Source organism: Falco punctatus (assembly GCF_963210335.1).
Source record: "Falco punctatus genome assembly, chromosome: Z".
In the NCBI taxonomy this organism is placed as follows: Eukaryota; Metazoa; Chordata; class Aves; order Falconiformes; family Falconidae; genus Falco; species Falco punctatus.
This window is the reverse complement of record NC_137586.1, coordinates 14,779,643-14,839,855: the sequence shown is the minus strand read 5'-3', so window position 1 is coordinate 14,839,855 and position 60,213 is coordinate 14,779,643. Positions and strand designations below refer to the sequence as shown.

The 60,213-nt window shown below is 41.4% G+C and overlaps 1 protein-coding gene across 6 annotated transcripts; it reads left to right on the top strand.

Moving 5' to 3' along the window:
- Nucleotides 1-3,285: 3,285 nt before the first annotated feature.
- Nucleotides 3,286-58,839, top strand: LOC308056543 (leukemia inhibitory factor receptor-like). Of its 6 annotated transcripts, XM_080372114.1 has the most exons (21): nt 3,286-4,876; nt 7,578-7,651; nt 25,726-25,880; nt 26,597-26,717; nt 28,760-28,911; nt 30,643-30,806; nt 31,413-31,587; nt 31,868-32,137; nt 34,201-34,330; nt 36,151-36,314; nt 37,777-37,922; nt 40,400-40,565; nt 40,721-40,791; nt 41,210-41,423; nt 44,322-44,501; nt 46,264-46,365; nt 47,951-48,118; nt 48,764-48,925; nt 49,961-50,054; nt 50,613-50,691; nt 51,367-58,839. In XM_080372114.1, exons 3-21 carry the CDS (start codon nt 25,799-25,801, stop codon nt 52,003-52,005), a joined length of 3,279 nt encoding a protein of 1,092 aa, XP_080228240.1. In that variant the 5' UTR covers nt 3,286-4,876; nt 7,578-7,651; nt 25,726-25,798; the 3' UTR covers nt 52,006-58,839. The 6 variants fall into 6 exon arrangements, with proteins under 6 accessions (XP_080228240.1, XP_080228237.1, XP_080228236.1 ...); XM_080372111.1 differs by lacking the exon at nt 7,578-7,651; XM_080372110.1 differs by lacking the exon at nt 7,578-7,651 and having other exon boundaries at nt 13,348-25,880.
- Nucleotides 58,840-60,213: the final 1,374 nt, after the last annotated feature.

Below are 60,213 nucleotides of genomic sequence, written 5' to 3'. Positions count from 1 at the left end.
ACCCCATGCTACTTATGGAACACAGCAATGGGATGTATGCAACATGATGAATAAGCATGTGCTGAACTTTACACTGCCAGTGTAATTAACTGCAGGATGGCACAAATACTTAGATTGGGAAGCAGGCCTGCAACTGTTAATCAGTTTACAGCATGCAGGTCATTTTAGCAGAGGAACTTCAGCAGCAGGTCCCTTCTCAGGCATTAGTTTACTGTAGCCACTGTAGACATTTGTGACTGAAGTATTAAGACTCATCCGAATGATGTACAAATGGAAATGCCTGTATGTGGAATCCTCAGAAGACACCTGGAACAACGGTGGAAGGAATGGACATGATGGATATGAACAACAGCAGACAAATCAAGGAACAGTGCAGAGTATGTTTACATTCAACACCACAAGACAAGACCAGAAGTTCAGTCCCCTTGCTCTGATAAAGCCATAGCACAGGCAACTCATCACCTCCCAAACCACGATCTGATGACAGGGGCTCAGACAACATCTTCCCAAGAGGAAGGCAGACAGTAGCCATAAGGATGGCAAAATGAGGAAATAAGAAATTTTTCAAAGGTTCCTGGAGGATAAGGCAAGCAAAGGTTTGAGGCAAAATCATTGCATAACAACTGCTTGAGTCAGAAAGATATAAAAGACCTGATCTAAAAAAATTGTTGCTGCCAGTCAAAACAGGCCCAACATACTTGAAGAGGATTCAACAGGTGGTGCCCCTTGTACTCTGTCCTCCACACAAATGACCCTGGTCAGACCACTTGGACATTAGGATCTCGATACTGGCCAGCTCCTGGCAGTGAGATCCACCTGCTAGCATCTCTGGACTGCATGGGAGAAGCCTTACCTTTACTGCTCACCATAAGGGTCTTATTAATGGTAGTGAATCCAGTGTTTCCACACTGTGTATTTTTCAGGCATCTGAGGTAGAATATTTTCTAGTAAATGGAATGCAACTGCCTTCAATTTAATTGGTTTTGGCACGTGGTATTTTTCTTTCCATTTCTTTTAAATTCATGGCACTATCTAAGTTAGTGCAGGTCAGTAGATCAAAGTCCTTCATTGCTTCTCCCTGCAAACAGAAAAACCACAATAGACCATACGGTTTTCCTGCAGACAGGAAAGACCAGGGAATTTTTTGAAGCCCTTTAGCAATATATTGCCAACATGTCACTGGGTTTACAGGCACAGGTCCCTAATGATTAAGAAAATTCTCTATATTTGAAAAATATTAATTACAGAGAGTTTATTTCTCTGGGGTCAGTGTACTCCTTTCCAATAATAGGTCTGTGCCAGCTGACAACACAGGGATGCTTCCACTGAGACCTCATAGGAAAGAGCTGCTGCTTTGCGAGCACACCAAAACACATGTATTATCCACAGTACTTGAGGTTATTCTTGGCACGAACAGAGGCTACTCCTGCTCTTATCACAGCCAGTGTGAGTTTTGCTATTTGCTTTCCTGAATATATTCAGTCAGACTCAAATTTGTTTTGTTGGTTGTATTCTATAACCTTTTTTTTCTTCTTTCCCTTTTTTTTCTTTTTTTTCTCTTTTTTTTTTCTTTGTTTAATAAGAAAACTGAAATAAACAGTCCATAAAAAGAATCAGTGGCAGACCTTTGCTGGCAGTATTATATATTTATAACCTCTGGTGTTTGTAAATGCTGGTAGGAGTACTACCTCTCACACTTCTGGTTAAACTGTATGGTTTGTAAAATGTGCACACAACTTCTCAGCAAAGGAAGTTCTTTAATAGTCTTTATTGGCTGGAGGAAAGTGGGTGCCAAATACAACTGTGAAATGGGAAACAATGCACAAAGGAAAAGTTCCAGAACATCAACACATCCGTTCCTTTTCTCTGCCATAAATAACCAACACACCCTTAAATACAAGACTAAATGGCTCCAGGAAACTCTCATTAATGAAAATGTCCTAGCCGGTCTTCTCACTTTCATTTGGAATTTACATACCCCAAGAAGTTTTTTTTCTGACCTAGACAGCAGATATGTTGTTCTTTAAGTAATGCTAAGTACTGAGATAAACTAAGATAAACTAGAACTAGCCTTCCTCTCTCACGGATGTTGAAATGCATGGCCCTGCTACTGTTAAAATGTATGACAAAATTCTACTCTGAGTGCATACAGACACAGTGTGCATGCACAGCATCTGACTTTCAGCTTTCTGGAAATTTGAGATAACGCAGGAAACAAAACAAAATCTGCATATAGGTACTACATGCAGATAAGTTTCATTATAAAATACAGCAGCTATGGTATTTTACAAGGAAGGTCTCATGATAAGACAGCATGCACAAACAGCCTATTTTCTGTAGATCAGAAGTCGTAGGGTAATTAGACCAGTCATTTGTCTAGGGGACACATATTAAAATTAGAATATTTCACTTTATAAAAATGGGATAACTGACATCAAGCATCTGTAGCTTTATCACGCTGACACTTGTACTATACAGACTTGTCTTAAATAGCATCAGATCTAGAAAGTTTCTTAACTTACAACTGAGTCATTACAAATTGAGTCATTAATACAATATCAAAACCTTAAAATAACTTCGGGAACTACCCCTACCTTTGATTTCTCCTGGCAGCTTCTTCTAATTTCACAACCGCATTTTTTTGCCTAGAAATAAAATAAACCTGCTCACACGTCTTTCCCCAGTTTCTGTATGGAATGTCTGTGAATTACAGGAAAGCTGCCTTTCTAATTAAAAACAGAAAATACTAAAAATTACTATCACTTGATTTCATCATATAGAAAATGAGTCAGATCTTCTTCAATTACTCATGGTACACATGGTACCATGTAAATAATACAGGGCTTCCTGACAAGTGAGATGCTTGTGAGCCTTTACTAGAGGTGAAATAACATAAGCTGCAAAAAAAGAAAAGTGGTGCAATTTCCTTTAACATTTTCAGTGCCTTTGAACGAAAGTTCTTGTGTCACTTTTGTGGATGGAAACCTGCATCTGTGATGCTGTCATCTGTGGCACAGATGCAAACAGCATCCTTCTGAGGCTCGGATGCAGACCCTCTAGGAGGGCACCAGGCTCCCATCACTGGGGTCTGGAAATGGAGAAAGGCAGAGGGAGTCCTCCCTTAGATGGGTCACATACAATGAAACAGCCATCTTCTCTCCCCAAGCCTTCTGGTGCTATGGATAATCCCAGTTTCATTGTGTTTTGCCTGCTTCTGGGCTAGAATGCGAACCGGGAACTAAATGCAAAAACAGTCTTAGTGAAGTTTTTGCCTGAAGAATGCCTGAAGTGAAGTTCAGACTACAGAATTAGCTCTCTAGCAGACCTTCCCAGTAGAGAGAGATCTGGGACTGTGAAGAGCTGACTGATGTATGGGAAAGGTAACTGTTTAAACCTACTAGATAGAAGACCCCCAAGAGAACTCTGTTGAAGTTTGTCCATCCTTGGATTTATGAATGTTTCAATGTGCATCAGGAGAAGACAGCATCTTCTGCTTCGGATTCACAGCCCAGAGTTTCTGTCCAAATGCTGTTTTTTAAAAAACTCTCTTCTTTCCCAAGAACAGTAGGTGTATAAGGAGACTCGGTCCCTCCTCTTGAGGAGGTGACACAGGTCAACAGATAGACCACTATCCCAGGACACAAGACCTGAAGTCAAGCACGCTTTTGAGCTAGAAGAGACCTGAGCTCATGTTCAAATGCATGACCTAAACACAAGGTTCATGCACCTCCTGCTAGCCTACTGAAGCTTCAAATCTCTTTGCCTGAGCAAAAACACTGGAGAGGGGAAGAAACAGTGGGAGATTTCTTCTCTACAAGATAGGCTTTATTCACTCAGCCTGAGCAGGGAATGTGCAGGATGGCAGGAGACTCCGGCTTTGGGGACCTGACATCATCTACTTAGCCAAGATGGGACACAAGTCTGGCCCAAGACCTCCATACAAATATTTGTCATTCTTTATCATCTAGGTTCTGAGAAAAACAATCTGCAGCAACTAGGAAAACCTCTTTAGGCAGAAAAATGCGAGGGAAACCAAGCAGTTACTTTTTCTGCCCGTTCTGCTGTGGTTTACTGGGGAACGAGAGAGGAGCCACAGGCTTGCCAGCTCTTCTGATTTTACGGGTCTCGTGGTATATATTTTTTAATTGCCTGACCCTTGAGACTGTGGGGCTGTGAGGATTTCAAGTCTCATTTAAAAGAGAGGCTGGCATGTAGCTGTTGTGGCTTCAAAGAAATGCTGGAGGTCAAGTCCCAGACCTCAAAAACTAGAGGCAAATACAAAGATAAAATGAATCAAGAATCTCCCCTGGGTTTGGAGGGCCAGGCCCACTGCTTCGAACCCCGGAGGGCTGGCAGTGCTGGAGATATTAAAGATGCTTTTCTAAGAAGGGTATCTGACCGTGCCACGGAGCGGGCCCGGAACGACCAGCCGAGCTGCGCGGCTTCACCCGCCTGGCTGCGGACGGCCCGCCGGGGACGCCGAGGAGCCGCCGGCCGGGGCAGCCCAGCAGCGCAGCCGGCAGCGAGCCACGGGCGGGCGCAGGCCCGAGACGCTCGGTAGCCTCGGGCCCGTTACAACCAGGGCCCCGGCGGCGCGGCCAGCCCGGGCCCTGCCGGCCGGCGGGACGCAGCGGTGCCCCAGGGGCAGGGCCGGGGGTGGCGGCGGCGCCGGGCGGTGCGCGGCGCAGGCTCCTCCCGCAGGCAGCCCGCCAGCCCCTCTCCTCCATCCCTCCCTCCTCCACGGCTCCATCCCTCCTTCCTGTCGGCGCTGCGCACAGCTGCCCGCCGGAGCTGGGCCGCCCGGACCGCGCCGCGGGCAGCCCCGCGCACCCCCCGCGGCATGAGGCTGCCGCCGGGCACGGCGAGGCGGCGGCGGGTGAGTGCCGGGCCCCGGGCAGGGCGGCTTCTCCCGGCGGCGGCCCCGCGGCGGGGCTCCGCTCGCACCTGGGAGGGGGCGGCCCGAGGGGCGCGGCGGTAGATGCCCCCTCCATCCCTGCCTGCGCCCGCCCCGGGGAGGTGCCGGCGAGGAGGGGCGAGCGGGGGGCGGCAGCCCGGCCGGGACCCGGCGGGGCCGCGGGGAGTTTCCGCGCCCCCCGCCCGCCTCCCTGCTCTCCGCTGGCGCGGGCGCTGCGGCTGGGGCTCGGCCGGGGCTGCGGGGCGGGCGGCGGCGGGGCGCGGGGCCGGTGCGGCGCGGACAGCCGCAGCAGCCCCGGGGCTGCGGGGGGAGACCGGCGGCTCCTGTGCAGCCGGCGGCTGGGATAGAAGCTGTGTTTTGTCGACAGCTCGTTCTGCTGGCCGGCAGGTTGGTTGGTGCAAGGACTGAGCAGCGGGTAAATAGTATTTACGCCTCCTGTCGTGCTTCTCATTTTTTTTCTTAAAATGAGTAGCACCTTTTCAGAAAAGGGGAGTTCGGGAGGGGGAACCCGGAGCCCCCTCTGCAGCCGGGGGGCATCCAGACGTGCTGCACGCCTGGGAGCGTGCTGGCTGTACAGGGACACCGGCGCAGTGGCTGCTTGCTGTATCTATTTTGAGTGATTGAATTTCTAATGTGTTTAGAGGTTGTGTTTAAAAAAGATCTCTCTAAGCCTCCGAGGTAGTTCTGGAAGGAGCGTCACTCCCTTGTTGAAATTCAACGTGTGTAAGTGAATCTGAACTGGGCATATTTTGGTGGCGCGCTGCCTGTTGCTTCAGTAGGAATTGGTGATATACGTCGTTTGTTTGGTTTTTAATTGTTATCATTAGTGGATCCTTGGGATTTTTGCTGTAAAAGGGACTAAAGCTCTGGATAGGTACTGTAATCATCTACTGCCGGGGAGAGCTGTGAGCTGTTGAGCAGGAATTGTCTCTGATTCTTTTCCACAGACTTTCACACATAAAACCTCCATTGCAAAAATAAGTCAAATATTCATATTGCATAATCAAGCTGGCCGTGTCCTGTCAAATTCCCTTCGGGGGAGCATGGGCACTGGGTATTTTCCTGCTGTGTTTGAAACCCAGCCTGTTACCTAAGTAAGGCAGTGTGACTTGCCTTTGACATCTCACCTGGAAGTCCGTTCTGCCGTTTTTCCTTACTGGAAAAGAATTCTTTAAGTTCTTCTTAAAGGCTTAGTTCGACTCCACAGCATGAATCCAGACTGTTAATCAGACTTAGCAGGTTTAGTAGCTGTGGGGAAGATTAAAGTCCATGCCATGCCATGGTCCCTCTCAAATCAGCATGTGGCAATGCCAGCAGAGATGGTATGTTTTTTCATGTAGATCCATCAGTGCACATGTGCTTTATATATAAAGCTTTGCACGTCCTGGAAGGAAGACTGCATGAATGCCTTGATCTGCACAAAGTCTGTGCTTGTCCTTAACTTCTCAACCATTGTATGCTGTACGGTTTTGGTGATAAAGATAAGCTTTGATTTCTTTATTTTTTGGTGACAAAGGTAAGCATGCACATAGAAGTCTCCTGGGTTTGGTCCCAATATGAATCAAGATCAAACCAAATATTACGTTTGATGAGGGGAAGGATTAGGATGCAGAAGAGACAGAAGCAAATGCACGAGTGGATCTGTAGTACCGAGCTGTGCCTTATCTGTAGTTGGTTGGTATTGCTTGGTGTGGGTTGCTTGTCATTACCTGCATAGGGGTCTGCAGGTTACTTCTGAGAGGTCTGCTGAGTATACTAAGACAAGACAGTCTAGTGTCAGTAGGTTGCAGGGCTAGGTATCTAAACTAGAAAGTGTTGCAGAAGTCCACAAATGGAAAGCTTAAAAATCACTAACTTGGAGCTGGTTTGGAGTATAGCTTTTAGGCAGCCAATAGATCACCTGATTTTGTTTGATTTTGCTTTCTGTTTACTTAGTCTTTGCATCCTTTCATCTTATCACTGCTTCACCTATTCAGACTTTTATCAGTGTTATTAAGTGATAACAGTTTCCATTGTGCATTCTCCAAACATACTGCTTTAGTAACTTTGAGCCACCAGTGGCAATCACTATCTATGAATTAGATTGTGCAAAATCCCTTTACAGGTGTGCTGAGGAAAGGAAGAGACTTAACCTTTAGGTGAGGGCATTCTCTCAGACTTGCTGAAGGCAAGTCAGAAATATGTGGGAACAGCCATATGCGTGGAGATGCTGTCCAAGAAAGAGAGAAACTTACTTTCACAGGTGGCAAAGCTGCTGCTGCTACTTTAGGAGGGAATTCATGCAACTTTAATTTTCAGGTGCATGGTAGGTTATGAAGTATGGCTATAATGTCACATCTGTTTCAACATCGGTCAGCTCAGGGCTTTAGTGAACATTCCAAAAAAATCTGGATGTATTGATAGGCATAGGTAGTGCTGGAACAGAATCTGTAAATCTATTAGAAACAGCTCTCTTAGGGCATGAATATTAGGTTGTTTAATCCAACTGGCAGCAAGTTACTGGCACCAAGTTTTTTGCCTTGAGATGTGATGTGAGAAGATGTATTTAAAATCAGAATCTTAGGAAGAATTCCACTTGAAAGAGAAAATGGTACCTCACAAAGGAAGTGTCTGGCAGTCTTAAACAATCTGGATGTTTATAAATACTGACTCTATCTTGCAGAGTACGTTGCATCACAAAGCTGTTCCAGATGGATTGTGTTTTTCTGCAGATGACCCAATAGATGATGGGACCAGGTAAATTAAGTTCTTTCCCACTTAACACTGTGTGCCAGAGCTCAGAGGTATGCAGAGGATGCTAAATCCAGCAATTCCTGTTGTGATGGTACGTTTGTTGGATGAAATAAAAAATGATCTGATACAGTTTTAAATAATAGTTTATATTATCTTGTAATGAGCTTATTTGAGCTGTTGAAAGGCAGCTTTTAAATAATGGAAGAGAAAACAAGAAATCGGGAAACTTCTTGGGGTTAGTTTTGTTCCATTTTCAATAGTACATACTGACCTGGGACACAGTTGCAATAGAAACACTGGCATCTTAGGTTCAGACTGATGTTGAAATACAGAGATGATTCAGGTAAGGGGATGTTAATTAGCAGTAGAAGAAAAGGTCTTATAAGGGAGGTTTAAAGATACTCGCATAGGTAAAAGGACTCAAGCAAGATACTGGTGGCTCTTTGAGAGGGGATCCTCTTGCTCTGATTTAGATGTTGATTCTCATGCAGGGAAACATGGACAACAGGCATGTAAGTAGATTTTACTCCTGTTACCATAACTAGCTAGAATTAGTTGAAATAATTCACGTTTTGGTGCAACTTTCCCCCTGATATTTAGTTATGACTCCTTTCTGACAGTTAGGGATAAAAGTTCTGTCTAAAACCAAGAATAATAAGTTACTTCTACATAGTGCTTGAAAGGTGATTGTGCTGTATGCCCCAAAGCTGGTTGATGTATTTCATTCCATGAGCAGTTTAATATAAAAGATATAAATAATCCTTGGGAGCAGGACCTGGAGCCCATGGTCTCTCGCTTCTAGTGAGTGCCCTCTCACAAGGACATGAAGTCCTGCTCCAAGTCAGTGGTTACTTAAGCCGTGGAGAGAAATGCCACCTACAAAAGTCTGGAAAGGTCTCTATCCTGACTCATCTGTTACTTTTGAGTAGTCTCTGGGGTGGCTGGAGGTGTTTCCCATGTCCCAGCAAGTGCTGCGGTGGCAGCGCTGCCTTTGAAAAGGAGCACCACTGCTGCTTTTGTTTTGTGTGTCTAAATAAAAGCAATGGCTTCTGCTTTTTCTGAGGAACCTGATTCTGTGGTTCTGCACACATTTTATCAGCAGACACAGGCAGGGAATAATTGCCTCGTGAATCTTGAGTGTCTAAGCATCAGGCAGGTGTTGTGGCCCTGTCAGAGATGAGACTGTGCGCCTGTGCATGCTGATGCATACAAAATTTATCATCACCTCTCTTTTTCCCTCCCCCGCCCACCCAATACTTAGCTGCAGTTAAATGGGATTTTGGAACATGTTTCTTTTAGTTTTAAGCATCAAAAGTACAGTTTTTATAAGTGCTTAAATGTCTTCAGGGTTCATTTCTCAGAATCTTGTGGATCTCTGGTTCCAGAGTCATTAGCACAGTGGTGGTGGGGGCCATATAAATTCCTGGATGGCCAGAGCTGTTTTCTTACCTGCCTTTGAGGGGTGTAGGGGCAGCTAGGATAGTGATCATGAGCGAACACAGAGGTTCCCGTGTTCTTTGCCTGCCTGCCTTACTGGCTATAAACTAGCAGATGGTAATTTGAATAATGGTATCTGGATGTTCAGATCTGACACTGAGAAGAATATTCAGGGACTGTTTTTCATATGCACCATCAGGTTTTTTGCCGATCATTGCTGTCCTCCCTCCTCAGGAAAATTTGCAATCCCTAAATCTGCAGACTGTGTGAGCCCTCCTGCTGTGCATCTAGATGGTCCTTGTGCTTCCTGCAAGCACCAGAAACTCTCAGCAGGGGCTTTTGCCGCTTTGCTGCTGTCTGCCTTTCCCTGCTGCCGCCTCTTGGAATCACTCCTAGTAGCAGGTTTCACTGCAAGCAGAAAGTGCTTAACCTAAAAATAATTTCTAACCCATTGGTATGACTGTTGGTCAGGGTGTAAGGTTTTGAAGGGCATATGTCTCCCTTCCTTTCACTGCACGCTCTGGAGCGGGCATTGGAGTGAGGTCAAAGACTGTTGCTACAACAGAAGCAGCTTTCCCTTATCCCACAGGCAGAGAACTGCTGAGTTGTCAGCTGTTGAGTCCAAATTATGCCTTTTACTTCAGGGAGCGCAAGTTCTAAAAGCACATGTCATGGAAACAAGGACAGCACTGTAGCAATTCCCTGCTCCTTCTGCCTTGCTTCCTACCCTGCCAAAAACCAGACCCGCAGCACAGCCCACAGCAGAGGATGGGCAGCCTGTGCTGCGTGTTAGGGGAGCACTTGAGAGACAGATGTCTTCCCCCTCTCCTGGGCATACCTGTCAGGGAGCAGGGTCTCCTTTCTCACCTGTAAAACCAGCAATTCAGGGGCAGCTTTCTGCATAACCAAAAAGCCGGCCTCAGTGCCCTGAAATTTCCTCAGGTCTTAAGTAGATAAAGCAGCACTTTCTTGGGGATGCTTTTACGCTGCAGCATTTTCCTTGCCAGCCAAATGGTTTTACCGAGAACAATAACATTGGTTAGAGAATTATTGCGGGTTTTTGATTTGTTTTTGGATGGTGCTGTATTGATGAGCAATATTATACCAGTGTTCTCTGCCTGTATAGCTTACTGCATTTTGATCATCAGTCAAAAACACTGTATTTTGGAATATACGTATATTCCTAAAATAGACATACATATTTGCACTTGCTGTGTACCTATAGCTGCATTGGTAACAGCTTTGTAATATTGACTGAACTCTGATAGCTTTGTATCAAGGTAACCTGGTAGTTTGTAGCACATAATCATGAAATTTAAATAAAGCAAGGTATTTGTATGATTTCTTTAGGTGATAAACACTGTCGGAAAAGTATGCTAGAATGCTTCTTATGCTTGCATAGTTTTTGTCATTATTGCACAAGTTGCTTAAAGGTATAATAAAACATTATTTTTTGTATAATAAAGGTATAATAAAACATAATAAAACAAACTTCTTACAAGTAAGAAGGATGTTTGAAGGTGGTTTACACTGTCGAGCTGGTTCAGAAATGTCCATGTTTTGCTTCTGCGCCTCAGCCATCCATCTAAACTAGTTCTGCTCCCTGAATAAATCAGTTACTTCCCTCCAAGAGGAAGTGCAAGCTTAGTTGAGTAGACAGCATGGTTAAATATTTATTCTGGACCTGTGGATGTAATCTATGGCAAGCTTGGCTAGCATGGTGAGCAGGACAAGCCAGCTCTATCCCAGATGGCTTTGTGCCCTCAAATACCCACCATTTTGTGCCCTTGGGCTTGCCACACATTTCAGCCTAAAGCTTTACAAACTACTTTATTTCATTACTTTGAATGTAGAAGCACAGAAAGAGTTGGTTTGGAGTGAGGTGATGACCTGAACCCCCTGCTGCAAAGTGGTCTGGTCCACGCTGGGACACGTTGGTCCCGAACATTATAAAGGCGAGTCTGTCTGCAGCGTGTAGGCAAAGAGTGAGGATACTTCCACATTGCAGTCCACCACAGTGGTTTGAGCATCTCTGATATTCGTGCTTTCTGTAACTTAATAAGCTGCATTTCAAATTATTAGCAAGTTTGAGAGTTGCAGATCACGTCCCACATGTCTTAGAGAGCCCAGAGAAGAGGGAGATTTGGACAAGTGGTACATGAGGCTTGGCTCATCATGGGGCTGGCCTGGGCACGTAGTTGCCCTTTGGGGCTGTCTGGTGGTACCTGCCGTAGCCTGGCAGCCCTTCTTCTTTCCAAACAGGACTTCACGTGGTCACCCAGAAGTTCTTGCACCAAGACAGCAGTGCTGCACATCATGTGATGTAACCCTGTTTGTATGGCTGACTATGGATTTGCCCTTCTTGAACTGGGTGATCTAATGGCCTCTCTTAACTATAAAATCAGTGAGGACAGAGCTTCAAAATATCTTTCTCAAATAATTGGTCTTAATATTACTGCAGGGCAAAAATGCTGCTTAAATCAAACGAACTTCAGAAGAAAATTATAGTGGTCAGTATTATAGGTGGGGCTTCTGCAGACTCTGAAGCCCAAAGGTGAATGTATGTTATAAGTATTCCGACTACAGCTAATTTTCACAATATTTCATGTTTTGGATCAAGTTCAGCACTTGCGGCAAAAGAGATGTTTGACCTCTGAGGTTTTACAGCTACTCTGGAGCTAAAACCAAGGAGAGAAGCTTTTAATGTTCAATTCTAGGCACAGATAGAGGAGGAGGAGAGAGAAAAAAGAAAACAAAAATGTGATTTATTTATATTGTAGACTTCAGCGTTGTCTTGAGTTATGTCCAGCAAGCACTGGAATACTGTGTGTGAGGTGGACGTGAATGTCAAACTCTTACTTCTGCTAGCATAGAAACCTGCTGGTTCTAAGGATAATAATATCTGTTCCCTAGAGTCTACCTGTTCCTCTTCCTTTTCCCCTCCTTCCCCCTGCTCCACAGTCTTCCAAAGGTCATGGCTATGAGAAGTCTTTAGTGTACATATCTCCAGGCACGTAACTCATAATTCATCTGCTAGAATAGCATTGTCACGATTCCCAATATAGAACAGCCTGCTCCTCCAAATTAAATGTGATCGGCCTGTTTCTTTTTCACAATGCTAGGAAATTTTTGAAAGAAGGTATTTTTGACCAAATGTTGCCTTATGTTTCAAATGACAGGATCAGTCTGGAGGTAAATCCAGCAAGCTGTCGTGTGACCCTTATTATCTTACCTCAAAATCTGTGGCTCGTCCCTTGAACATTGTCTTCTTTCACCATTAAAATGCTTACTAGCATGAAATCTATGCAAGATTTATGCTAATCTAGCCTGACATTGGTGTAGTGTGAACCGAAGACTTTAATATGGGAAGACTTGTATTGAGCCCATATTTAGAATACTTTTAGTTGTGTGTACAATTTTATTTTTTATTTCAATCTGTTCATCCCATCCTTGAAGAGCTTTGCCAGCACTTAATTAGCATTACTTCTCACAATGTGCACTTTTTGGTGGAGGTCTACTCCATGGCATTGACTTTCATATCTCATGTATTGTTGTTTGTGTTTAAATCCTTTCTCTGTGTAGGTAATTGAGAACTGTGATCAAGTAACCTCGTTGAACTAAATAGTTGCATTGTTTTAGGCTTTGCAGCAACAGACAATCTCTCAAACCCAAACTGCTCCAAGTTTGATCCTGTGTACAAATCGACTTTGTACTGGATTAAACCATTTCCGCTGCTAATGAATGGCTTGTTTTTCTCTTGTGCTGTTGGATTGAGTGCTTTTGTAAGGTAGCTTTATCTGTGTTAAGTTGCAAGGATTTTTTTATTTTCAGTGACTTTTATGTATTTATTCGCTTGAGCTGTGACAGCTGATACCTTGAAAATGGAATGTTTTCTGGTTGCTTCCCCATGTTTCAATTAATGAGTGGTGCAGCTGGTGTTAGTATGTGGAGAATTTATCCTGGAAAATGTTAGATTCTTGCCTATTATCCTTTTGCCCTGCTGTATGAGTGCCTGCTAACCAATAGGTAACTCTGGGTTGGAGTTTGGACAGTGATCACTGCAGACAGAAACGGGAGCAAGTGCTCAGCATTGCGACAGCTGCCCATAGAATTAGGTCACTAACAGGTTTTTGGCAAAACTGTTAATTTTCCTCTGTACGCCCTTAAAGACAGAAAGTATGTTTATAATTCCAGATCTTTTCTGAGTGATCCTCTAGCGTAGCATTCTTCACAATGGATTATGTATGAATCTTTTACTTCAGGTACCTGATGTGACTGCCCAGTTCAGCATTCAGCTCTCCTGTATGGAAGACTAAGGACTGAGCCTGTCAAGGCTCCTGCAGCGGCGGTCCTGCCAATGGTGCAAATGTAACTTTATGCGTACCTTTATTCATACGATAAAATTAGTCGTATACCTACACGTTTGCAAATTCAGGAGCAATGTGTGTATGTATGTGGTTACTGAGGCTTATTATCTTACATAAATCAGCAGTTAGTTAGTCATGAGCAGCACTCCATGGCTTTGAAATGCTTTCTCATCAGAGGGTACAGGTGATCTCTTGATAGCATTTAGCTGCTTGTTTCACGGGACTTGAGAATTAAGGTGTATGAGATGCTGCAGTCTAAACCCAGATATTTAACAAACTGATCACTTTTTAAAGAATTTTACAAGTACTGGTAATAATTACCTCCAGCTGATCTCATCTTTTGAAGTAATGTGCATTAATTTTTACATCTTTAATGATAGCAGATTTTTTAAATTATTTTTAATTTTCTTATTTGGAAAAAAACCCCACTTGTCACTTGTATTCCTAATATGTGTATGTACCTCTGATCTTTTTAATCTCTTCTAGTGTAGCTCACAAAGACTTTCTGTATATATTATTCTAAAGTCATATATTTATGTTCCTGAGACATACGCATTGTCATCTAAATATGTTTAGCATTTATGATCTTGTATGGATCCAGTATATAGCTCTTTAATATGGAAAAATGCAGAAATGTGGAAACTGGAGTACTCTCCAGAGATGTTTGAGGTGGTATTACATTTAAATGCTATGTGGCTTCTAATGATTTGCTTTGCAGTGAGATCGGCACAAGTTTTTGTAGAAGAGCATTACACAAAAGGAAGAAAAAGTGAGGCACTGGTGTTTCATACCATGAAATTTACATTAGAGGTTTTTCTGGTCTCTGGATTTAGACAGGTAAGCTTAAAAGAATGATGCTCGGCCTTGTGAGTCATGCACGCAACTGTGTATCTGGGTGGACCTGATTAAATGCATAAAGAACAGAAATTTTCCTAAGGAAGAAAATACTGGAATAGAAGCTAAAAATAAACTGAAGCAGAACGTGTCATTCGTATAACTACAGCAAAATGTTAGTTGTCCAATCAACTCTCTCTTCTCTGCAGTTAGGTTTCCCTTTGCCCCTGTCTTCTCTCCCTGTGCCTGGGCACCTCAATGTGCAGCCACCAGAGAGACCATTGAGAATTGTCGCACGTCTCTTGTTCCCACAGTTGGCCTTGCTCAGCACTTTGGAAACAATGGCTGCTTCATTGCTGATTTGTGAAACAAAAAAGTTAAACATATCAGCAACAATGCATGAAAAATGTGATGAACAACCTTCCAAAGGAATACAGGATTTATTGGTGACAGAAGGTAGTGAGTAAGAAGCCCTTCTTCTTTTGTACATCATCTGCCCGCTCAATACTGAAAGAAGTAAACCATGAGATTTACTAATAATAGCAGGAAGGAAGAGCCCTGTTAAACAGAGATAGCAAAGTTGGAAGGAGTTGTGTGTGTAAAATCCAGCGTTGTTTTTCCCTCTGCGTAGCCCCTTTTTATAGTCATCTTTGAGAAGAGAAAAAAAGAAATCTTTATGAGAAGAATCTGGCTTTTAAGGAAGTATTGAGGGGGAAGAGGCAGATGTAAGTTAGCAATGATGTAGTGATGGTCATGTGAAAATGATGTGAAGATGTGAGATTAAGTTTAGTTGTGGCTTTGAAAATTTCTGCTTTGTATTCTTAACTCTAAGTGTGAATCAGGTCAGGAGAAACTTGTGGAACTGACTCACTCTACGTCCTATTAGTAGAAGTCTCAATTTTCTATGAGCTGCTTTCAGTTTTAAATGAGGTGCGGCATCATTAGCCTTACAGACACTGCTGGCTCAGCACTTAGTGGTGGGTTATTTACAGGGACTCAATTCACTGCTTTTTCCAAGTTCTAAAAGGAATGACAGAAAAGCGTTGCTTTATTTTACAGCAATAAAAATTAATTATACATATGGGTCCTAGCCATCTTGCATATTGTTTAAAAATATTCAGCTTTTCGTTGCTTCGTTCCTTTTGCTGAGCATTATTTTAATGGTGCAGAGTTTGCTTGGGTGTTTGATCCCTCTGAAAAGTACTGTATGCGGAATTTTCCATTCTAAGACCTTCCATGAAATACCTATAGAGGTGCTAGTTTATTTACATCAAGCAAAATCTAGAAACTTTCTAAGATAGAATCAGCCATCAGACAAGATGTAAACTTCTCATTTGGAGTATTCTGAATCTTTTTCAGTATTGTGGGCTGAGAGATTTCAGTCTATTTGAATCGGATTTGAAGTAATTTAGCAGAAATTGGAAACAGAATATGAACTTTCTTATATGTTTTGTTTTAAAACAATGTTCTGCCTAATCTGAATATTCAGCCTAAATTATTTCAAATGGAAAGTCAGGTGTTAATTTCATTGTAATCCAACTATATCTTGTGCCTTTGGCATTGCAGTAAGTGATTTATTTCAGTTAGGGCAATACAATTAAGGAAGTGACGCATGACTGTAGAGCTGGGGGTAACAAGGAGGAGTACACTAAAACTAAGCTGAGGCTGTCTGTATTTTGAAGGTGTCAAAGTCTATTAGAGGGATAGAAAGGATAATATGGATGAATCAGTTTATGTTGAGGCACTGGGTTGCTAGCTGTGCTGCTGTGAGAGTTGATCCACAAGTGGATCCCAGGTCCCTTGCAGAGACCTGGAAACCTTTGTGAGAGGAGCAAAGCAGACAAGGAGGAGTAAGTGGTATTAGCTTCAGACAACTGGATTAGTTGTGCCTGCATGTCTTTTGGGTCCATGGCTCCAATGAAGGCTGTGAGCAGCAAGAGCATAAGCGGGTGCTGGTACCATGACCGGGTGTGCATGTGGGAGGATGTCAGTTTCCAGTAGCTGTGTCTGTGTTACATGCATGCGCAAGTGCAAGAGTTAGTATTTTTCTTCATAGTCTGGCAGTGGTCTCTCTTGGGTCTGTTGAAGTTAATTAGGAAAGAGACCAGCTCTGGTGCATTATCAACTGTAGAAGTCAATATTTGTATTTCTGAGTACTTAAGATTAATTCCTGCACTTTGCTGCCTTACGAGGAGGATACGGATGTATATGCATAAATGAAAGGCTGGAGGAAAATAAGGTATAATGAAAACAGTATATGAAAGAAATAAATGCTAACTGCTATGTAATTATGCATGGGCAGATTTGTTCTGATAATGTCGTACTACATTGCAAACCTTCCTTCTTTGGAGAGGTTGGAAGGGGAGTGGCAGGGCTTGAGTACCCACTTGGGAGTGAAGCACCAGGGAAAGCATTTGCTCGCCCCGGTGGAAGGGTAGGCTACACATCATAACATGCTGCAGTATGTCTTCATGTGACATGTCTGGTACTTACAAAGAGTGGAAATACAGCGGTGCATGAAAGCTTTTACAGTATCAAGAAAGATTAATACAATGGGAATTTATGAGAAAGTATAGATATATAGTTTCAGGAGCTGGCCATTCCCTCGATTACTAAACAATCAATTTGTTTCTCGTAAGTGACTCTCATTCCTTACATTCACTCTAAAAGGATATTGCATAACTTTTGCTCATTATTCTCAATATATTATTTATTGTGAAAGCCACATTTCAGCATTTGATCTATTTATATGCTGTTTGTACACATGAAGTCAGACTTTCTTTGGATTCAGTTCATTGTACCTTAAAAATAATTTGAATACCACAGGTTTCATTGTAAACAGTGAAGGATTCCAACCCTCAGGTCATTGCCAGTGGTTTAAATAAAAGACACTTGGCATTGTTTCAGTAATTATCAGTGTTCTCTTATAAAACCAATTAGGCTTTTCCTGTGATGGAAAGAATATTAAAGGTCATGCAGTTCAAAGTAAGTTTTTAGACATTACCAAATTAAGGAAAATAAACTCCTTCATTAATAAGGTCAACTTATTTAATGTTTATTAGTTCATAAGGATGCGTGAGCTGGAGAGAACTGGCAGGGACAGAATTATGTAGATAACATGATTTTTCTAGGGAACAGCAATTTTTTTCCCGCAGCCCTCTTTGTAAAGTCTGAGTGACATGGTCTAGCCCTTGAACCAGAATGAGCAAAGTGCAATTGACAATGTGGGCAAATGGTTTCCTCAGAAGATAAACTATCTTGAGAACTACACAGAGATGAACAGTACCCCCTAAAAAATGGAATATGCTTTGGAATATTTGGCTTGTGTTTTATTTCAGTTATGTGTCAGTAAAAGACGGCAAGCACTGGCAAAGTGGGAAACCTTCTCTGTGTATTTTAATTTGATTCTAGGTTTATAAACTGCAAAAAATGCGGGTACATTTGTTTCTGTGCATTGTACCTGTATGATAATGGGGTTTTTTAATATGTGCGAAGTAATCGGACTTGTGTGCCTTTGCTCTATGTACTTGTTCCATGCTGCGTTGCAAAGCACAAGAATTCAAGGAAGTCTGTCGACCGTGAGATCACTGAATTCAAGCATATCAGGAAATGTGTGTAGCTGTGTCAGATTTATGCAAACACATAAGCTGAATCCTTCACCTTACTGCAGTAGTAATTTGCCAGTTGTAGTATGCATCAAAAAAAAATTTTGAATGGGTTAATATACGGGTGTGTAAATGACTTGGAGCCATTTCCTTGTCCTGTGCAGCACAATATCCTAGAATATGAACATTTCGCTTTTGGCCAGTGGCGTCCCTTAACCTTCACCCCTTTGCTTTGTTCAGATGATTAGGTGTTTTCCATCTGCACCTCTGTGGGAGAAGCTGTGCTTGTTAATTTGAGCTGACTTCCTAAGGAAATTGGGTTTATCTGATAATGCTTGGTCTGTCCTCTTACCCCTGCGGTAACCTTTGAACATGCTGCCCATGTTCAGTTCCCTCAGAATGAGGAGGTGAGTTCTCAGCATACTATGTCCTTACAATCTTGACAAAACTCTGCAGCTGGATGGAGAGATCCCACTGAGGAAATCGCTGCAGAGTAAAGTCAACTTTTACTGGACTGCAGTCCAGGCCTCTCTAGTGTGCCTTCTCTGACATCTAATAAGGCTTAGGGGGTAATCTATAATACCATTTGCCTGATATGTAACAACAGTAAATCGTGAACAGCCTTGCAGATGTCCCAAAACATATTTAGTCTATTTTTGGTAGTATTAGGATTCACTGCTTTTCTCAGAAGCGTTTGTTTTCTGTTGTTACCATCTGGAGTGCAGTGCTGTGTTCCTAGTAGGGATGGATGTGCTTGTATTTAACAATGAACTCAGTGGCTAATTGACATGGGCAAGGATTTCCAAACTCAGGAGTCAGACACACAATTTTCTGTTCAAAGCGTCGTTTTTCTGGAAACCTCACGCTAAGAACATCAAATGCAATGTCTGGCTTGGGGACCACTCATGTATGGTGTATGCTGGGCAATGTGTGGAGAATGACGCCAGTAGGACTAACAGTTTCCAAATTAGCATACAGTTTAATTGAAAACAGGCATAATTCAGTGAGAACAAAAGGCAAAGCGTGCATAATGTGTATTTAGCTTGAAAAAACAAAAATGTCATCTAATAAGTTCAGTTTTAATTGTGGTAAAAATAAATCATCGATTCCTGCAGTCTCTTTGCTTTGTTCTGCCCTTTCTTTCAGTCCACTGCTCTGCCTGACTGCCCTGCCTCTTCAGTATCACTGTGCTTCTTTTTTCTTTCCAGCCTGGCTGTCCCAGCAGGGATATTCTTCCTACGTCTCTTCATAAGCCACCTGGCTTGTTCTTGTTTTGTGGTTTTTGTTTGACATCAGTAACCTGAAGGCGTCTTCCACTTTACTTTCCAAATCATTCTCAAAATTACTTCCATTGCTATGATTAAACTATCTTGATATCTGCTTCTTCTATATATTTTCCTTTCTTTCTCAAAGCAAGTCCTAAGGGTCTCAGTTTTTGTGTGCCTGTGTGTTGTGCTATCCAACAGGTCCTAAATGCTTTTGTAAAATCACCCTTGAATTGTGGTGCTTGTTCATGGATTTCTTAAGCAAGTTACTTCAGGCCTTTCTGATCCTTGTCCTGTATGTCGTCTTCATGCATCACCCTCCCCAGGTCAGGAAATACCATGCAAAGGGTTTTCTCTTGTCTCTTTGCCAAGTGATGGTGCTTCTCCTGCTAATCACTACGTGGAAGTACGCACCAGCTCTCCCAGTCTGCAACTTGCTTATTTGTATTCCCATAGTGTTTAATAGTCCTAGGACTGGGGGAAAGGAAGAACTCGAAATACTGGAAAGCAGATGCAGCTGCACATTGCCCTTAGATTATGAGCCAGGTGAAACGTTTACTCAGCTGGGGAGGCACTTGTTGGTAATGTTTCTTGCCAAAATGCTTGCCTTTGTAGATGGTGCTTGTGGCCAGGACCTTTGGAAATGAATTGTTGAAGTGTTGATCCTTGTGTTGAGCCTGTGTGTAGCATGCTGACATTGCACTTTTGTGGAGCCAAAGCAGGCTGAGGTGGCTGCAGCGTACCTGGGGTGGCTTCTCAGCATCTTGGAGGTGATGCTGCTGTTTGGAAGCTAGAGGAAGCAGTGAGGAGGGGATTTTTCTCCTGATGCTTGACAGGAAAAAACCCAACAAAACGAAGTTTGTCTCATAGGACAAAAGATTTGGCCTTGTGCATGCCTGCATATTTACTGTGTAGTATCTTAACACCCTGTCTTTGCTCCTTTATTCTCCACTGCAGGTTGGGAGAGTGCATTTGGTGCAGATAGACGACTTGAATTATTTTATCAGCTTTCAAAAAGAGAAATAGCAGAATCTTTAATTCCTCAGAACTGGGGAAAGCCAGATTCCCAAATGGGATTCAGCTTTCATTTATAAACGGGTTTTAGTGATTCATGTCCTGCGAATCTTTTTGAACATGGAATGGTGCCATGTTATAAAACAGAGAGGGAAAGCCTGGATTTAGATTACTAAAGAGAGATTTTTGTCTCAACTTTGGGAATTTTTTTAAGGAGGGAGAAGAATGTACTCTCTTGAAAAACAGCCAGACCCCCTCAAATAAATATTATTAATTCTACTTCCATTTTGTTTTATTACTCAGCTAGCTTTAAAGTCAATGACTGAAGACTGTGGGATCAGCAAAGCTGTTCTAAAGAAAGCCAGTTCATCTTCTGTTTCTGTGTTCATTGTCTTTACTGTCAGCTGTATTGGCAATTTGCTTGGTTTCCCAGAAATGTGTACTTCTGGCATGGCCTTTCAGATAGGGGAATTTTTTTGGAAGCTTTCTGTTGGCAGTTGTAGGATGTGTAATTCGATATTTTCCTTTTTTTCTGGAACGTAGACATGTTTTCTTTCACTTTGAAGGTTAAATTAGTATCTTTGGGCAGGGACAAGTAAAATGAGAGTTCTCCACCTGCTAAGCAGAATAATTTTTCTTCTAACAATAAGGTTTTGATCTAGACACATACTTAGCACTGGCATTTCTACCTGGCTGTATTTGGGATGACGGGTGTTCAGTATGGCCAAAAATGCAGCCTGCCATCAGGCTGTACAATTTCTTGGTGATGTGCTGTATAATAATTTTCCTTGAGAGATTTTAGTGTTCCATTTGGTGGTAAATGGTTATGATGATACGTTTAATTGTGGAGAAAAAAACAAATAAATTGTAATGAGAAAATTTATTGACACATATTTCTTCCATTATGTTTAATACCTAAGTTTATACTGGTGTCATGGTTTCATCTAGTATTCTTAGCTTACAGTTTCCCTAATCCTTTTGTATAAGCTGACTGTAACCGTTTCTGTTTAGGTATTTGCTTGTGGAGCACAAACATAGCCATAAATGTGTGGCCGCTGATGCTCACTCAATTCACAGATCTTTTAAAAACCAAATTTGGAGGGTTGTGACTGGTAGATCAGACTGCAGGCAGAAAGCAGGCGAGAAGATTTTTGATTTTTTATCTGTTTTGTTTGTTTGTTTTCAGAGTGGTTTCCAAGCACATGACAATGAAATACATTCGAAGACCAGAAAACTCATAAGTACAACAGAGCTTTGGAGAACTTCTATGTTTAGAGAAATGATCTGATACCACTGGCTAAGAAAATACTTTTTTTTTCCCCTCTGAAGAGAATAGAGCATTTGGTCAGATATGCAGAACCAGCTAAATACATAATATGAAACACAGTTAGTAGCAGAGATACCAGTTATCTTCTGTTTTTCCCTTTGAGAGGTTAAGGTTAAAAAGGCTGGTAATGTCTTAACATGTTACTGTCAAACAGCCAGTGCTGCCCTGATGTTCTCAGCTTGTCACAGAACCTTTAGCCTTATTCACAGCTTACAATGTTTTGAAGGAATGGTGTCCACAGATATTTTCCCAGGCACACGTTACTGGCTTGGAGTACTTTCCCCTGTCTTGCCTATCTGATCACCAGTAGGTGCACCGTGTGCATCAAAACGTCTTTAAAAGTCACCTAAAAGTCCAAAGGTGGTATTGAGCTGTCTTAAATAAGGGCCACCATCCATTGGCTTCAGTGTTGAAGAATCTGGATCTAATTGTTTCTTTTTCAGCTTATTTACATAAAAAAGCTTGTTAAAATGACTTTGTTCTCACCACAGGCCCAAGGGTAGTTCCTCTGCACAACGTAAAGCCCTGAGCAGAAGTCAGGGCATCTCCATGTCTGTAGCTTCCAACAGTTACTGTGAAATCCTGCTTGTAGTAGCTGCTCTTAAATATTGGCAATTACATGGTGAAGCCTGCCATGCCTTTGCTTAATTTGCATGTGAACACTTTTTGGATGCACACGCAATGTTGTTCCTTAGAATAGATTTATGGGAGGATTTTTCCTTATTTTAAAATTTCAAAAGTAAAAAGACCTTGTCAGGCAAGGCCTTTGATATGAATTTGGTCTGTAAATATACTCATGCTAAGTCAGGAGGTTTGCAGTCCATTTGATGATGAAATTGCAGTCTGAAGTACTAGATAAACAGCTACGTGGCAGCTTTATACACCAGGGACAGGATCACACACTGAAATTGAGTCAACAAGGTCTGAATGTTGGGAGAAAGCAAACACGGCATGGGCTGTGTAAACACATCCTGCACATAGGCTTGCCTTAGAAAAGTTCCTTCATTGTGCTTGATAATGCTCAGGCCGCAGGGGGCAGAAATACTTTGAAGCTGAGGATACAGCAAGTTTGATCCACGGAGAAATACTTGTTCCAGGAATGATCAGAAATCTGGAAAGTGAGACTCGGAAATGGTGAAAAAAACGAGAGGTTTTAAGGGAGGAGCTAGTAGAGACCTGGTATTGGTCATCTTCTATGTAAGAGGTTGCTGCAAGGCAGAGGATAAATTGTTCTTTGTCAGCTGGAGATAGGACAAAGTAATGCGCTTGAAATGAGTATAGAGAGTTGCGTAGCACATCGAGGGCACTAATGATAGTGCCAGTGAAGTGACACGTATAGATTGCCCAAGGAAATGAGATTTTATGGGATGTGCTGTTTCTGATGTTTTTCAAGGTGAACAAATGGTTTAGCTGCAGCTGCTTTTCCTGGTGGAGAGCACAGGCTGGCCTCTTTCATACCACTTTGTAAAAATAAAGACTTAAAATGTAAAGCATGTACACCTAGTAGCAAGTGCTCCTGTTGCACTCCAGCCAGCCCTGGTCAAGGTTTTTTCTTCCTCAGAGTTCTCTTGTCCTAAATAAGTATCTCTGACTCTTGCATTGTCCTTTCCATATTAAGAGTACATCTGCCCTGAAGATAACATGCTTTCCATCTCTGTCCAGGTTAAGGAAAAACCTCCATGCCTTGTTCAAATTAGCCTTGAACTGATGGAAGGCAGCTTTCATCCAAAGAAAGTGAAATTCCTATTTTTAAATTATTTCAATTATTTTGTAAATTTATAATTAAAACAAGCCTATAAATGGGGTTCTTTTCCCCTGACTAATGGCATTTAATTATGCGACATGAGGCTTCAAATGGCCAACTTTTCAGCAAGCTGTAAAATGTGTATGAGAAGACAAGAACCAGGCAGTCTATGCTTCTTAGGAAAGATTGTGGTTTACAAGAAACTCATCATACTCTGCATGAAAGTACATGAAGACTCTGAAACAGAAATTAAAACTGTACTTGAGTTAGAAAAATGTGTTATGACTCAAATTTCTTGTAATTCACTGCTGTGATGTTACTCTTAAAACTTCTGCACTAGGGGAACTACTCAGTAAGTTGTGTATTGAAAGAGTGTTCAGCAAAGCAAAAGATTTTCTTGAAACACACATATACATATAGTTGCTGAATCTGCCTTGTAAACCTGGCATGACCAAACAAGTTTTGCACAATCCTGTACAGATAATAAGTTTAGAAAGTGAGAGCTTTGGGATTTAATTAACTTCACAAGGCAGTTTTCTCTCCTTCAAGTGGCATCAGTTCTTTCCCTTTTTCTTTTCCATTCTTTCCTGGGCTTCCACTAGCTGATAGGGGACTGTCAAGTGATTTAGATATAAAACTTGAAATTTTGATTTTGAGCTTTTGTGCAAACCAGAAATGGACTTCTCATAAACTCACAATAAACGCATAAACAAACAGATGTAATTTACATGTATGTCACAAATCAGTCATTTTATTCGTGTACCTCCCAGGCCTGTCTGAATGGTCTTCACATTTTTGATTAAGTTATAGGTTTGTGAGCAAAGTTTAAACCTGGTTGTAACATCCAGTATTTTCATTAGTAACATGGACAGACAGGATATGAAGACCCTGAGAGACACCAAAATGCAGTAGGGGGCTTATGGCACAGAGGTTATTATATTTCATGTGCTGGTGGGTTCTTGATTCAGCTTTACCTGAGCATGGGTTTGTCAGATTTCACTCTTTATTTGGCCTTTAACAAGTTGTACAGCGTGGATATTACAGTTTAGGAATATAGAAGAGAAGAACTGAACATGTCTGCGGGTAGTATAGCTTAAATCAGTATGTTTGTAGCGAGGTCGTCAGATGGCTTGAGAACATGGTGGAAACAAAACAATTGTTAAGTTTTAAGGGTGTTTCTTCCCTCCAGATGTAAAACTGCCCTTTACTGCAGGGTCTCTCTCAGGTGCTGTGCTCTCTGGGCCTTTCCCTCAGCCTGGTTATTGCAGACCAGGGTGAAGAAGCAAAATGTCCCCTTGTGAACATATTTGGATTATTTGACATAGTGCCAATGTGTTTCTCCTCACACAGTGCAGAACGGTGAGGGACAGGAGAGCATTTTGGCCATTCCCAGCTGTAACCCTGAGGGAGAACTCCTTAAAAAAAAAGTAACTAAAAATACATGGCCATATTGCAGGGATGAGGAAGCACACTCCTGGTGGCACAGAGGACTTCAGTGAAGAGAGGTTTCTTTTAAAATTACGGAGGCTTTTCGACAAAGTCTGATATTCTGACAATGGGGTACCTCTAGCTTTGGAAGAGATTTCTAAGACATGGTCAGGAGCCTTTCTACTTCAGAATTTTAGAAGAAGTAGCCTGGAAAAAACAGAAGTTTTACAAAACGGCTCTGCAGGAGAGGCTGGCTCAGCTATGTTCTTAACACAAAATGGCCCAGCTCCTGCTGGTCACCAGGAGAAGGCCCCTTCCACAGGGGAGCTACAGTCTCTGGGAGGCTGCTCAAGTCTCAGAGCTTTCAGGTGGCAGGGAGAGAATGGACTTGGGAAGGATTGGCTAGGCTTTAGGGTGAGCTTTCCTGCAATTTTCTTTTTAAGAACGAAACCTGATGGTGGCTGATGTGTGGGTGGACCTGAATGAGTTCCCCAGCTTCCGCCAAACAGTTGGACTTCTCTTGGAAAAACATGCAACCCCTTAATCTTCAAAGAACACATTAAATGTAGTAGTCTAGATAATTTTTACCTTAAGGTTTACAGCAACAAGTGCCTTTTGTTAGAGAAATGGCTGCCTTTTGTTTTTTTCTTTCTGTTTTTCTGGGTTTTTTTCCTCCAGACATAATTACTTAACACTGGTTTGAGCCAGTGATCCTGAGTGATCAGATCTGGTTCTGCAGTGTCTTGGATATCCTGTAGCTTTGAGTAGCAGCAATATGAAAAGTGAGCAGAGTGGGGAGGAAAACACGTGGGCTCTCCTGCCCCCTTAAACCTGTAACTGAAGCAGGGGACGTTTCTATTCACGGTGAACAAGACCCATTGTGAATGTGCCATTTCATCAAGCGTCTTGCTTGCCAGACAACATAGAAAAAGGAGTCGCTGTGCCTGGGAGGAGCACTGAAAATGAAAAGTAGATGGAACAAAAAGTGGCCTTTGTGAAGTACCAGCTCTGGAATTTTAAAGGGTTTTTTTTGTTTGTTTTTGTTTTTAATTTTAGAGCTGACCAGTTTGTTGGAAGATGACATTTGTTCCTGCTTGAAGCTTCTGTTTTGAAAACCAACAGTAGAAGGATGTGGAATAATTCAAGCCTCTGCTGCCTTTTAGCGCTAGCTATTTTATGTTTAAGAAGCTTAATATATAGCCAAGAGATAGGTGAGTTTATTGCAATGTAACTCACTGATTACTTTTTCTTTGTAGCTTCTCTACTGACACCATTTAATTGCATTGCTTTCCTCCTATATGTATGTTCCAAAACCATCACCTCTGTGGTCCCACAGCATCCTAGGCATGGAGGTAGTACAAGGCTTGGTCTCTGCTTTCTAGCCTAGCACCCAGTGGCATCTTGTAAACCAGTGCAAAACTGGGTGCTGAATTCTCCATAATGCAACTGTGATAGTCTGCATATGCAGTTGTGTAAATGTCAGCATTCAGACCTTCTTGCTGTGTATGTCAGCTGTCTGTGACAATTTCACACATTATCAGTAATTGCCCTTCTGTTATTAATTGCCCTCAATGTGGGACAAAGGAAAAGAGCAAAAAACTTGTTAAGTTTATCGTCAAAGCTTGTGGTTTTGCCATTGGCCCAAAGTCTGCTTATTAGGCTAGGATAGGAATGGCTATTGTGGAAAGAGGCAGCTGCCTGTGTTGTTGCACACAAGTATAAACCCAGATTTCAGGCACTTGAAATCTGGCAGTCTGTGGCTGTCTGAAATGAGGCACACAAGTCATTCAACAATTTTAAAATACTGGCCAGCATGCAGGCAATAGAAATGTAAAAAGAATGGCTATAGATGTGAACAGTAGCAATTGTTTTACAGTTCGTTATTTTTGACCTTCATTTTGTGACCATATTTCTTATATGATTTCAGGTTCTCTGGGGCATCCCTGGAATTTTAAATGTGTAACACACAATTTACGTAAAATGATCTGTACTTGGGATGTCTCTTCGAAAGGAAGACATGGACAAACTGACTTTTGCTACACTACCAAGTAAGTCAGCTGTATACCTGGTTGAAAACTACAGAATTTTATGAAAGTGTAGTTATTCCTCAGTCACTGTCCATGGAATTTATGATGCTGTTGTTTCCCAGCATCTCCCCATCAATTTTCCTTGGGTGGTGCTCCTCCAGGCACTGTTAACTCAGGCCATGGTGGGGTTCCTGGCAAAGTGTTGTTTCGTGCTAACAATTCTGCCAAAATCTGCTTGCTGTCTTTAAAGGACTGGAAGATGCTCTCATTTACTTATTCTCTGTGTATCTGCCTAGCCCTTGCTCAGAGTTTTCATGAGGGACATCTTCATACCAGGTTCAGTCCAAAAGGAAATGATAGTTGGAAGAAGTGAATCTTGATGTTATGGGCCAAAGCGGTAGAATATATGACATAAGTGTTGAGATTCACATGTGGAAAAACATGAAAAATCTCTTGGTGACTGTCTTACAACCTTGATAAATTTAAAGCTGTTTGGAAAGCATTGTATTAGAGGAAACGTAAAATTGTTCCACAATTACAATAGCTTTTCCAAAGTGAATGTGAGATGAAAATTTTGAGAAGTGTTACAAAAACTTGTATCTTTGTGTTTTTCACTAATCAGAACTACATGTTCAATTCCCCATGCTCTGAGTCTGCCAAATACTTATCATGTGCTAGGGATGAGTTCAAATCCTTTTTACATCTTGATCCTGCCCCCAATCCAGATATTTGTACTGTCCTTTTTCCTGTAAATTCTGCAGGCAGCCCAGGCTTGTCCTTGGGGTCCCACAGCTTGGCTGCACTTCTTCCACCTACATGTTTGATTTTTCTGTGTCTTGTTATTCCTCCTGCATTGCCAGCTATCATTTCTATACAAAAAAACCCCCCACCTATAAGTGACATTGTGACCAGAGTTCAGGAGTGCAGGGTTCATGAGGCATTGCCCTCTAAACAAGAGCGGTCAGGTAGCTGCTGATGTTTCTCCTTAGCAAAACAGAACAGGCTTGGGTCCCTGAAGCAGAGGGGCTGAGAGCTGAGCTTAGTGCAGACGACCTCCCTGAGGGAAAGAGATTTTGTTTTTCACTTGCCCAAACATCCTCTAATAATATCTCAGTACAGAACAGGAATAGCCTTTCTGAGCGCTCAAGTCTCAGCTGGCCTTCTCTAGCCCAGAGTCTTGTGTAAATCTTACAAGTTCAACCCAAGCTCTTGACTCCAGCTGATGGGAGCGCCAGGGTCCTATTCCAGTTCATAAGTGACTAACAGTCCCTCAGCAGGAAGTCTGGCATTGTTCTCTTTGCTTTCCTTCCTCCCATCATTCCCCCAAGGGGAAGGTCTGGATTTTTCCAAACTTTTTGCCTTTCTAGTGCGTATCAATGATAATGAGCAAAGGGACTTGACCTATCCATTATTGTTTCCTGTATGCATCTACAACCTCCAGACAAATGCCAGATCACATTGTGCTGAGCACTGCACAAACATTATGCACAGACTTTATTTAGATCTGGGATCTTAGCAATTCTCTCCTGTACCCTCTACTCTTTCCCCACAAGCTGAGCAGCAGAGGGGAGCTAGAAGATTTGTTCTAAGATGGGGACACAGGTGGGTAAACCTGCTCTTCACACACATATGGCATCACTTAGAGAGGAAATGGAGGGAAAGTGTAAACATAAAGGGATATGTGTGTTACTGTTGGGTTTTGGATTTTTTTATTTTGCTTATTTTGAAACACTCATTTATATGGTGACTGTAGATTTCAGAAATGCGTCTTTTAGTTAAGAAGTCAGTTTTTCACTTTGAAGTGTTCTCTTAACAGCTAGGTAGCTGCATTATACAGCTAGTGCGAGGCCTATTCTGTGGTAAAAGTGACTTGAAAGACAAGGGAATGCCTGTCAATCTGGCACTAACCAAAGCCCGTGCAAGTCTTACTCCTTCACAAACTCGATGGAGCTCTCTGTTATAATACAGAGAATTTTGTTTTATTAGTATCCTAGGAATAGGACTTAACTTGCCTGAGCTTCCTATCAGCTGAAATACCTGCTTAATCCTCTCTGTCTTTGCAGTGACCTCCCCCCTCCAGTGTGTTTTAAAACTAAGGAGAAAAGGGTTGAGATTCCAGTCCCAGAGAGCTCCAGCACAGTGACAATAACCACAAACAGCATTTCTGGAACTGCATTTGCTACCAAAGAATTTGAAATTCACAAGAAAGACATCTGTAAGTTTCCGGTTTTATGTATGTACATAAGGCCTTTATACTTTGATGAACAATGCTCCAGCAGTGTTTAAGCTTGCAGTTTTCTTTGGCCGTGTTCCTGTATGTAAAATGGTGGTGTGCTGAGTCCATATGGATCTACTACACGTAACAGGTTGTTTTCTCTTACCCTTCAGGGGAAAAAAAACCCTCTTATCTGTAGATTATAGCAGTAATCAAGGATAGATAGCGAGGAGGAAAATCAAGTACAATACTGTTACATGCCCTTTTTTCCCCCCATAATTGCAAATTAAGAAGGATTTGTAAACAAGTTTGTAATCTACATATTGAGGTACCTGCATGGTGTGTAAAGTGCATTTGTCAAATTTGGCTTGGGAAAGGCAGAATAAACTTCTTAGTGCCTGTTCTCTCATTTTAAATGCTGAATAGCTACAGAACAAAGTAATTTATTCTTGCAGTTTCACATTTTAAGGGAAGTTATTACATATGTCACTTCTGATAGTATCATATTTTCTTAATATATGCCAGACTTACCCATTCTATTCAAATCTATCTGAAACTGAGCAAATACATTTATGCTTGGGAGGTAGGCTGTGTCATATTGGAGTCATGGATCAGTTAGACTGTTTACCAGTTCCTTCCTCCCACAGGAAGAAGCTGGACATAAACACCATCTACCAATGCTGGCTTATAATTTAGTCTTTGGTTTTGGTTTGCCTGCTTATTCCTATAATGCAGTCCAGTTTTAAAGCCAGTAGCACTTCTGACTTTAGTCAGTTTTCTGACACAGTTTTCTCTTCAGTTGAGAGCAGCTCAAGAGCTTTAGCAATACACAACTCAAAAATATGTGGGAAACACACTGGGATCTCCAGCACCTTGCTGACTCCAGGCAGGGTGAGTTTCTCAGGTTTATCACAGGTTATCCCGGGTAGTGTGTTGACCGTGCTGACTTTGCTGGCTCTTAGAGCCTCGGCTAGGACCAAAGTTGGATTAAAGGCACATTTTAGAAACAGAATTTATCCTGCACCAGGCCCAGTGAACTGCCATAAGAATTGTACTACCATAATCCTTGCCTACTTCTCAGTCTCTTGCTTCACTGTCACTCATTCATGGAAGAGGTGCTTCTATTTAATCTCCCTGTCCTGTCCTTATCACCATGTCATGCTTTTCATATTTATTCTAGGTTAAAATCTCATTCTCCATGATCCTCTTCAGACCTTTGCGTGAGCTTCTTCCATCCTGTGCTTCTGCTCTCCTTTCTGTCTCTCTCACTATCGTTGCAAGTTCCCTCTTGCTTGCTGGTCTCCAAAACCCACTTCTTTCTTTGGGGCATTTTCCATCATCCTCCCTAGCTATGTTCTCCTGTACACTTCAAAGACTGTCGCCATGTTTCCTTTATCTGTGTGGCACTGAATGAGCGTTGTGAAAGATAGGACGCCTTCCTTACTATGCATTATGAAGAGTCTTATTCATGATCAGTTACTCACACATCTGCATGCTGAGATGTTAAAAGAAAATGCTACCTGGTGACTCATCAGCACCTGTGCTTTTCTGGGAACTGTCATGCTCAAGTAATAACAGAGTCCATCTTGTTCTAATTACAGAGGTTGAGTTACATGTTTGTATGGCTACTAGCCAGCGCAGAGTAGAGAGATGTGGCTGTTAAACACCTGTAAGGTTGCTGTTGCTGACTAATGACTTGAAAATGGCTTTTTTCCCCCTCTCTTTTTCAAGCGTTTGTTCCTCTCACTCCACACATTCTTAGTTTAACACCTGACTTTTCAACTTCCACATTAAATCTGAAGTGGAGTGATAGTGGATCAGTCTTCCCATATGGACTGGATGCCTTTTGGCAGATTCAGATACTCCGTAAAGAAGCCATGGAAAAAGTCATACAAGTAAGTCCTTTTCTTCCCTTATGTAAAATACATACACAATTTTTGCCCATGATAGTATTCTGGGAGGTCATTTGAAGAAAGCTGAGAATAATGAAAATTGTAGAGCTTTGTCTCAAGTCTTGGTGGTTCTTGACTGTTCAGTTTGCTTTTTTTTTTCAACCACAGTCATTCCAGGTCAATTTGTACCTCTGTTCTACAATTTGTAGGAATGAAGAAAAGATAAAATTAGCAGCCTGGGACTAATATTAGAAGAGTTTCATTTTGAAAAGTTGGAACATATCCCTGCCTGGGAGAGGCCCAGGATATGGGGATACAGTATATACCTTTTGAAATGCTTGGCGAGCTTCCAGCTGTCCCTCAGATGTCCACCTTCTGGTGTTTCTGGATGGCTGTTTCCCTGGCTGGTGGGCTCTTTAGCATCTTAGTTTTTTATGCAAGTAAATTCAGAGCACAACTGAAAGTTAGGTGGGACACTGCAACCATGCATCAGGATTTTATGATTTACATCACTTAATTTGCCATTCTGTTGACATCTGAGAGATTGTAAGTCATTACTAACAGATGTTCATAAACTCTTGGGGTTTTTTTGGGGGGAAAACTTTGTAGGTAACTTACTATTCAAAACTGACTCATGAGGACATCATTCTTTCTTGGAACTGGACATCAGATATGCCTTTGGAGTGTACATCACACTACGTGAAGATTCGCTGTTATATTAATGTAACACAGTTTGTTGGCCCAAAGGATTGGAGTGACTGGAGCCCAGTAGAAGAGGTCCCTGGTATGTTTGTTCCCTTGCTACCACATGGACTTTGATTGCTTTATGGAAAGTAAGCCAAAATCAGAGGAAAAGCATTAGGCAGTGGTGGAAGCTGCTTTTTGGGGGTGTTTTGATTAGAGAAATAATGCAATCGTTAGTTAATGAAACCTAGTAAACATTGATTTGTATGCATTCAAGTGCTCCTTAGTCACATTTTAGCTGATCAGCACCATGTTTATAGCAATTTTTTCATGTGGGTTTTTTTGTTTGTTTTTGTTTTCTGTTATTCCTTCTCTGCTAGGAAAAGATACCGAGCCCAATGGGAGTGGGGTGTTTCCGCAGGACACTGTGGTGGCAGTCGGTTCAGATGTGACAATTTGTTGTGTCCATGAAGAAGGACAGCAGATACAACGGATGACTTATGGACCAGAAGTATACCCAATGATACATCTAAGCAGTCGGAGCAGCGCAATCAGAGTACTAAACGCCAGTGCTTCAGATACCAGTGGGACAAATGTAGTGTGCATACTGTCTGAAGATGAGATGGATGGAACTGTCTTGTTCGTAGGATGTATGTATCATTATGTTTACTAAGATTAGGAAAATCAAAATAAGTTTGAGATTCTTAGGGTTCTGCTAGGACTAGCTAGGACACTAGTGGCTTTTTTCCCCCTGGCCTTTGGTTTCTGAGGATGAAGTGAGATTGTACTTGTTTGATTTCACTGTGGAAATTCCAGCCCATGGAGAAGATGCCAAGGCCGTGAGGATGAGGAGGTACCCATGTAAGCCCTCTTCTCTTAGAGCACTGGCCCAGTGCTTGTCTCCTTGATGGCTTTTTCTAAGGCACTTCTTCATGCTCTGGAACGCTTAGTAGTTTATTGCCATATGGAGATTCATTCCCAGTCTCTTGTCACTTTAGGTTTACATCTGTTCTGGTTTGATCCATGACAAGGTGAGAGTAAGAGCAAGAATTGTAAGTGAAAACATTAATTTACCAACTAGTTGAGTGAAGACAATAAAATAGTTAGACTTTTAACAACAGATGCTCATCCCCAGCAGTAGCTCCGTGGGAGCTAATCACAGCAAAGGAACACATCTGACAGTTCGCTTTCCTGGAATTTTTTCTAAACATTCTGCTAGTATTTTCTTCAAAGATACTGAATCACTGTGTAACTTCTCTGTGTAACCATGCCAGCCTCTTCCAGATACAGATACCTCTTAAATTACTGAAAGTATCTGGTTTGTCTTTTTCATAACTAGTCACTTCAGAGCTTTGTGTATTTTCCCCACAGGGGTTTTGAGCTATCTTCCAGTAGCTACCCATTAGAATCCTATTCCCCATTAGAAATGCCTGCCTTTGAACTTAGGGTCCTTGGGGTTGGGGGAAGGGAAAGGAGAGACTGGACTAATTTTAAAGGTATGTTTCCAACTCCAGCTTGTGCCTCCTGTCATTGACTTTGTGTGTTAAGTATGTGATACCAAATGCAAAATAGAATCCAACCTTTATGCCTTCTCACTGAGATGCCATTTTTGTATTTTTTGTGCAGTATTTGCTTTTGTGGGAGAATCTTCCAGCTAAATAAGTCAGTGGTTCATGAACAAAGGCTGTAATAATCCTATAGGTTTTTCCCATACAGTCGTTTTTGTAGAGCTGGGATGTGGTGAAGTCTGTTTCCTGGCAGTGGGGTTTTTTTTGTGATATGTACTTAGTGGGAAGTGAGAAGACTTGTCATGATGCTCTTGCTGATGAAAGACATTTGAGAAAGAAAAGGTAGAGGAAATAAATGTGTATGCATACCACCTTAGGTAAGCCTAGGTCTGGCAAAGCAAGTGTTCCTTTTGGCCCGTTGCTCTTAATCTGAACTGAAGCCTGCCATTGTTGCCTCTTGTGTTAATGCCCCTTCTCTAGCACAGCTACATGGTTATTATTGTGCTACCTTTTGAAGAAAAGTGTGTGAGACTTGAAATAAACGTTCTGCTTTAGCATGGTTACCCTCTCTGTTGGGATCACTGCCCATCATCTCCAGGAAGGCACTCAACACTGCCCTAGTATGGGATCAAAGAGAAAGCTGTAAAAGGAAGAGATGGGCACTTCCAAAGCAATGGTGAAGAGAGTGAGCCATTTGGGGCTTGTTTAGACTTTCAAATTCAGTGTGGAATTCATGCTGAAGGGAACATCTTGACATGACTTGCTTGGAGAATTAAAAGCAGTGGTTGGGGCTGGCGTGTAAGAAAATGTGACGCACAGCCGACAGCATTCCTGCATTGCTCAGCGGCTAAACTGACGCTCAGAATTTTTGAAAAGTCTTGGCAGAGTTTCACTGAAACACTTCCAGGTCAGAACCTGGAGCTTGTGAACATATTTGCATATGATTTACCAGATTACCCACCCACTTAGAAGCCTAGAGTCAAGTGTTAGTCAGATGGGGCTGATAATAACAATCCATCTGTTTTATTGGGATGTTTTAAGGCACTATTGTTTATGTGGTCATCATGTAACTATTACCATGTATTTGTAAGGCACTCCTAGACCCAGCAAACATGAATGGTGATGTCTGCAGGAAGCTGGTGGCCCAACTGTCAAGTTGAATGGCAAAACATCGGCTAACTTTTTGGTTTTCTTTTGTGCTACAGATGCCCCTGATACTCCTCAAAACTTGAGCTGTGAAACGTTCAACTTCCTGATAATAAAATGCACCTGGAAACCAGGCAGACCCAGTGGACTATATGGAAAACGAAGAACTAAATACAGTTTGTTTGAAAGGTAAAACAGTTCAGCACTAAGATGAGTAAAATGGTAGATAGAACTAGGATATATCCATTGCTGCCTGTGACTTCCTGCACCATGGCTATTTAAATGAGATAGACTCCATTGTTTAGAGCCTAGAGTACCTTTCAGGAGTTTGTGGAGGTTGAAACTAGACTAAACTTTGGGAACCGTTGTCTAGCTCTGCAAAGTTCCAGTGGGAGTTAAGGATGACTTTTCCCAAAGGTTTATGCCATTATGAACTCAAGAGAAGAAAAGGGCTTAGTGTGTCCGGCTGCTGCCAACATGTACGTAAGAATAATATGAAAATGCAGGCAGATAGTAGGAGTCATTCTAAAATTTTGTATATGCAACCTGTGTCAGATCATCTATGAGACATTTACTGAGCTTCTGCTAAGGAGGATGACAGAAGCTCACTGAGGAACAATTGTAAGACAGGCCATGAGGCATTTCCCAAATGCTACTGCAGAAAATAGCAGTGCAGAAGCCTTCTCCTACAAGCATTAAGCACTAGATAGTGTAGAGCAGGCAAAGTGCATGCACAAAACATTGAAAGGGACAAGTAACCCTGGGTTTATCCACTGATGTCCCACTAGTTTGTCTTACGTCGTAGATCATGTAAAGCCTTAAAAGTGAAGAATCATTTTGGGATAGCACTTGCAAATGGGATTCTTTGGTGGTTATGATTAGAAGTTAGTGAGGGGTTAACAAAATTTTCATGGTGAGAAGGCTCCCCCTTAATGGCAAAGGAGCAGTCAGGGAAAGGAGCCAGGAGAGGCCTGAGTCACACAAACTGATGGGAAATGGAGTCTCGTGGTGGCTTTGAAACAAGTTAGAGGCAATGAGGATTGATATATGATCACAGGTGTTGTCCAGGATGCTGGTGCTAAGAAAGCTATTGGGTAGGGTGCGAAGAGGTAGACAAAACAGAGCAGGTATTCAAAGGAAAGGAGCTCCAGTCTCTGGCTGCCCGTATTCAACTCATACATGAGGATGTCGTTCAGACTTGTTGTGCTCAGCCCAAAGCTGTGAAAAGATTAATGTGATGCATTTCAGGGTAAATATTATCTTCCTTGTACTCAGCCCACACTGAGCTATTGAAATAGAGAATATGGCATGGAGAGAGCTCAGAACTCAGCTCAAACAAAATAAAAATGCCCAAAGGAAGAAATTAAACTTGTGCTACTGAATGAGAGGTTTACACAGATCGTAATTAAAGCAACTTGCATATACGTACATACATACAGGTACAAACTTTAGATTTTACCTCTAAAGATGTAACTAGTCTTGGCTGCTACCAGACTGCCTCTCCTGCTTTTGATTTAAAAACAGCTAGGACTAGTGGGTGTATCCCAGGTAACAAACCTTAGTTTAGATTAGGCAGGGCTGATAGAAAGATGTAACATGTGTGTGTGTGTGTGTCGAATCTCCCCAGTTCAGAAAGCAATTAAGAACATTCCTTAAATGCAAATGTATGCTGATCTGAACAAAGATACTTTAAATCAGAATCTTAGTTGTGACTTGTGAGGTGGTTTTACAGGACCTACCTGTTTTCCAGGATTTTGGGAAGTGAGGATGGAAATGTTATGCTAGTGGAAGAGAAGAGTTTCACGTGAGAACAGGGCAAGTCATGACTGATGCCACTTTAACCTGCGTTGTGGTGTTAGATATGCCTCTGCAATCAAATCATTCTGTAAGCCATGTGTCAGTGAACCCATCATTCTTTACTGTGTTTTCAGTCTAGAATTCTGCCTGTTGCTAAAAATTATCTTTTTCAAAAATTCAAAAATTGTTCCCCCCTTTTTTTTACTTTGTAGAATATCTGGTAAAAATGTTTCATGTGAAGTCAATGAAATGAACAGAGAGCGTGTCTGTGGCTTTCCAGTACTGGCAGATCAGAATACCTACGATTTCATACTAGGTGTCTCCAATCCCATCGGGCAAACAGAGTCATCACTTATGGTTGATTTAACTCAAAGAGGTAAGACTTCAAAACTACAAAGGCAAAAAGATGTTTTTCCTGCATGCTAACTAACCATTTGTTTGTTTTGGGTTTGAAGAACTCTGACATGGTATACTTGTGATTATTTTGCTTTGTTGTCACCAGTATTTTGCTGTGTTCGATAATTTGAACTTGAAAATAGCTTAGGACATGTCCTGAGGCAATGTTTAGGTGGACAGGGAGGTGCCAGTTTTGGACAGTAATGCTACCAGATTGGATGCACTACTGTGTGGATAAAAATTTACTTGTGATCTAATAATTAGCCAGCTGCTGTTTATGTATTACTTCATATTCTATTACACATCAGTAATTAAAATCTAGGTGTAACTTTATGAACTGTAAGTGACCCTGACCCTGTATTTCAGTGTCTGCTTACAGGGCAAAATTTTACACAGTTTTACAACAGCAGGGTTTGGAACATAAGATTAAGTAGCACTAAAAGGTGAAAGGTGATAGCAAGGGTATTACCTGCTATTGGTAATAGCCATGATCATCTGCTGTTGTGGTTTGTAAAAAGAAACAACTTCTTTCATTAGACCTTCAGTTTGAACTCCCTTAAGTAAAGGGAGAAGATGACCACATTTCTAGTGCTGTCTTCCCCATCTGTTTCCATCTGCCTTCACAACCACCGCTGAGGATTCGAGGGTTCCTTATGGTTACAGTATTCTGCCATTTTCTCCAAAAAACTGAATTTAAACATGAAGATGGCATGACTTTTTGGTGTGCCAGTTCAACTAGGCTGAGATTATAATTGTCAAGATTAAATTGGCAGGTCCTAGAAAAGCATTATTTGTTTCTGTTAATTATGAACTGGGCTGTTTTGTACCCAGTTGATGTGACTGCGATTTCCTAGTTGTTTCCTTTCCCTTCTTTCCCTAACTGTCCGCTTCATTCCCAACATAGAGTACATATTTCCTTAAGGGTAACTGGACTGAATCCAACAGTAGAGATTTTTTTCTTTGATAGCTATGAATAGTAGTACTGAATATTATTGAAGAATTCTGTGAAGGATTCTTTTAGGGGAGGGAGAGGTCATTTAGGAGTCCTAGCCTGTCCTAGTCTGCAGATTTAAAGTTCTAACTTTAAAAGTTCCCAGAAGGTAAACAAAGTTGAGTGGATTTCATCTGTGGTCTTCTGAATTAGCTCGTGTTTCGCTTTTTGATAAAGTCAGTACGAGGGGAAATGCTTTTCTGCTCTCCAGCTCCTTATCACACATGCCAGTATGCTCAGCCTTAAGTAAAACTGTTTCCAGGTTTGATAGCTGAGAAAAGCGTCAGGAATGAGACTGCTTGCGGGTGCCTTCCAAGCACCAGCTGTCCTAGTTGCTGATCGGATCACTTATTTATCCTTCTGATTCCCTTTGATCTTTTAAAACCAGATTTTTCTGAACCAAAATGAATGTTTTTTCTTAGAACTGAGGGTTTTTTCTTTATTTTTGAAGTTCATCCAAAAACTCCAGAAAAGTTAACTGTTTCTGGGAATAGCTCTACAAGCGTCCGTCTGCGTTGGTTTATAAATGGCAGCTTTGCTGAGATCAGGCTTCTGTGTCAAATTGAAATTAGCAGTGGTCACTATGAGCGGAAACTGGTAAGTGTTGATTTTAATGGATTTTTTTCTTTTTTTTTTTTCTGAGATGTTGATTTTTTTCCACTGAACTAATCATGTTTCAAATTCTTTTCTCTTTTAAGAGCTTCACTCTGATCATCTTATTAAATGATTAATGCAGTAATGCTTAGAAGTTCATCTACTAAAATTGTAAAAAGTTCTGCTCGTCTCCATTGTTGCCTGCTTGCTTTTTTTTTTTTTTAGTTGATTTTAAACAATTTAGAGAGAAGTCAAGTTAGCCATGTCATATCATATCCGTACCAGCAGGTGATCCCCAGTGAAGACCTCTGCAGCTGGAGAGAAGGTGGTATTTCTAGGTGGGGTTCAGATTTTTCAGCATTCAGGCTTCCAGGTGCTGCCTGTCTTTGATACTGTGTGTCACTGACTAGAGCCGCGTATTTACTCTGCTGACTGTCAGAGGAGCTTAGGATACTAACTTAAGACACCAGCAGCAGATACTGAGTGTAGGTGGCGGGAACAGATCCTCTTCTTCCATATTGCCTAACAGTGTGGAGGTGATCTCTGTCACTGGGTAAGCCTGATGACAGAACTGCGTGCTCAGTTGGCCTGAGATTTACACCCAAATTCTGTGTTTGTGTGTTCAGATGGGGTATCTCAGACCAGCCTGGATAGGCACATGCTGAATTATCAGGTCTTGGTGCACAGACTCTGAATTTTTGATTTGAACACATTAGCCTCAGAGGTGGCTTTTTACAACACGTATTTGATTTTAGGAGTATTCCATTACCCGCTGCATTTAGTTGCCTGTTGAGCACAGCCTTGAATAAAGTCACTCAAGCCACAGAAGTGATGCAGCTGAGACTGAAGATAATCGTTATGTATGTTGCCTCTAAAATAATAGAGTAATCATTAATGCATGCTCTGTAAGACTCTTTAAAATACTTTCAAAGCAGTTAATGAGTGTGGAAGCCTTAAGATTGTGTATTTTCTCTGTAATGACATGTTAAGTATACTCATAGATTAGGTACTACAAATAAAATCATAGATATCTTTGGAATTAACAGGTGAAGGAACTGGCTTTTAGATATACAAAACAGCTCTGACAGATGAGCTGTATTGGATTTTGGCATATAGTCTGAGATACCATCACCCACAGCTGTCTGCATTTCTCTGGTCCCAACAGCTACTGCTTCTGGAGCAGTCAGAAGGGGAAACAATCAGCTGAGTATCACCCACCCTGAGCTCAGTTAGCTTAAACTGCTAAAAAAGTAGGTTTGCACGGTTCTGTCTAGCGAGAGTTACACTGCTTAAAGCTTGGAGCACACACTTGCTTTGTGAAACTGCTGCCAGTTCAAGTCAGTCATCTGGGGCAGTGGGAGATGGTCAGGTCTGACGCTGCCACAGCAGTTTGATTCAGTGCACTTGTATCAGGCCGCAGCTACAGATATCTTCAAACACAGCAAACAGCCTGGTAGAAGCTTTGACAGCCTTGTCACGTTGTCTGGTTTCTTAATAAAAGACCTCCAAGAGTTTTCTGTAATAAACAAAAGTGGCTGTGAAATTGTTATGGGGTTTTTACATGGCATTTTGAGGATGTTTTCAGAAGCTTTTCCATCTGTATGAGAGATTGTTGGCTTATTTTATATTTTTCAAGTTGTCATCTGGCTTTAGAAATGCACAATTAGTCGCACTTGAAGTCACTTGGAGTCCAGGTTTTGGCAGCTGTGATGCACATGTATTATAATTAGATTCAGTAAAAAGTATTCCCAGACTTAGGGTTCCTTTATGTAATCATGAAACTGAAATACTCCCTAGACTTGCACCATTTTAAGAATAATAGGAGAGACTAGTCCTGTCATCAGAGCTGTGAACTGACATCACATGGGTAAGACTTGGAACACTATCTTTTGAAGCAAAAATGACTGCCTAGGAAGAAGGTGGTGTGAGAAACATCTTGCTCAGACTGTCTTCAGCATGCTTCTGTGCCTATGTCTTGGGAAAAAGGCCACTGTCCACCAAGTTTGATGTGCATGTGCACAGTGGAAGTGCGCGTTCTGAATACCGAAGGTGGAATCCTGGCCTGCCTCATGCGAGCAGTTTTGCTGCATATGGGAGCAAGGGGGACTGGGCGAGATAGATGGGAAGCAACAGCCTGCTACTGTGTGCAAAGCTCATCCTGTTGAATGCTCATCAGTGTTATCTCTCCTTTTCATGCTTTACATCTCAAAGGTGCTACCTGCTGTCATATTTCAATTTCTGTGCTATATATGACTTTATTTTGGCAGACCTCTGAAAAATTTTTCTTTATTTAGGGTGACTGAGTAGGAGATATTTTTCTTCTTCATTAATTTCTTTGTAAGTGCTTGACTACAGCGTTTTTTCCACACTGTCAGTATTCTTGGGGGAAAAAAATCACCTTTTTAGGCATTGACTTTCAGCATTATTTAGAAACAAAAATACACATATGTATCATGTTGATTTCTGTAAATTTTTAACAGCACAATGTCTCCATGCCTGGTGGAAAATTCTCAATTTACACAGCTCAGCTGAACGCATTGCACCCATACACCAAATACCAGTTCAGGGTGCGTTGTTCGTCTGCTGACCACTTCTGGAGGTGGAGTGACTGGAGCAGAATAGAGGAGCACACAACACTGGAAGCCCGTAAGTTTATTTAATTCCTTGATGATAAAATGTTGAACTTGTGAAACCATATATTTAAAAATTAGCCATCTAAAAAAATAACTTTTTAATAGATGATAAGTTGTCTACTCTGCAACTTGGGAAAAAAAGCAAGCTTTTTTTTTTTTTTTCCTTAGCTCCGGCAAGGGGACCAGATATCTGGAGGGAGAGAAGTCCTTCTGGAAGAAGTCTAAAAATCTTCTGGAAGGTAGATAGGATACATAAAGTTTTAAAATATTATGCATTATAACTCTATGAAAAACTATACCCTTACAAATTTATAAATGAGTGGTTTATAGTCAATAAATGGGACTGCTTTTCTTAACATTCTGTAGAACAATCCATTAAGACAAATACTTTTCCCCAAATAAGAGTATTATTAAAGTTTTATAATTTAAACATTACATTGAGAAGCATTTCACATGAAGAATTAAATTTTTAATACATATGAAAATTAAAACTTACTAACTTATGTGTTAATTCTCAGTCACACTTGAGTAACTATCTTTTCTGCCTCTTAGTCTTATACAGTCATCAGACTAGATCAGGATATTAAATTCATATTATCCTATGTCTTCTTCTGTTTATTCCATTTTGGTTTTAATGCACTCTTTGTTTGTTCATAGCCTTTATCCCTTTCTGAGGCCAATGGAAAAATACTGTCTCATGAAGTGTCCTGCTACCTGCTAGAGACACCACTGGAGTATAAGGAAGTCACTGAACCCTCAAACAGTACTGAGATAAAACTTGGAAAAAATGACTGTGTAGTTAGCGTTGTGGCCAAAAACCATGCAGGATCATCTCCTCCTTCAAGGATAACGAGCGTGGAACTTCCAAGCAGTGAGTGCTCCCAGCAGAGAGCTAAACACCTTCAAAGCTTGGGGAGAACCTGGGCGAGTTTGTTTATTGAAAAATAAGATAGAGACATACTTTGTTTGTTTGTGCTTGGTTTCTGGTTTATTTCCCCACCCAAATCTACTGGGGGGGGGGGGGGGGGGGGGGCGGGGGAAGAAAAAAAATGCTGCTTTGCTTTTAGGGTAGTATCTCGCCAATTAGTTGTGCTCTCTACATAAAAAGAGGGTGATGGTGTGCAGTCTCTGCAGCTATTTGCACTTTTCTGGACACGTCCCAGGAACAGCAAGGATGAGGCTTCAAAGCATTAGTGTCGATCTCTGATGTTCAGGGAGCTCAGTGTATTTCTGTGTGTTCTTGTTGAGATGCTGGAAAGTGTTACGTGCTAAAAAGAATCAGAAAAAAAAAAACTTTTGGGAGTATTGTGTGGCTTTTTAAGGGGAGAACTGTCTGTTCAATGCCTGCAAGCTCTGCAGGAGAATATTAATTGGACTGGTTGGTAAAGTGTTGGCATCCTTGTGCTAGGAGCTGGTATTTGAAAAGGAGGTAGGACTTTAGCTTACCAATTGAAGCACTGCCAGTCTTGCTGTGGGCTTTTGTAAAGGGAAATAGCTGAGCCAGATTATGATTTTCTGCTCCTAACACTGAGCTTGGAGAGAAGATAATACTGCATGTTGTTAGTGGGAGTCCATGCTTTCCTGCATGCCAGAAAGAGTGTAATCTCCAAAATCCCAAACCTTCAGCTCCAGATCTGGCCAATGCTCTGCAGGAAGGACAGATTTACACAGCGAGATCCTCTCTGCTTCTTTGCCAGGAGCATGTATGGTGCTGCTGCTTCTTTCCCACCCAGCGAACAGGTGTCGCAGTTGCCTGTCTTGCAAATTTTGGTTCTGGTAAGACAGGGACATCTCTTGTTGAAGAAACGTGCTTTGACTGAGATGCACAGTGAAAGAAAAAACAAGTTTGTTCCTATGAGAAGAAAAAGTATTGCTCTTAAAATTTCTTGTGCTTCTCCAAAGCATCAATACCTAAAAGTGTATTCTTAGTCTGCTCCTTGGAGGGAAAAGTAGTTGTATGGGACAGCTGAATAAATTAAAATGCTTTTATAGCTCTCTTTTAGCAGTGAAAGAGCAGGACTGTGGGAGTCAGTAAGGTCTCTGTACTAGGTTTGTGGTGTGGGACAGCTGATGGCAGCTGGAGCTTTGCATTCATTTATAGTTTTCTCTTGGATGTCTGAGGTTCCCTTTGGTGTTACCCAACTTGTACTTGTTGAAGATTTGCTCCGAAGTTGGTATAGGAATTATCTGAGTCACTGACTGGAGTCATGAAAGATGACTCATTCACTGAACTGGATGACACGTCTGCCCAAACATCTTTTCTGGCTCCTTCCTGTGTACAGTCTGTAAGTGCTTTTAATGCCTGGAAGAGAGCAATGGCTCTGAAGCTTTAGATCTGCTGAGGTTTTGTGAGAACAGAAAACACAAACAAAGGGTATTCTGCCTTAATTAATTTGTCACCATCTCTGAAAAGTGCTCTGTAGAGAGTTGGGGCATATAATTTGGCTGTTACAGGCTCCTCTACCACAGTAGTACTATAGTGCTAGTAGTTATTTCTACAAGTCTAGGTTGCAGCTATAAATACATGAAAATGAGCTGTACTGACCTGGGTGAATTTCTGGCTCAGGAAATAAAATAGAGTGTGGTGTATTTAAGCATTTTTTGGAGAGCATGTGTTCACTGTCAGTAAAAAAACTTTCCTGTAAATAGGAAAATTAAAGCAGTCTAATTAGAGATATGCTCTCTTCCAGCATCATAGAAGTGTAGTTTCACGGGATGCATAGTAGTTTTTTAGGGGAAGATATTGAAAGACTTCTGGAGTTGACTTGCTTTTTTTAGTCATGTGTGTCTTTCTTGCCAACAGGACGTACACTTAGCTGTATGTTAAGTTTATCTAGAAATAGACAGCCCTTCACAGGACAGTCCTGAATAGACATTCACAGCATGTCTGTGAGAGTAAAGTTTTCACAGCACTGGTTCTTAAAAACTGCCCTTGCCCTTCAGCCCTCCATAGTTTATGCCTTTAATAACATGAAATAATAGACTCAATAGGGAGCATAAATGAGAACACAGAAAAAAGGAAAAACTTTAACCCTGAGACTATTTTTGCAGATCTGTTGTGGGACCACCACTGTTGTGGTGGCCTTTGGAAAACATCCCTTAGCTTGGCAGGGTCCCATCTGATGGACAGCTGTGGAGGGAAGCTGCAGGAGTTGGAAGTTGTTCCCAGATCTGATCACTTCAGGGGCAGCTAAACCTTTGATAATCAGAAACAAGAAAAATAAACTAAAGGAAAAGCTTTGCTTTTCTTTTCATTCACCCTTGGTAGACTGGAGCCTCCATAAAGTTCACCGGGCACTTGACTTTTGCTGTTGATTCTCAGTGAAAAATGGTTGTCTGTGGTCGGGCAAGTGACAGCAAGACACTTTGAAAGAAACACAAAGCAAACTGTTTGATGAAACGACAGCAGGAATTTATAGCTGGAGGCTGCTGCCAAATTGGTGTCAAGTCAGATTTGGACCTGACATCTGCTGTAAATCTTTACCTTTAAAAAGTGCTTTTTGAGCCAGTCCTGAGCTGCAGCACTTCTCGCCATTATTCTTATGGCTGGCTGAGGGATTTGCTGCAGGCTACATCTGATTTCCAGCACTTCAGAAGGCATAGCTGAGTACACCACTTCGAATTTCACAGTACCAGGAGCACGCCTTTCATTCTTAGAAATGACTGCCATTTATAAAACCTTTGTGCTGTGGCTGGAAGGCTTTCTTCCAGCTTAGACTACAGATAAGTGTCTGCTTTCTGATGGATTTTTGTGTCGTCTTTATTGCAGACAATGTCAAAACAGATCGGGCGGTAGCAATGGGGAATGGAATTTATATTTCTTGGAATTCTTACCCCAACATGACCTGTGGCTACATAGTAAAATGGTGTCATTCATCTGGCTCTGAACCCTGTAGTGTGGACTGGCAGAAATTTCCTTCAAATACAACAGATGCAGTGATAAAGTCTGGTAAGTCAGAAATAATTTTTTGTTGGTCTTTCTGGTTGAGAGCCTAAGCAGCAAGTGGAATGAGAGCAACACCAATGCTATAGGTTGAAGATTGTTGCATTGCTATATGCGTAAATGAACCCCTTCTTGGTACTGTGTTTATTTTAATTTCTTACACAGCCTTGCTAAATCCAAGTATCGGTCTTGACATAACTGTTATCATCCTATGTTTATTAACTGTTTTGAAATTACCTCTTCTAGCTACACCCAACAACTTCCTAATTCAGCCTAATGGTTAATCTAGGGATTGGGGGTTTGTTTGGATTCTAAACATAAACAGTGCTGCTTGGGATGGGGGAAGACTTATCTGTTGTTTTTACATGAGGGAGATTTTTTTTTAAGTGTGACCTCCATGTGTTGGCTTGCTGTCAGCAATTGAAGTTTCCTGGAACAGGGCACATTCCAGGTTTCTAGATGCTGGTGGGCAGATCAGGGAAATGAAACTCAGCTGTGATGGGACTAGTAGGAGCAGAAGAGGAAAGAGAGGACCCCAGAAAGATGTAGGATTTTTACCTGCTGTCTAAAAGTGTTTATATTTGGGTTTTAGAAGAGTATATATAGGGTCTTCATTAAAGAAAACAACTTGGAGGTGTGTACATAGGAAAGTCGGGGGGGAGTGGGACCTGAGCAGGGGGACGATGTGTTTTCCTGCCTGTAATTACAACACTGTGTCCATGTTGTTTTCGTTTGTGCTGGCTAAAGCCTGCTTTTTCTAAGCAGACAATACTATGTTAGGCTGCCCAGGGAAGTAGTTGAGTCACCATCCCTGGAGGTATTTAGAAGATGTGTAAATGTGGCACTTAGGGACATGATTTAGCGGTGGGCTTGGCATTGTGACGTGAACGGTTGGACTTGATGATCTTGAAGGCCTTTTCCAACCTAAATGATTCTATGACTCTATGTTTGTCCAACAATGCACAGCTCTAGTGCTGAGCTCTTCCCTGGGATGCTTCTTGCAGCACATTGTGGGAGTTACCAGGCTGCTAGGGCTGGGCTCAAGGTGGCAATTCCGCCGCTGTGCTTAGTCCTGCCAGGAGAGTCTCAGGCTGCATCTGAACTCTTGCAAAACCCACTTGACTGTAGAGTTCACAGTGGCGTTTTGTTTGGGAAAAACCTTGAAAGTAGTGTACACCCTGACTTGAGAAAATCCCGGGAAGTGGTAAATTATTTACACATTGTAGTATCAAACTTCTATGCCTCACCAAAGACACATGAAGCAGAAATATGATGAATATCTGTGTTTTGTAGTCAGTTCAGGCATTGAGTTCATCGCTAAAGTGCTTCGCTATCACTTTTCAGAGTTCTCTGAATTTCTTTTGTACTCTTGCTGTAATAAGCCTGGGTATTTCAAAATGCATTTGTATTTCTGAGGAGGAGGCAGGATCTACATGTCTGCTTTGGGAGAAAACAAAGGGGATTGTTTCTGGTAACTTCAGTTTGTGTTTCCCTATGAAAGATCAATTTATGCAATTTGAGTAGCTTGTTTAGTATCCTGTTTGTTTAGAACCAGAATTTCTCTGGGTTATATTTTCTTACTGCTTCCAAACTGCATCTGATGGCATAGCTTTTGTAGGAATTGCAAGTAGGAATAGTATTTATACCTAACACTGTGGTCTAAGACTTTGTAACTTTTACTATGTGTTTATATAAGTCTGCATCATGTGAAAGCTAAAAGCATAACTCCTCTTAAGTGAAATTTTCTTACAGCAATTTTCTCTTTCAGCTCTGTTTAGACCTGGTGTGAGATACAGCTTCTCACTATATGGCTGCAAATCCAGTGGATATCAGTTATTGAAAAACATTACTGGGTATATGAAAGAGCTGCGTAAGTGCATTTTATCATTCAGGATCTTTACGAAGTGAATTTAGACTGTGGTTTTAGCTCAGCATTGTCAGAAGACTGAGACCAGAATCCCTCTACAGTACTACTGACTTCTGCTTTTTCTCTGTATTGAATTGTAATACATTTCTCCAGCCACTTCCAGTTCCCAGCGTGCAATAACCCTATGTTCTCCAGCTTGTGTGGTGGCACAGGGTGTCGCGGAAGTTTGCTCTGAAGACAGTGGTCTTCAGAGTTGAACCACAGGGCAGTGGTCCCTACCACCGCAGGAGAGGGGGCAACTTTTTTTGATTTATCAAGTCAAAGTAAACTTCTGAGTGCAGTTTGTACAGCTCAGCAAATATAAACGTTTCTGTTTAAAAGCACTTCTTAGTCCAGAACTAGATCCTAGAGTAGAAGCCACTTTGAGAATTGCACTTGTATTCCCTCCCATACCAACCCCATCTGGATAACTGCAGTTTGAACCAGGGCTCAGCTTTGCTTGCCTGGAGATGCATTAGCATCTGAATGCTTTCTGTTGCCAGGTGTCTTAACATGGTTTTACCCTTTAACACCACAACTGTATTGTATTGTAACTACAGAACCCATTTCACTTTCAAGTTTAATGTGTTTTCTGCTAAAGCAGTTTGTTCAGAAAACTGAGCTGCTGAAATAATCTGAGCCCTTGGAAATGCCATTGTTTATTTCATTGCTAAAGTTGAAGATGAGGTTAAGGCTATTTTACCAGAAACTGAACCTTCAGCCATTTCTATCTCTGTAAAAGTCCTGAACCGTTTTCCAGAAGGTTTTTTCCATATGTGTTCTCAACAGATTGGAAGCTTTCAAGGTAAAAGGATAAATACTTTTGGGGACTAAAAAGGCATTGAACATGCAGAAGATACTTAGTAAGAAATGAGAAATGTATTCACTTTGCACAAGAGCATTAATTCTAAAAATTCAGATTTGCCTTTGGAAAGGTAACCATCAAGACAAAAATAGATGCACTCTTAAGCATGAGTTCAGCACTGGTATATCAGTGCTAAATGTCAGACATAAGTCCTGATGGACATGGCCTTACACAATATCTTCTGTAACTCCTCCAGTGGGGTACAACTATTGGAATAAAGACTTGTGGTGCCTGCTAAGAGTAGTTCTTTTAAGATGAGATAGATTTCCATTCTAGGAATGTGGAGTTTGTTTAATTTGAAGACAAGCTATGAAGTCACAGAGTTAAAGCCTTTAAAAGCTAAATAATTTGTATGCTCTGAATGTTTATGCAATCTTCTGGGGTTTGTTGCAGGAGGAAGAGTATTTACATGTATGGGTCTGTAAGAAAGCTGCCCAAAGAGATTTTTCTTTCAGCTTCAGTTAGTAGATAATACTGCAGTAATTAATAACAATGAGAGCCACATACTTGTATTTTTGTAGTATCATCTGCTAAGTCTTTACATATGTTCTTGATAGTGGTGGAAAAGTATTCAGGAAAAAGTTGAAAATGCTAGCCCTGAACTAATTAACCACTTACATGGATTCAGCGTTTAATGATAAGGTGGTTTCTTACTAGCTTTTTCCTTCATAATTCTCCCTACAGCTCCAAAACGTGCACCAAATTTTACTGTAGAAGAAACTTCTTCAGATTCTATATTGGTAAAATGGGAAGACATTCCAATTGAAGATTGTCAGGGGTTTTTAGAGGGATATCGGCTTTCCTTTGCAAAAGGTGAAAAAGATGCTTTAAAGCCTAGGCTTTCGGAATCAGGTAAATGAAATCTATAGATTGCAACTTCCTTGCTCAAGGTTTTGGTTTGGGCTGGGTTGGCTTTTTAATAATTTCATTTCACTTTAAAAAAAGAAGCTTCAATCATAATTCAGTTGCATTACTCACTGGCCCCTGATATATGACAAAGGCATTTGAAATAATCAGCTCCTTGTGTGGTTAGCACAGTTGTTTTTTAATATAAGGCAAAAGTCGGAGAAAATCCTGGCTCACTGAGGCCATAAAGCTATGCAGTGAGTAAGTGGCAATGTGACACACTGCCCTGTGTACAGATACCCTAGGTAGATGAGACACAGGGGAGTTTATGTGGCTATATTTAATTGGGTATATTTTTCCAGTACCCATCTTGTAAGGACATCTCTGTATAGAACTGACTCACTTTAACATAAAAGATCAAGCAGGAGTGTAAGAAACTGGAGCCAATCTGCAGCCGCAACACACTGCTGTGCTGTTTGGTGTTGTCCAAGCAAGCAATATTGCTAGGAATCTTTATTTCAGTTTTGCTTTACGCAGAGTGTTCTTCACGTTTCATATGCTTACTTCAAAAAAGTCTTGCTAAAGCTGAGGCTGTCTTTGTGAATCCTTTCTTACAAAGTTATGCTTTTCTTACTGCTCCTAAACAAACAGGGAATCCAGAACTTAAAGTTAAGAATATCACTGACTTAACAAAGAAGTCTTTGAAAATACTTGATCTTCAAGGCAAAACAAGTTACCAGCTGGACCTACAAGCCTACACTGCTGGTGGTTTGAGCCCTCCAAACAGCCTCTATGTTGTGACAAAGGAGGACTGTAAGTTGAATATCCCTGTTCATTAATAGTCTTCAGTACAGGGGCTGTACAATGTATATAAACCTGAGCTTATTTTGGTTTTTTTCCTGGTCCTGTTAGGTAGTTCGGGCCTACAGTCTAATTTTTAATTTATTTAGTCGGTTATTTTTAAATACTAACATTGTTACAGCTCAGAGTTAGTAAAAGGTTGTATCCTGTGATAGCTACCTTGTAGTTAATGGTAATGTATGCAAGAAAAATAACTTTTAAACTACTACTAAATATGGTGGAGTCTTCTCAAGCAGCTAGTTGTTTTTGTCAGGTTTCCCATGATGAATATCTGCTAATACATGGTGGGAAGAAAGACATTGTGGAAATATTTACCAGTTTCAGAATTACAAACAGATGCCTCTCTGCTTTGAATTCTGTTTTATCGATCCCCTGACAGAAACAAACCCAGAAAGATAGTTTAAGAGAGAGAGAGAGAGAGAGAGAGAGGGACTGACTTTGGGGGATGAGAAATAAAGGAAAAGGAAGTGTTTCATATGAAAGACTGAACTAAAATACACGAAAAATCAAACTCAAGGCACTTAACATCAATAGAGGAAGGCAATGGGAATGTATTTGAGCTAAACCCTGGGGATTAGAAGCATTGCAAACCATAAAAAAGACAGTGTTGTTTGTTCAATGAGTTGCTGGCCTATAAGAGCCGTTACCAGAGATGTGGCCAGGTCAGGTAACATGGAAGTGCATTTCCAGTGCCTACTGAGAAAAGAATTACAGTGGCAATCAGTCTTGCGTTGCACGTGAAGCCTTTCTCAATTAAGCAATCAGAGAGAAGCATCTGCTGATTCCTGTAGTTATCACTGAATCAGCTCTGTTTACAGGTGGACTTTTGCCCTTCCAGCAAAGGGAAATTGTATGGTACAGGCCACTGTTTGCAGGCCAGTGTTCGGTGAGCTTGATGAAATGGTCTCTAATCTGTTGACATGTTAGAAAAGGCATAAAACTTGCTGGTAACTTCAAATATATATTTACTGTCTTTTCATCCCCCAGCTGTAGGATTAATCATTGCAATTCTCATCCCTGTGGCAGTGGTTGTGCTGCTTGGAGTGGTGGCCAGCATCTTTTGCTACCGAAAGAGGGAATGGTAAGTGTCTGCTTTCAGTTCTGATCTTTTTCTGGATGTGTTTGCTTCAGTGCTAGGGTTTTCCATTATTTTAGTTATTCTTTGTTTTCTCCCAAGTACCCAAAGATGTCAGTGGGCTTCGTTGAAAAGTGAGTGGCAAAAACATACTCTAGAAGGTGAGGGAGAAAGTGGTTTGGAGAGAGGTCAGTGAGGAATGCAGAAAGGTTTTGCAGGAGCCTGTCTCCCATGAGCACTGTTGATAAACAGTTCCCAAATGGAAGTAAGCTGGCAACATACTATAATTTGTGAGCCATCCACAAACACACAGGTAGACATCCCATCTTCAAATTTCCATAAACGTGGCATATCAAGTTCCCTAGTTTAAAAAAAAAAAAAAAAAAAGGTTTGCTGTTTTTTCCATTAAATACTCAGTGCAAGTGTAACACACATGAAGTAAATCATTGTGCCAGATGTCTTCAGTACTCTGAATTACAGGGAAAAGTCCTGCGTCCTTTTGTGTATTTGCAATCTGTTTCAGGGCTTGTTAACTTTTAGAAGTTTGTTCTTTCCTCTTTAAAGGATTAAAGAAACATTTTATCCGGAGATCCCGAATCCTGAGAACAGTAAGGCACTGCAGTTTCACAAGAATATCTGTGAGGTAACCTTCATTTTAAATGTAGTATTTTGAATTTCTGAAAGGTATGGCAAGCAAAGAATTCTTTTGCAAACTTTGAGTCTTCTGCTCCAGTTCTGGAAAAAAAACTCTGTGGCAGGGGGCAACAGGACAAGTTACTGAGTAACTTTTGTCAAGTGCTATCTAAAGCTTTCTTGTTAATGTAGTTACTTGCAATGTCCCAACTAGAAAAGGACTGCTGCATTTCTCTTCTTCTGCGCGAATAAGAAGTGTCAGTGCATGATGACGATGTGGGAGAAATGTACCAGTCTTTGTCATAGTGTTAGTTAGAAGTAGAAAGTGTGGAGAGGTGTACATGCCATATCCCAGCCTCCTGGTAGACACAGTAGCTGGAACTGGGCATAACATTTAAACCACCTATTGGAATGGGTTATACAAAGCCAAGATTTGGGGAAAGAGTTCTCAAACATTTATTGCAAGATCTGGATTCTCTTTAAGTTGTCTAAAACACTTTTAATGTTAACAGAAATATGTGATGAGCCAGAAAATGAGAACTAAACTACATCTTTTTATACCATACTAATGGCAGTAGGATGAGTACAAGCCACAAGTCAACGCAGTGGTTTAATTTGGGCAAGTTGTTACTTTCAGGACTTCAAGGTCTTTTGACTTAGCCTCTCCTCCTTTTTCTACCTTCAGGGGAACAAGACACTTAAAACACTGGAAATGAACCCATGCACCCCCAATAGTGTTGAAGTGGTGGAAACACAGTCTGCAGCTCCCAAGATTGGAGATACAGAGATGATGTCCCTGGCAGCAGACGCCACTGTGCCTGAAGATGGCTCTGACTCAGAAGTGGAGAACCATGTGGTTGTGTCCTACTGCCCCCCTATCATTGAAGAGGAGATCTCAAATGCCCCTATGGATGAACCTGTGGGGTCATCTCAGGTGGTTTACATTGACATCCAGTCAATGTATCAGCCTCAAATTAATAAAGAGGAGGAGCCAGAAATAGATTTGGTGACTACAGCAGGCTATAAGCCACAAATGCAGCTGCCTATCAGTGCTCTGAAGATAGAGAGTTGCTCACCTGCAGAGGAAGAATTGGATAAAATTGCAGGTTACAGACCTCAAGCAAACACAAATGTCTGGAACATGGACACTCCAGACTCTCCTGGATCAGTTGAAAGCAACAATGAAAATGCATCTTTTGGGAGCCCGTGCTCCATTAATTCTCGACAGTTTCTGCTTCCCCCAAAAGATGATGAAGACTCTCCCAAACCCAGTAACATAGCGTGGTCCTTTACACACTTTTTTCAGAACAAACCAAATGATTAACAGTGAGGCCTAATTGCACCTGAACCTGCCTTCTAAATAAGCTCTTATTCCTAGTGTTGTAAAGAAAGGAAGAAGAAAAGTGCAAAAGGCATGAATTATTCTTGGAGACAGTCAGCAGAGGTTCTAGTGAGCTGAATGCTACCATGTTTAAGTTAGCGGAAGTGTTAATGTTCCATTTTAATAGAGGCCAAGAGGCCAAAGTTACAGCAATTCAGTTATTACTCAAGTAAAATAAATTGGATATAAGGGGTGTTGAGTTTAAAGCTCCTGATGATCATAGTCAAAGAACTCTGCCTACCTTCACATAGTGCTCCAAGATTAATATGGTCTCATGCAACTTATAACTTGGGGATTATTGCTTTGCTTTGTTGTAGTTGTACTCAACTGTGCATACCCAAATGATGCAGCCCCAACACGTCTCCTTACTGAAGGTTTCATTTATCACAAACCTCGTCCCAATGCATGGAAGTGATGTGGTTGGAAACTCTTGACATCTTGTACCTAGTTATAAACTAAGAACAAATGAGAGTACTATTTTTTTTTCTTCTCCCATACAGAAGGGTATTGTCACTGTTTTAACACTTCTGAAGCAATGACCATTCACATCTGTTGCTTTTTGACTAGACACTAGTTTCTGTACCTACTGTACAATGTTTATTCAATGTTTGACTCAGGGGTACAAACTTGGGGAAAAAAGTGTAACACTGATTTAAACCTCAACAAGAACTGCATAAAAGTTTTAAACTTTTTTTTTTTTTTAAAAAAAAACTTAGGATGCTTTATATTTTTTCTATCCTTTAGTTAAGGAGTTAATCTTTCCTAATATATTGCACTAATGCATTTTGTATTTCATAGCTCCAGCTCTCCTGCTTCAACGTGGTACAGTACTCTGTTCACCCCCAGTGTTCAGCAGTCTTTGCACTATACAGTAATGTAAGCCATGGGGAAATCAGTGTCTCCTAACATTACCTGTCCAAGCAGTTTGTCATGCAAAATTAGATGCAGTCGTACTAGCTCCTTGAGAACAAATTGCTCTTTGTATGCTCTTTATTTTATTAGCTTTGCCACCTGTTGCCTGGCTGTTCTTCAGTGTCTACCCAGGACCTTCTCTACAAATCCTACCTGGGAGTACAAGGTGGGATTTCTCAAGTGGCAGGGAGAAACCCAAGGAGGTTTTAGTGCCGCCAATTCTACCTCTCCTTTACCAGACACATGATGCAAAGGAAGCTGAAATGGTGTACATTTGTGTGCTTAAAGGAGTGTTCAGAACAATCATCTTTGAAAATGCTTGTTTTCATGTATGCATCTTTAGGCAGCTGTAATTGTAACATTTCACTGTGTAAACTTCAGACTGTGGCACACATGAGTTTCACTAGCTTACAGAAGAAAGTGCTTCCTAACTCACCTGTTCCTTACTGTAAAACACAGTGGTGAGAGGTCAGATGTTAAACAGCTTGATCAAAAAGGGTCTCCATAAAGTCCTAACTGAATCTTTTCTTAGATTTCAATTTCATTAGCTGCTTTGTGGTTTTTTGAGGAAATAAGATGGTGGAGTGCTTTTCTAAACAAGATCCCAAAAGAGAGAAGGCGGCTGAATTGGCTAAGCTGCTAGTTATAAAGGTGTGAGAGCAGACCAGGAAGATGGCTACCTTGGCAGACATTTGGTCTCCAAACTACGTGACCTAACCAGCAAAATAAAGCCAAGTGTTAGGTTGCAGCCACAGATTGTGCAGTTTCAGATGTTGGTATGTCTCTGCCATCTCCGTAGAATGAAAATCCAGGCAGATTTCAAAACTGACAAAAAAGCAAAACACTAAGTAGCATCCAGATCGCCATCAGTAACAACTGCCTGTGTGTGTCTCCTGGAACAGTGAACTGTGAAGCCAGTAAAAACAGATCTGTCTGCAGACCTGACAGAGTTCAAGGTGTGGCTGAAAGAACAGAAAGTGCAGACAGAATTCTGCTTTTGAGTTGAATCTTGGAAGTGAAAAGCCAAGACAGGCAGTGCAAAGTGCTGGTGGCCATCTGTCACCAGACGTCACTGCAAGGGAAAGTTTCATATGTAATCTATTAGTGCCTATTATTTCAGAACACTAATACATAAAAGGAAGCAGTTCTGCCCTTTGTGCTTGATAGCTGGGAGGTGGTTAACTCCTAACAGTAACAACCCTTTCTCACGATCTGGCTTTTGGAGCTGATTTCTTTTCACTAGTGCAGTTTTGGCTTAATGTGTTTATCTCCTAAGATGAATTTTGGGTTGTGCTGCCGTATGCTTTTAATTGAAAGCAGAAGATGTCACAGACAGAGTGTATGGGTAGTGGTTTGGGATTTTTATGTAGGAGTTTCTCAGTGCAGAGGAGCAATCAGTATTGTATGGTGATCCAAACGAAAAAAACCTGTGTAGCAGAACAGCTGAACATGAACAGTAACTGTGCTTTCATATTGTTGTGTATTGCAAGAAACAAAACCAAACTGAAGTTTGAGAGTGCTAGCAATTTTTAATTTGGCTGACTGGAAGCCAGGGCAGCTGCAGAGAACACACAGAGCTCTCAGCCTAACACCTTTCACAGTGCTCCCACAGTGAATCACTTAAACACAAGCATCACATACTCAGGTTTTCCTTTGTGCTGCTCTGAGTATTCAGTAATGGCAACAGCATTCTAAATTGCTTCATTTCTAAGTGATCAGGTAGAGGAAAGGTCCACAAATAACAGGGTCTGCCTTGATGTTATCAGAGCACTCTCATCTAATTATCCATCGCTCTTTTTTTTTTTTTCATGTTAAACTTTGACTATGTATCTTATTTGACTAGTGTTCTGACTTCCAGAATGTAGGGCAGAAGAGTCATGTTAATAGCTGTGGCTTACCATACACATCATCTTGTATCAGCAGCAGAAGAGTGGGGTGAAGGGGGGAGAGACATAGGCTTGTGCAGCATATGTAGCATCATTTACTGTTGCTTAATGGTTGTGAACCAGTAAGCAGTTTTCATTCCAGCACTTGAAAGCTCAGCTGCTTCACTTCTGTGGTTTCCTTTGAGCCTGTTCAGTGCTGTCAGCAACAACTCCTTTCCAATGCCTATCTTAAATCTTCAGCAGTGAATCCAAATACCAAATGGGTAGTGAGAGGCAGTGTGCTGATTTTGTGATCATGTGAAGACACCCTGAGGTGCATGGAGCAGTAAGAACAAATGACGAGGACAGTCAGGGAATGAACTTGCTTTCTGAGCCCTAGTGCCATGTTAAACCAGCAAAGCGTCTTTAGGAATGTCTTCGTACCCAATTCACTTTCAAAGCATGGTGCTGTTTAGCCTCTAAGTGCATGGATAACAATTGTAAGACTAAAACTTCAGGCTTCAGAGGGGATCAGATCCCTTGTACTAGTGCTTTCAGGCTTCCTAGCATCTTCAGTGAAATAATTTCTGAAAAGTGTCTTAGGATCCTGAAGTACTACATTTCCTAACCATCACTTTCTGGAAGATCTTACTCCTTTATTGAAGATCTATTTTGTTGTAATTCTTCTGCCTTTGTGCTTTTTTTCCTAGAAGAATAGAAGTTTCAGCTTTTTAGAAAAACAAACCAAAAAAACACAACTTCCAGAAGGGATATGACCAGAAGGGATTGTGTCCAAAACACTATTACTCTCAACTCAGTGCTTCAGTCCTCCAGTTGGATCAGTGTTCAGAGATGTAGGGTGTTAATGCCAAGCAATTTCTTTCTGAAGCAAATCATCAGTACTGCTGCTTTTTATTTTTGAGCCATGCCTGTCATATGTGACAATTTGGGGTTTGTAATGGGGTTTTGTACTGTTCACTGTATGCGTGGAACATCAGTCACATTTGATGTAACATCGTGCACTCTCCTATTTGACACATGAATTATTTTTGTTCTGACATGTGTGGGGATCTGTGATCTTGGTTTTTTTCTGTTAACTTTTGGAATGGTAGATCTGCATGTGATATACCTCACAGAACTACTAGTTAATATATCAACAAAAAAGTAAGCTAATATTGCAGGCAGTGAATTACCTCCCCTGCTATGCATTGGCCGCATAGGCAGATTTAGGACCCAGTGAATGACATTTGCTGTGGTAGCTGTCTTTATTATTTGTAGTTGCTGCTTTGTAGTAGATAAACCATTTCCAGAGGGAACCAGTAGCCATGTTGTCTGTCATGGCACAACTGGAAAATGCACCGTGTTTCTTTGTCTTTGGTTTATGTAGGGCACCTGAGCTTTCCTCTGCTGGGAACACAGCAGCAAGCTCCCGCTGACCTTGAGTTTTAGGCGGCTCTAAAGGGGCACGTTCAAGCTACCTTTTTCTTTTTTTTTTTGATCCATTCAGCTGGGTAGAGCTTAGGGCTGTGGTGGTTCCTGTGGTCTTGTCCTCCAGGAAACTCAGTTGAACATGAGTAGCGGCAAACATGAAGGCAGTTGGATGCATTGGAGGGAGAAGGTGTTTAGACATCACTCTGAAAAGGCAATGAGAAATCGTGTGCTCTATTTTTAGACAAATATTCCTTTGTAAATACAATATTGATATATCTAACAGTAGATAGAAATATAGTAAAATAATTTGAAATACATAGGAAAAATGTAACATTTAAAGAATCAGATTGCTCACAAGGCTTCGTGTACCATAAATCTAGGTATGTAAATCCCATGTAAATAGCATCTTTAGTTCTACCACAGACTTTGAAGACTTCCGTGCAGGTGACATTAATATTTTTAACACTAAGTCCTAACCTCTTATGCACATATGTACTTTTACATCATTATGTACTTAGGTGCATATTGCAGAGGAAGTTGGCTTGCAATGCCCAAAGCAACTTTTTCGGAGCCCTGTACTTGAATATATGCCTTCTGGGATGCAGTTTTGTCAAGTGGAAACAGCTGCCGCCTGCGCTCCTGCCGACACGCTACGTGGAGTTTGTGCTGCTGTGCATTAAGCAGTGCCCTGTGTGGCTGATGCTCAGAGATGCTGTTGGCAGTTTGCAGGATTTGTTGTTGGCTTTTTCTTTGCCTTTTCCTTAGCAAGCCTGGAAACCCAGTCCCAAAGCCTAAATGCCAGACATGGATTCAGAAATGTTGGAGTGCTTAAAAACTAATTTCCTCATGCTTAGGCCTGTCTTAAGGTTTTAAATATCTCTGTAGAAGCTGGAAAACAGTTTCTTCTTTAACATTTTTTTTCCTTTCCTCCCCCATTTATATAACTCTGGATTTTCCCTAGTGTTTCTAAGATAGCCAGTGTTTGTTCCATTTTTGCATGTTATGCAAACAAACCTCATATGGTATTGGCGGGGGTTTCTGTAACTTTACAAGTTGTCCCAGGGTGTGTGACAGTACTTTTTCCCCAGAAATCTGTCTGTTAATTTGTTCTGCTTTTACAACAAAAAAGGTCTCCAGAGACCTTTTGTATTTCAGGGGGCAGGGGCTCAGCATCGCCATGCAGGTGAGCTGGTCTAATGGCAGGGTGTTGCACGCGGGGGTGGCGTTAATCCCTCTCCAGTCTCACCCTGTCCTTGTGCCAGTGCTGCCCAGGTGACTTTGGTGCAGCAAAGCAGGTGACATCCTTACTTTCTAATGTGATACCCAACAGAACCTCTAGCTAGGTTTTTGGACAGTCCCAAGTCTGCACTTCGATTGTTGTTACGTGAAAGCAAGCTCCAGTGGAAGCGTATGCACAACTTCCATGAGAAGGTTCAATACTTTTGTAACTCATTTGGTCTCATGTTGCGCGAAATGTGGTAAGTAAAACTTACCCAGGGACAAAGGAAAGAATTAAGTGTTCTCATTTTCATTATTTGCCTAAGAAAAATTCAAGAAAGAAATAGCTCAAGCATGGCAAAGTAAAATAAAAACTGGCAAGGTCTCACACTTTCTAGTGGTAATACAATAGAAGAATCCTTTGTCAATGTTTCTGTGATTCAAGAGTGCTTTAGGATGAACAAAATATTATGCTTCATGGCATGTCAGAAAATTTTGTAAAGCAGGGGATAACAAAAAATGAAGCTAACTGAATCGACTTGTACCTGAAATGCTACTCGAGGGGAGCAGTAATTTGGACTTCGATCCTGTTGTGGTGCACGAAACAGCGGAGCTGGTAAAGTCATACAGGTCACCTAATAAAAAAAAAAAAAAGTTGTACTATAATGCTGTAAATTTAAAACTATATACTGTGAACAGGTTCAATTTTTTTTAGCTCTTTTTATACCATATTTTTTACAGCGTGAATAATTTGTTTAGAGATGTTTTTATGTTCTGTTTTTATAAAGATTTTAATGGACTTCTGTTTAATACTAGTGGGAAATATTGTTTGCCAATTTGAAATAATTATCTATAGAAATTAATTCTGAGAATAAATCAAGCTGACAATAATAGTCTTCCCAACACACTAAATCTAATCATTTGTTTAACACGTTTCTGTTGCTGAATGATACTGAAGTATTCCACCTTCCAAATCCACTATTGAAAAAATATTTCTTTTGCAATTTAAGCAAAATCATCACGAGGCACTTTAATCAAGTTGTAGCGTAGCAAGTAAAATGCTGATTCAACAAAGTGTATCGACATGAAGATTTATTAGCTAAGCAGTTAAACATGCATGCTTGAAAAAAGGAAGCGTGGGATCATGTTGGGGAAATAATATTCCAGTGTGGCAGATGACATTTAGGACTAACCTAACACTAAGATACTGACTTCGCATACATTTTAAACCTAGTTTGCTTGGCTGTTGTAAATCCTGTTGTATTGCTTGGGTGTCTAAAAATACGCATGTATTTAACAATTTTACCATAGTATTGCCATGGAATTTAATAAATATATTTTCTTACACTCATATGTTTTCATATTCCTTGCTTGCATGTTTATTTTTAAGTAAGAGTTAAATTCTACTCATGCTCCAGTACAAACAGTTATTTTAATTTTGTGCCAGAGTAAATAACCACAGGATCTGGCAAGCACAGCCTTGCCTTTCTGATCAGCAGAGCAGGTGGGGATGCAGATACTCTCTGAGCAGCTTCTCTAAGCACAGCATGCTGTAGCGTGTACATACATGGTTCACTGAAGCCCTCCTGTTCCTCCCATGCGATGTGATTATAGGAAGAAGTCAGGCTGACTTAATCATGTCCTCCTCAGCTTACGGCTCTGTCACAGCTGAGATTTTGCGATATGATTTCCCTGCGGACTTGGGCTGAGGGCTTGCAGAGATGAGCAGCTGGAGGCTGTTCATGGTGGACAGGTCTGTGTGGTGGGCATCTCTGTTCCAGGATGAAGGAAATAATGGCAGGAAGAAGGGGCCCAGGGTGCACACTGTGGATGTAGGACACTTCCTCAGTGCATTTTAGTGGAATGGAGATGATCAGCTTCTATGGTGGCTGTAACATGGGCCTTATGTTTGAGGCCATTTATGTCACAGCACTTACTTCTTGTCCTAGTGACAGCCGAGGAGTTTTGTGGCTCATCTAACCACAGCATCTGAACTAGGGAGTGGCACATGGACTTAGCAGTGTGCTGACAGGCAGGTGCCACATCACAGCATGGCATGTGAAGCCATCATTGCATGGTGACACTGTGCTGTCTCCATCTCTTTGGAGGCAGTCTTGAAAGTCAGAAAGTCAATTCCTTGTCTTGCAATAGCAAATTTGTGCAGGTTATTGGTATGACAGCAACTAGGCAGGATGTGTGAGTCCCGGTGAGCACTGGGTAGGTGTGGGATCAAAGGTACAAAATCCTTTAAACAGGGCTGAAGAGTATTGCTCTGGAAAGACCAAAACACATAAAGCTGTAGAAATGAAGAAAGGCTTCAACTGTTCCAGAGGTGAAATCCCACAGCTGTGCTCCCAAGCCCTGCAACTGCTTTCACCATTGCAGGAACATGAGGGATGTGTTCAAGACAGGTCTCACTCCATCATCTGGGCCTCAGATCTAAAAAGTAGTAAAAAAGTTTGATGGTTTTGTGGTATCTCCTGAAGATGTTACAAGTTGTTCAGATACAGCTCATTCAAACCTTGGCAAAACCAGACTAATCCTGTTGCATTTGGTATGTAACACAGCTCGGGGACAGCGGAGGCTCCCCGTCCATTGGCATAGAGGTACTCATGTATGGCAGCACTAGAGGAACATGGAAGCAGAAGGTTCCTTCACAGGGACGGAGCTGTGTCACGTCCACAGTAGCTGCAGACTGGTTAGCCCAGGCTGTGCTCTGCCACTG

Bases quoted from the DNA above. Each gene is read 5' to 3' on its own strand.
- LOC308056543 (XM_080372111.1), top strand. From the start codon at position 25,799: ATGTGGAATAATTCAAGCCTCTGCTGCCTTTTAGCGCTAGCTATTTTA. The intron at 31,588-31,867 runs GTATGTTTGTTC...CTTCTCTGCTAG, and splicing joins CCCAGTAGAAGAGGTCCCTG to GAAAAGATACCGAGCCCAAT. The intron at 48,119-48,763 runs GTAAATGAAATC...CTAAACAAACAG, and splicing joins GCCTAGGCTTTCGGAATCAG to GGAATCCAGAACTTAAAGTT.